Source organism: Nelumbo lutea, chromosome 8, assembly GCF_056320005.1.
Source record: "Nelumbo lutea isolate HS-2025 chromosome 8, American lotus-T2T, whole genome shotgun sequence".
NCBI lineage: Eukaryota > Viridiplantae > Streptophyta > Magnoliopsida > Proteales > Nelumbonaceae > Nelumbo > Nelumbo lutea.
The window spans coordinates 54,465,967-54,518,230 of NC_142691.1; the positions used below are offsets into that span (position 1 = coordinate 54,465,967).

At 37.8% G+C, this 52,264-nt stretch overlaps 2 protein-coding genes across 5 annotated transcripts in view; one reads left to right on the plus strand and one right to left on the minus strand.

Annotated features, from left to right (window-relative positions):
* LOC148844233 (disease resistance protein RPV1-like) overlaps positions 1-2,791 on the plus strand; it is a 10,961-nt gene extending 8,170 nt beyond the window's left edge. For both annotated transcript variants that reach the window (XM_088957990.1, XM_088957991.1), the window contains 2 exons: positions 1,932-2,207; positions 2,311-2,791. In XM_088957990.1, coding sequence (XP_088814116.1) covers positions 1,932-2,207; positions 2,311-2,568 — 534 coding nt within the window. In that variant the 3' untranslated portion in view covers positions 2,569-2,791. The remainder of the gene's footprint in view (positions 1-1,931; positions 2,208-2,310) is intronic.
* Positions 2,792-6,809: 4,018 nt separating this feature from the next.
* LOC148844234 (disease resistance protein RUN1-like) lies at positions 6,810-41,527 on the minus strand. 3 transcript variants are annotated; one of them, XM_088958662.1, is made up of 5 exons: positions 40,927-41,527; positions 31,148-32,091; positions 9,262-9,540; positions 8,024-9,166; positions 6,810-7,936 (listed from the first exon to the last, which is right to left on the minus strand). In XM_088958662.1, the coding sequence occupies exons 1-5, from the start codon at positions 40,946-40,948 to the stop codon at positions 7,493-7,495; spliced, it is 2,832 nt and encodes a 943-aa protein (XP_088814788.1). In that variant the 5' UTR covers positions 40,949-41,527; the 3' UTR covers positions 6,810-7,492. The 3 variants fall into 3 exon arrangements, with proteins under 3 accessions (XP_088814788.1, XP_088814789.1, XP_088814787.1); XM_088958663.1 differs by having other exon boundaries at positions 8,024-8,512; positions 31,148-32,249; positions 40,927-41,521; XM_088958661.1 differs by having other exon boundaries at positions 31,148-32,249; positions 40,927-41,521.
* Positions 41,528-52,264: the final 10,737 nt, after the last annotated feature.

Genomic DNA, 52,264 nt, shown 5'->3' on the forward strand with positions numbered 1-52,264 from the left:
AGGCATGCCTGATTTTTTAATAATTGGCCGAACCAAATAATGAAATATATGGGCGTTTGTTGAAACACCTATGTGGATCCAACGTGGCACCATTTTTTTGAAAAACGGCCACGGTTCCAAACATCCCCTTGAGCACTTGCATCACACACACACATATATTCCAAACCTGGCCTGGACTGAACTTAGGGCTGGAAATTTGTGGGCCAGGCTAGAAATTATTGCTGGGATGACTACCAAATTTTGACACTGGCGATCCAGTTATGGGCTAAGATCGGAATTCTTTGCCACTTATCCTATTCTCAGTTCGAATGAGAAATGGAGAATGGAGCGAATCCAAATTCTTTTCACCGTAATGTTACGTCAGAAGGAATAAGAAAGAACAAAGAGATCCAGTTAGAGATTTGATTTCATTCCTACATTTGTCATTAGGGATGGTCATGGAATGGGCTGGGGCCCAGCCACCCAGGCCAAGTTCTGGGCCTGACATTTTAAATATAAAATATTAAATATATAGTATTTTATGTTGTATGACTTTATATGTATATAATTTATGCTATACATTACAGAATTTAAAATATTATATAATATGTATTATAGTTATCACACTATAATATTTATATATAATGTAAAATATAACATAAATAACACTGCATATATATATATATATATATAGTCGATCATAGCCCAACCCGAAGTTCTAAACCCTCAACCCTAATCTTATCCCAATCTCTTAAAATCTCATACAATCTCTCAAGTTCAGATCTAGACTCAACTTTCAGTATTTGTTTGCTTATAAGATGTGATTCAGTCCACTAAAAATCTGAAGAAGATAAAGGAGAAGAGAGTTCGATGATCTTCTCTCTTATCTCTCTAATTCTTTCATTAATCTATCTTAGCTAAATCTAATTACAAATCTGCCCTTAAGTGGGCGGCTAGTTCATCAATATACTTGAAAAAACAAAAAGAGATTAACAGGCCCCTAACAAACATGTAAAAAGGCACTAATAACAAGAAAATAAGCACTAGGGCCCATTTGTCCTGGAAAATCAATAATAATGAAACATAAAATTATGAAAAGAGAATCATTAATGACAACTAATAAAATCAAACAATTAAATTGAATATTCAATGAATCTTATATTATCCACATGATGATAAAAGAAATCTTATATTAGCCAAACTAACATGTATCATATATATATCAATCCTATCATATATTTATATAAGATGTATACACAATAGTGTTGGGTTGGGTTGTCTGAGGGGTCAACCCTAACCCAACCTGAAGTTGGGTTTATAGATTGTGCCTTAACCCTAATCCAATCCAACCTGACTTTTTTGGGTTGGGTCTGGGCTAACTCAGCCTAAGTTGCAGCCTTGTGTATCTATATATTGCATAGAAATGTGTGTGGATTGGGTCAAGCCAGGCCATGCTTTTGAGCCAGGTTATAAATGATCCCCCGTATATGTCATGGAACTCAGAGAAGAAATCAAAACTTTCTGTCTGTGCTTAAGGTTTCCGTCGAAAAAAAAGGTGTGGTATCAAATAGGAATGAAAATGGGGCAGGTTGGGCAGGTTGGGTTAGGGTTGATCACTCCCATCCCCGTCCCCACGGGGCAGGGAGTGATCTCTCCGTCCCTGCCCCGTCTCCGCTAATGGGGATGGGAATTGGGGATGAGGATTTTCCCATCCCCGTTCCCATGGGGGAATATCATCCCCGTCCCCGCCCCATTCAGAGCGGATCCCCATAGGGATCAGGGAATGGGGGAAAATTGCCATCCTAGCTAGTGGGCTTAGCTAGAATGCACCCTGCTTCTGTTCCCATCCCCAAGTTCTGTAATTTGTACTGTGTATATCGATTAAATAAAGTAACTAATTCTGCTCGTGTCCTTTGCATGCAAACTCATCCAATAAGGCTCTTTATTGTCAGGGAACAGAAGCAATTGAAGGTCTCATCCTAGACTTGCCAAGGTCAAGAACACTACATTTGAGTGTTGAAGCATTTTCAAGAATGAATAAATTAAGATTGCTCCAGCTCAAGAATGTACACGTTACAGGGAGCTACGAAAAATTTCCACAGGACTTGAGATGGCTTTGTTGGCATGGATTTCCTTCCAAATTTATACCAACCAATTTTAATTTGGACAAACTAGTTTCTCTCGATTTGCAACACAGCAGAATCAGACAAGTTTGGAAGGAATACATGGTTTGTTGTAGTATATTTCTTATTTTTTCCTCAATTATTTATCTTTACGTAAAAGGATCTCTTACTATTTTTTCTTCTTCTTCCTCTTTTTCTTGCTGTACAGTCGCTACAAAATTTGAAAATACTTAATCTTAGCCATTGCCGTCACCTAGTCAAAACTCCAAATTTCTGGGGGCTCCTTAATCTTGAGAAATTGATCCTTGAAGGTTGCACAAGTTTGGTTGAAGTTCAGAGTAGCATTGAAGATCTTGATAATCTGGTTTATTTGAATCTGAAGGACTGCAGAAAGCTCAGGGAACTCCCAAGCAGCATTTATAAGTTGAAAGCTCTTCAGGATCTTGTTCTTCCTGGCTCCTCATAACCTGACGCGTTACAAACTGAACCATGGCTCTCATTCTTTTGGTCCTGTGTACCACGAAGAAAAGGGGTTTCATGATCCCAATCATTTCACGATCCCAATCATTTCACTCTAATGTGAGTTTTCTGGGTCTCAGTTTAACTCAAATGGTTTGAACGATTGTTTGGTATACAAGACATTTAGGATACAAATACTTCTAAATCAATATTTTTTTTACTATGGTTCAGTTTGAAAGGGGTATACAAATAAGTGGTTCGGTTCTGGTTTTGAGTTTTGTGTTCTGATTATAATTGGGTTGCCTAGCTTCACCCAATCTCAGAACAGACCTGACCCATTGACAGCCTTCATTTGGGTTGGGTCACAGAGGCCTACATCGGTTGAATTTCTTCAGTCCTAATGCATTAATTAATGCCATTTGTAAACATGACCCTGTTGCCATGTATCGATTGAAGCATGCACTGAACCAATACAACCCAGCTAACTGAAATTTTAAATTCCTATATATAAATTTTAAACTTTGGGTTCTATATTTAGTCTGCGTTTGATATCTTACTATCTTTTGTAATGGAGATTTAACCTTTTTCAGCCATTTAAAAATCAGAATTCAGAAAGGTACAATTTTTACCATTTGGTGAAGGTGAGGATATGCGCCTTTTATTTTTTGACTACATTTATCTATTTTTTATATAATTTCCATTTTAATTATGGATCACGAACAGACTTATTTGACCCATATGGTTGAACTGTTGACCCATAATCCATCTATCTTTCTGCTTAGTATGATGAATACATAATATTTGTTGTCTTTTACCTAAATGGTTGAACCTATGACTTGCAACCTGTTTGGTTCTTAAATTTTCTATATATTTTCCTTTTTTGTATTTTCTATACATTCTATTAAATTTTGTAATTTTACCTTATTTATGACATTCTATGATCTTTATCTAACAAAAAAAATATTCTAGGTTGACCTATATTGTTGAACTGTTCACTTGGAACCCAATTGTCTATTCTTAATATGATGAATATGTAATATTTGAGAGGTGAACATTTTTTTTTACATATTGTTTATTATTTTTGTATATTTTATATATTTCTCTATAGCTTTTATTTTATTTATGTCATCATAGGTTAACCTATTTGATCTGCTGTCAATGGGTCAGGTACAGGTAGAACTAGAACCGACCTGACAAGTAATATCAAGGACCCAGAACCGAACTGATTGGTTCTTGGGATAATCGGGTCTGGCCCGATGGTCCCAATTATAATAAACCTACTGAAAATATTATATAATATTATATTAAGTTAAATCGGATTTGAATCAGTTTGGGACTGGGTGGAACTGATTCCCAATCAATAAGAATTGGGACAATATATCAGGAACTGGAACTAATCTCAGTTCCAGTTCTTGGAATTGAAACTAAACCAATTCAGGTTCATCGGGTCCAACCCGACCCATTGACAGCCCTACAAATGATTATGAAGGGTTAATTACTTAAAAGCACCCCTAAAGTATCTCTAATAATTACTTAAAGTGCCCCTAAGTTTAAAAGCTTACTTAAAACCCTTAAAGCATAACATAATATGACTCTGTCACATCCTGTTTGTCACATGGCTCTTTCAATATTCCAAAACTTAACTTAAATTGGAAAAACTTTGGCTGTTGGGGGTCAACTGCCATTCCTGTTGAGAGAATTTCTGGGTTGGACACGTTAGCATGAGAGTGGGCAAATTAGTAATTATTCATTAATTTATTTTGAATAAAATCAAAAGCATACCCATGAATTGGTGAACTGCCGTGAACGCATCCAACCCAGTCAACAGCAAAGGCTGTTGGCCCCCAACAGCCAAAGTTAACCCACTTAAATTGGGCTATGTTAGGTCCATTATTGTAGCACGTGGGCCATGCTGTGGCACAACCTGAGGGTGTCAGACTTAGCTTTTCGTAATTTTATTCCAATTGTATTATAATTTTTAATTTATTTCATTGTTTTATACATCAATTTTTATCTATTATGATAATTTATTTTAAAATTTTCAATTTTTTTATTTCTTTTATTTAAAAGCATGCCTCCCACTGCCTGACCCAACCCATGGCCCACCTTGACCCGCAGCCCAGCCTGGGCTCGTGCCATGGGCCTTTCTGGGCCTGACATCTGAAGTATCCCAGAAGAGGCAAGTACAGTATGACACACGTCCCAGCACGTCCTGATTTACACTTAATCTTCCCACATCTTTCCTCTATCACTACTAGTAAAACCATCGATTATTTTCTTCCTCATTTGAGGAGTTTTAAAGTCCAAAGAGAAACCCACTAATTTGAAATTTGAGAGGTGCCTGCCTTCTTGATGTTTGACGTCATCACCCTCTACCTATGATACATTAATAGAACATAGCAGAATTGAATATTCTAGAATTCTTGGGGCACTTAGCCACTTGGCACACTTTGTCGTAGTTAGTTAAGTTTATTATTCACGTAAGTATAAATACATGCCTTGAGGGTAATAAATTACGTGAATGTATTCTTTTCCATTCTCGATACCAACTCACACAATATTAGAGCAGTGATTGTTCTTGGCTTTTAAGACTGCTGTTGCGATAGCTTTGAAAGGCATTCATGTTCATGGCCATATTAGACATTCCAGGCTTGATGGCACCTGGAGTCACTACAAGAAAAATGCTCTAAGCTGGTGGTTCGGGTTTGGCTTTTAGACAGCCACCTTAGTTTTTAGGGGGCATTCTTTTTCGGGATTTTGAGAGGGGGGAAGGCTGGTCAATGGGATTTTGGTTCTCATTGACCAAGAATTTCATGTTTTTTCAGATTTATGTGGGGACCAGGGAAAGTTTATTTTCTTGGGGTATCACTTACCTGGGGGTAAATAACTTTCCCACCTAGGGGGAAAATTGCCAACACTTGAACTGGACAAAAATGCCCTTTTTAATAATGGATTTTTATGACTAAAATGACCATTGCATTATTTACATGACAAATAAAAGAACATGGGTAATGCACTTATCTGGGTAAATGTTTCCCAGGAAAAACTTATCCAAATAACTGCATTTACCCCGATAAATAACTTACCGAAAAGCGAACTGAGCCTTAGGCGTGGCAATCGTACACCCACAGATATAATTGTAAAAAGAAATGATTTCATGTGAAAAAAGAGTAAAATAAACGGACGATAAAATGAGTGAAGATTTTAGTTCTGCTTTCAAATTCAACATATATAATTCAAATTAGGTACATCATTTGAAGGTGAAAATTTCAGAGAAGAATTAAACATGGCCATTTTTGTAATTTTATCCTCTTTGTAATGTCACTTTTAACATAGTTGGACTTGAGTGTAAATTTCTAAAAGTTCAAAGAACTAAAATGCCCCACTTCAAAGTTCAGGTCCTAAGTGTCACTACACCCAAAGTACAGGATATTTATCAGTAATTTACCCAATAATTTTTATTAAAGTTCATTTAAACAGCACCTAAAAATTGCTAAATCTGTTACTCCTCCATAATGGCTGGTAATACTTGGTTGCAACAGCCAAGGCTGAGCTTAATAGGAGCAGGATACTTGGTTGCAGAAACCAGAATCAAAATATCATTTAATCATGGAAATTCCATTTCAGGTGTCTTGACAATTATATGTACGCGACATTAGCACAAGCATAAAATTTCCAAGGGATCAAACATGACCCTAGTTTTGTACCTTCATTGGAGATATTAAGTAACCCAATGAGTTGAATGTCATAGGATGCATGATTGAGGAGCTATCAAAGCAGAATCCATGTTCTCTTTGTTGCTACTATGCGCAATGCCTCAAGCTCTCTCATGGCACACATTCTGTTTACTTTCACATAATATGTGAAAAAAGAAAATCAAAGGTATTCTCTAATCCTTCTTGAATTTCTATTAATTTGACTTAAGATGTGGCCCCAATCTTTGAAATTGTCTTTGTTATAATCTGAATAACAGTCAAATGACATAAACATGTCCCAACTTTATAGTACGTATTACCTATCAAAATTTAGATTCCATGTTAATTAGCATGGTTTTTCTTTAATTTCCAAACAAAATTCCTTCAAGATGATGCCCATGCAGTGGTGCCAGTATAATAGAAAATATTTAACAAACTGGGATGAAAGGCCAGGGAAAAATCAACGATTAAAGTTTCAGAACCAATCATCAAATACTAAAAATTGATACCTTCAGATGTCGTTGGTTTCAGGTAACATCAAGGAAAAGGAAAATATACCAAGTGTTACAAGCTATTTAATTCATCACTAAAATGAATGTTTGACAAATATACGAGCTTTGCAAAGTGTATGTTGAGAGGAACAATGATCCCCAATTGGAAAATGACATCAAGAAATTCAGAAGCAATGCAATTTTCCTTGACTCATGTCCAGAAAGCCCATCTTCCACAGCCATTTTACATGCAACCATACAACAAGCCACAAAAAACACCATACAATAGCATTTATTTTAGAAACTACACTGTACCCACACTTTAAATATCCATTGTTATGCAGATATCACCTTCATCTGCATGGACTATACACTCAGATTGGATCCATGGGGTGGATTGCACAGCGTGCACATAACCAATCACATCCCATGGTCAATAAAGATGAACCCCTTCAATTGAATTGATTTGGCAAAGCGGTCAGTTACTTTGGCCAAATTATCTTCTTCAAGTTTCAAACTCATATTGCAAGGAGCAAAGGATTCAATCATTAAAGCTTTAAACGAGGAGTTCAAGTAAATTAACAACTTCCTCACTTCTTTCTTGCGAGACTCTGTTGCTTGCTCTACTATTTGAGTCCTGGTCTTCATGTCCTTCAACCTCATTAGGCCAGTCACAATTTCTTTCCAGTTATCTTTATGGCCTCCCATTTCCATAAGGAACAATATCAAAATGACGAAGATGCCATCAGATAAATGGTTGGTTCTTTGATTGTGGACCCTTCTCATTTGACTCGTATACTAGTTGGACCCCACACTTCTTTACACGGAGCGGATGACTCATTTCTACTTCAATCTCCATTTGATCCCCACAGTCCAACTGATCACCAAATTCACTGTGTGGTATAAGGCCCAGCCACATGTGATCCTGATGGGTTACTGGAACTGTAGCTCCTGGACGGTAGTCCCACTGGAAACCAGTGGTTTTATTAGTAATGATGGTACAAGGACTTGTAATGAGGTTCGTATCAGCTTCATCAGACGCATAAACAGCACATACAGACAATCCTTGAATTTTATGGTCCAAAATTGAAGGCACCTCAAAAGATACTGAAGACCCCACATTTTGATGACCGAACCACTCTGGCACCTCACTTCCAGGAAGAAAAACATCAAAGTTGCGAGATGGACCCTGTTCCATGGAAATAAAGAGGTTCAACAATAAATGTGTATGTGTGTGTGTGTGTGTGTGTGAGAGAGAGAGAGAGAGAGAGAGAACCTGAAGGAGATATTTTCTGAATGTATTTTCCAGACTATTGCACCCTTCCATATGTACCCCTGTTTGTAAAGATTCTAGCTTCTCTGTGTTCTGAATCTCAATCAAATTGTTGCTATTAGTAACTGCAAGCGATGTGCAACCATCTACATAAAGGTTGGTTAAAGTAGGAGGAAGCTCCGGAAGTGATTGGATCCTTTCATTATTACTTATCCAAAGAGCCTCGAGCTGAGAAAGGCAACTAATGCTGGGTGATAGGCTACAAATCTTGCTTCCTTCTAGATCCAATTCTTCCAAGGAGGATAAATTTCGAAGATCTGGCAATTTTTCCATCGATGAGCAATCTTTTGCAAACAAGTACTTTAAACTTGATGGGAGCTCTGGGAGTGTTTGAAGCCTGGTGCATTTGTCCAAATCAAGGAATTTGAGCTGAGTAAGGCAACTGACGCTGGATGGCAAACTGGAAAAATTGTTGCATCTTATATCCAACTTCTGCAATGAGGATAGGTTATCAAGATTTGGTAAGCTTTCCATTGATGTGCAACCCTTTGCACCTAAGATTTTTAAATTTTGTGGAAGTGGTGGAAGAAAATGAAGCCTTGTGCAATCATTCAATGCAAGCAACTTGAGCTGAGAAAGGTAACTAATGTTATCAGGTATGGTACAGAAATTGTTATTGCTTAGAACTAACTCCTGCAAAGAAGATAAGCTCCCAAGGTTACTTGGAATTGCACCGTCTGACAGATTGCAATTACTAAGATCTAGTCTTCTTATGGAGCATAAACCTAGGAAGGAAGGTGGCAGCAAAGTGATAGAATTGGGATTTTTTTTTTGAAATCCCCAAGACCCAAGCAATGAAAGCTGTGATTTAGACAATGGTCTCTCAAGTCCTGAGCAGCCAGAAAGATTAAGATCTTCAAGAAATTTCAACTTACAAATGCTGCTTGGGAGACTCCTAAGGTTTCTGCAGTCTTTCAGATTCAAAAAAACCAGTCCCTGCAGATTTCCAATAGAATGGTGAACCTCAACTAAACTTGTACAACCTTCAAGGAACAGTTTCTCAAGATTGGGCAGTCCAATGAAGTCTGGGGTATTAGTTAAGCAAATGGAATGACTAAGATTAAGGACTTTCAAGTTTTTAAGAACCTGTATTGAGATAGAGAGAGGAAAAGTAAGAAATCTAGCACCATGAAACATATAATTAATATCTAAGAAATAAAAGCATAAGAAATTTGCTGAACCTTGAGTTCCTTCCAGACTTTTTCCAGTTTGCTACGTTGCATGTCAAGAACAACAAGGTTCTCCGAATAAAATTTTCTTGGTATGAATTTAAGAGGGAACCCATGCCAGCAGAGCCACCTTAGCTCTCTAGAACAATGTGTAAAGTCCCCTGTGATGTCTACAAAATGGAGTTGAAGAAGTCTTAGCTTGTGCATCTTTCTTAATGCTTCAGCACTACAGCATACCCTACTTGATCTAGGCAAGTTTTGTAGGCTGAGACCCTGAACTTCTTCTGTTCCCTGGTAAAAGGGGAGAAACAACAAATAGTATTAAATGGGTAGTGTGTGCACTAAAGCATGTGTGTGTGGAAACAGAGATCAATGAGGAAAAAAAGTCAATTAGAAATAATAGTTACACTGATCTCTAATGATATCGATGCCCTTGCAAACATTTTTCTAGCCATGGTGGTGGCAAATTCTAGCCAAAATTCATTGAACACCTTGATGAGGTTGTTCCATCCTATGATACAAAGATACCTGTACAAGGGTGTGGCATCATGCTGAGTTCAAATTTAGTCTAAATTTTAAATTTGGCACCATGTCATTGCTATATATGGGTAACACAGATTCCAGGTATTTTGTCTCTTATTCCTTCAAGAAGCCATTACAGCCATCAACATCCATAAAATTCTGATCAAAGAAAACCATTCAATATTCTCTAAGGACTAGAACTGAGCTGGTCCTACATCAGCATGCCAACAATTTCTGGACTTGTGGTCACAAGGTAGTCCAACATTTAGGACATGGATGAGTTTGGGCATGTCATCCAACTTGTATCTTTTTTCAACGGTTAGGTGCCACTAAAATGTTTGTTGTGAGGATTATTTAATTGTTATTTTATAGTTGCTGTTAGTGGGTTCTCTTAAGATGCTGTCAGTTAGTTATTTTCTTTCTTTCTTATTAGTTTGTTTCTCTCAATCATATCTTCCTCTTCTTCTCTTTCTCTCTCTCGTCTCTCTCTCTCTCCATGAATGATTACATGGTACCGGAGCAAGGTTCTGGGCTATAAAAGAATTTCGGTCTCTCCTATTTGAACCTGCTCCGTCCTCTTTTCCTTCTTTGATTTCTTGGACGTGAAAGACAGAGAAACCCTAGCAGACTACTTACAACTCTTCCTTTGGGTTCTTCCTTGGTCGTAATATCAAGGAAACCCTAGTCGAAGAAGGGCGATGCAGATAGATACTCCCTTTCTTCTCTGTTTGATGCTGTGAAGTCAGTTTCTGGTTGGCACCTTCGTACGGGTGCTGGACAGGGTATGTGTTTTTGTTTTTTTTGTTTTTGGCCAATGGTGTGAAGGCCTTATTCATTGGTTCCATACATTCGTTTGGATGCTGGATTGTTAGACTGTATGGGTTGTAGTCGGACTGATAGTATACTATTCTAATGTCTGCTTTGGTTGGTATTGGACTGATTACTGGGCTGGTTTAATGACCGAACCATCACAGAGTTGATTTCAGCAGTTTTTTTGTTTTCTTTCCCACATCCCAGAAGTAAATTTCTTGAAGGTTGGTATTCTGTTTGGGGCTGTTGTGTATTTGTGTGGGATTTGGACTGATTTCAACAATACTCTATGGCAAACTATGATTCAACTTCATCGGGGGTTACACCGACCCACAGCACAGCTGGTATGGGAGGTGAAAATATGATGTTTCCCATGCCCATTACCCCTTTAAATGGTCTAAACTACCTGGAGTGGGCTAAAAGTGTAAAACTTCATGTAACAGCAAGGGGAAAAGCTGGTTACATAAATGGAAGGGTGAAAGAACCCAAGAGTGAGACAACTGAACATGATAAGTGGGACCAAGAAAACAGTATGGTGATGTCTTGGCTCCTTGCAGCCATGGAACCTGATGTGAAGAAGAACTTTATGTAGGTAGACACTGCTAGTGAGATCTAGGAACAAGCCAAAACTACCTATTCTGAGCAAAGGCATTATGCCAAGGTTTACCAGTTGCAGGCTGAATCCTCAACCTGTAAACAGGGAAATCATAGTTTGTCTTCCTATTATTCAGCCCTTACTTCCATATGGAAAGAATTGGACCATTATCAGGCTATAGAGTGGAAACATGATGACGATGCTAAGGCCTACAGGAAGTTGGTTTCTCAGCAGCGTGTGTTTGTCTTCTCGTTGGGATTGAACCCTGCCTATGAACCCTTGAGAGTTCAGATCCTAGGAAGCAAAGAGTTGTCGTCGGTTCACGAGGTATACTCCCTTGTTCAATCGGAAGAAAGTAGGTGGAGTGTGATGGTTACAGTTGAGGGGGAGCAACAAGTTGCTTTGGATGCAATGAGTAATAACAACATGGGGAAGAAAAGTGACACCAAGAAGGCTGATGATAAAGACAAGTTGTTTTGTACCCACTGTCGGCGCTCACGGCATACACGTGACACATGTTGGGACATTCATGGGAAACCCAAGTGGGTAGTGAAGAACCAAGAATAGGGTAAAGGACAAGGTCAGAAGAAGATGAACACAACACATAATGCACATGTGGCAACCCAAGATACTCAGATTGCCGGTACTACTCGGGACCACCTTAATAATTCTGACCCCAAGGAACATATAATGAATTCCTTCAGAGACCACTTGGAGTCTTATGGTAGGGCTTTGTGACAGATGGATAGCTCAGTCACTGGTACTTCTACTTCATTTGCATCTACATCAGGTAATACGGCTTCTACATTCCATGTCACTCCCACTGGTTCCCCTTGGATCATTGACTCAGGAGCCTCTAACCACATGACCGGTAAGCCAAACTTGTTTCAGACATATAGCCTTTTATCAGGAAGGGATAAAGTGAGGCTTGCAGATGGCTCATTCTCCTCCATTGTAGGCCAATGATCAATATCTCTTCCTCATGGCCTTAACCTGAATTGTGTATTGCATGTCCCTCAACTCCCTATAAATTTGCTTTCAATTAGTAATATCACAAGCTCTTTAAACTGTAGTGTAACCTTTTTTCCTGGCTCATGTGTTTTTCAGGACTTAACTTCTGGGAGGACGATTGGTAGAGGGAGCCTAGTGGATGGTCTCTACATTCTCGACAACAAAGCTGGTCTCTCGGTGTCATCCTCAGAGTCACATAGTCAGTCAAATAAGAGTCAAATTTTTTTGTGGCATAGTCGGTTAGGTCATGTTTCTTTTGAAATAGTAAAGTCTTTGTTTCCGGTTTTATTTAAGTCATGTTCAGTGTCAGAGTTTCAGTGTCAAACGTGTCAGTTGAACAAACAATGTAGAACAACTTTTCACTCAAATAATAAAAGATCAAGTGTTCATTTTCATGTTGTGTATTTTGATGTATGGGGGCTTACTACTATAATCTCTGAGGGCGGATATAAGTACTTTATCACATTGATCAATGACTACTCTCGCTATACATGGGTATTCCCTATGCATAGTAGAGACGAAGTTCCAAAGATTGTGAAAGACTTCCAGAGGATGGTATTTACGCAATTCCATGTTGAAATACAAACCTTCCAATCCGACAATGCAAAAGAATACTTCCATGGTGAGCTCAATGAGTTCTTTGCCTCCCACGGATCTATTCATAGGAGCTCATGCGCTAGAACACTACAACAAAATGGTGTTGCAGAAAGAAAAAACAGACACCTCCTTGAGGTAGCTCGCGGGATGATGTTACACATGAGTGTTCCAAAAAGGTTTTGGATGGATGCTATACTTGCAGTTGCTTATGTCATCAATCGCATGCCCTCCAAAGTGTTGAACTACATGGCCCCTCATCAGTTGTTGTTCCCTCAGTCCCCTTTATTTTCCATTGGTTGTCGTGCCTTTGTCCATGATTTGTCTCCGTTTCGAGGTAAGTTAGACCCTCGGTCCATTCCTTGTATCTTTCTAGGGTATCCCTCATCTCAAAAAGGGTATCGGTGCTTTGATCCCGTTAGTCATAAGTTTTTTTGTGTTTATGGATGTGTCCTTCTTTGAGTTTGAGCCATTCTTCCCTGCTTCTCTTCAGTGGGAGAGTAGTATTGTGGAAGAGGAGAAGCAGGTTCAGGTCTGCCAAGTCTCTCTTCCTTCTATTCCGGACCTTGCTCCCTTTCGTATCTTCCAACGTAAATATCATCATTACAGGAAGTTGGAGTTCAGAAATACAAAAATTGAAACAATTTCTTGCATCTAAATTTGAAGTGAAAGATTTAGGTCCCCTGAAGTATTTCCTTGGAATTGAAGTCGCCCGCTCAGAAAAGGGTATCTTCATTTCTCAAAGGAAATACACCCTTGATCTATTACAGGACACAGGCAAATTAGGTGCAAGGCCAGCAGATACTCCCATGGATGTTGACCACAAGTTGGGTGATTGTGATGGTGAACCTCTGAAAGATGCGAAACAGTTCCAAAGGTTAATGAGAAAGCTGATTTATTTGTTCATGACCCGTCCAGACATTGCTTATTCAGTTGGGGTTCTAAGACAATTCATGCACTCTCCTAAGAAACCACACATGGAGGCAGCAGAGAGAGTTCTCAGATACTTGAGAAAATATCCCGGAACAGGTCTACTATTCAGTAAACATAATCACCTAAAGGTGGAAAAGTCTTTACAAATGCTGATTGGGCAAGTGTTGTGGATGACAGAAAGTCCACGAGTGTGTATTGCACATTTGTGGGAGGAAACCTAGTGACCTGGAAAAGCAAGAAACAAAGTGTGGTAGCAAGGTCAAGTGCTGAAGCTGAATATAGAGCTATGGCACATGCGGTGGCTGAAGTCCTTTGGCTAAAAAATCTTCTAGGGGAGCTTGGAGTTGTTGTTCATAATCTTATGTCTCTTTACTATGACAACAAGGCAGCCATAAACATCGCCGGCAACCCTGTCCTACATGAGAGGACCAAGCACATTGAGGTGGACAAACACTTCATAAGGGAAAAATTGGAAAAAAAGGAAATCTGCATCCCTTATGTCAACTCCAAGGAACAACTCGCTGATGTCCTCACAAAAGGGCTTCCATACTCGTGGCACAATGAGTTATGTGACAAGCTGGGCATGATAGACATATTCAACCCAACTTGAGGGGGAGTGTTGTGAGGATTATTTAATTGTAATTTTATAGTTGTTGTTAATGGGTTGTCCTCTTAAGATGTTGTCAGTTAGTTATTTTCTTTCTTTCTTATTAGTTTGTTTCTAGGGAGTGCCACCAGGGGCATACTTGTAATTTCTATTCTTTTTATATTAAGTTAATATAAATAATGAACTAGCGGTAGCCAGAAGAAGGTTTTCTTTTTCTCTCAATCATATCTTCCTCTTCTTCTCTTTCTCTTTCTCGCCTCTCTCTCCATGAATGATTACAATGCTCAACCAGTAAAATCAGCAAACTAGGGCTGCAAATGGCATATGATCGTTCGAATTCAAATTTGACATTGATCCTATGAAGGCTGATCCAAATTTGATCTGTTTATAATTGGATCAAATATGGATCAACCCCTATCCAATATTCAATCTGGTAATAATCAGATTCACTTCAATTAAAACATATGTGCTTATATATACTTAAAAATTTGTATTATAATTATTAGTAAAGTTGGTTTGGATTTTGTATTTTCACTAAATTGTCATAGGTTCAAGTTTCATACAAGTAATATTTAATTCATTTTGTTCATAAAATATAATATTAAAGTCATCTTTAATTCATTTTATTAATAAAATATAACATTTTGATTATTTTTAGTCTTAATTCATTCATACAACTTAATATCTGATTGTAATCTAAATCCGCTAGACATCTGAATACGATCTGATTTGAATTCAAAATAAATGAATCAAATTTGGATCTACCCAAATTTGATTCGTTTGCAGCCCTACAGAAAATCATAGTTTTGTGTGTGTGTGTTTGGCTGGAGGTGTTTTCTTCTAGTTTGGTTTTGGTCTTTTTTTTTTGATAAATTGATTTTAATTTTGGTCTATTTTCAATGTGATTCTCTTAACATGTTGCCTCTTCAATGAATCAGTTTATTCATCCAAGGAAAAGAACATTTTTTCTTATCAATAACATGTAACTTTCATTAAAAAACAATGAATAGTACTCTGCAATTGTTTGATGATGGCTTAGCCAAGCAAGGGGTTTAAAGACAGATTATGTATTGGGCACAGTTGTAATATCTTTGGGCGTTTTTTGTGTTTTCTTTGGTTCTATGGTTTCTCACAAGTTCTTGTTGTATCTTCTTTTTTTTATTTCTAAATTCTAATGAATTAATATTTCCTGCATTGCTGATAACAAAATGAATATTAAGTACAGAAAAGGGGGAGATAAGCTCTCTTAACTCACCCACCAAAAGTCAAAAAACAAAAAAAAAACAAGATTACAAATTAGCACAAAACAAAGAACCTATGGGCACCCTTTGTTTAGCTAACCCATTAGCAAAGGAGTTGAGACTTCTTTCTACCCAATCCAGTTTTAGTGTTTTACTTTGATTTCCTTTGTCAGCCACTTAAATTTCTTCTTCTCATTACTGTAATTCCAAAAACCAGTTAAATCTTCCTTCAGCCATCCCACATTTTTTCTCGGTTTTAATAACAAGAAAAATAGTGAGGACAATACTTTGACACTAAGAGAACAAACCATAGCATCATACTCCAACCAATTAGGATCAGGAAGCTACATGGAGTGATTTGAAGGCTGCTCATTCTAGTGTTTTTGTCAGATTTAAGATGGATATTTGGAGATTGGTTAATCAGATATTGATTGTTCAAGGAAAATTATTGAAGTGCCAGAAATTCAAGAAATATTTATCTTTGGAAATAGTTTCTAGGAGCTTTCGGAGTGGTGATTAGCCTTTCTGAGTTTTCTACAGAATATTTGTAGGGTGCAGTTGTGTGTGTGTATTTATCTTTTTATTTTTTGCAATCGTCCAGGATTCCTAGAGTGAATGCCCCCAGTTTCTCCTTTTTCTCCTAATGTGCTTATGGAGGCATTTCCCTGGAGATACAATTAAGGTTGAATCTTCCCTGGCTCATAGACAACCATTTGTCACCTATAATATTCTTAGTAGTTTATTTGCTGCTTGGTGTGGAGTATGGACTCTATAAGAGGAGAGATTAAGGCTGGTGCAGATCCCTGGAGACTTCCCAATAAGGTTCATGAGAACACTTGTCTATAGATTACTACTATGGGGCTAGATGAAATGAATTATTTGAAGGATGTGGTAATCTTGAGTCTTTGACTAGTGTAGCAAAGGAATTAAAAGCTACAGATCCAAGTTTTGTAAGCTGTGCTCAAGAGAACCGTATATCTACGTCATGGTTATGTGGATCTATAGTTCCACATATTAGTAGGAATTATTTATGAATGAGAACTGCCAAAGAAATTTGGGATTAGATGTCGTTAAGGCATATCAACTCATATGTGAGATTAACTTAAAGGGCATAAGTCTAGCAGTGTATTTCTCCATGTTGAAATCATTATGGCAAGAGATTTTTGAAGCAGTACAGCGATCAAGTTCTAAAGATGTATGACATCACCCAACAGTAATAAAAAGGAACAAAGTTTTAAATTTCTGCCTGGTCTAAACTCAATATGACATCACAACAGTAGATCCTAGTCATGATAGTGCTACACTATCACAAATTTATTCCATAGTTCATAGTGAAGAAACTAGAGGCGTGTGATGCTACAAGTACTGGGATCTGACCTACATTGGCAACATCAGCACCCAAACCTACAAGTTACAAGGTGGCTGATGGAGATGGTAGGAGGGAACAGGGAATGCAAAAAAAGGTAGTGGCATGTGATTATTATAAGAAACATAAGCATACTAAGTATAGAACACTGTTGATATCATGCTCTTTTGCTGCCAAATTGGTGCTTTATGTGTAAAGTGAAGCGTGAGGACTGTAACCATTTGCTGATATTGTGCTCTTTTGCTGCCAATATTTGGAACTAGGCCGTTTCACTATTTGGGTGCAGGTGGAACTTGCCCTCCGAAGTAAAGCTGCTATTCATTCCGGCTGCCTTTAGGAGATTGACAAAAAGAGGGAAGCTAACGTGGAAATGTATCAGAGCCGCTACCTTGTGGACGTTATGGGAGGAGAGAAATGCTAGAATATTTCAAAAAAAGGAAAGAAGTCTTGCTGAAATCAAGGAATGCATAATGACAAGGATAGTCTCGTGGCTGAAATCTTCACACTTGTTGGCAGATTACTCCTTTGACGACTTAAGGAGAAACTGGGCAGCAGTGGCTTCTACAATCTCCACAAAGAACAAATCACAAGCTGAATGGAAACCCCCACCGGATGGAGTGGTAAAATTGAATTTTGATGGTAGTTGCCAAGGTAACCAAGGGCCATCCAGAATAGGAGGGATTCTGAGAGACAAAGACAGCAGCATGTCTTTATTTTCAGGACCAGTGGGTGTTGGTGATTCTGTAAGGGCAGAGATAAGGTTGTCAATGGACCAGTTTTGGATTGGACGGGGTCCAATCCAAAATCAATTTGAATGGATTGGACGGACCAACAAGACATATTGGATTGGACCAATCCAGTCTAAAATATTTATTAGATTGGACTGGACCTGGTCCGTCCGTAACAAATTTATATTGGATTGGGTTGGATTAAGCCAATATCTGACCCATTGATATAAGATAAGAATATATGTGTCAATGGACCGGGTTTGGGTTGAAAACAATCTAAATCAAAATGAATTTGAACAGATTGGATGGTCCAGACATTGAATTGGACCGGTCCAAATTGGTCCAAAACATTCATTGGATTGGATTGGACCTGGTCCATTTATAATTGACTCACATTGGGCTGGATCGGATTGGACCAAATCCAGTTCAATCGACACCCCTAGGCAGAGATACTAGCAGCGGTACAAGGTATACAGATGGCCAGTCATCTTGGAGTTAATAATTTGATGGTAGAAGGGGATTCCAAGGTAGTAGTGAGCTGGTTGACAAGTCCAGAAACAGCTTGTTGGGACTACAAGGATCTGCTAAAGAAAGTTAAATGGCTGACAAGAAATATGCCAGTCAGGTTTCAGTGGGTCAGCAGATCAGCAAATGCAATGGCTGATTCTCTGGCCAAGCAAGGGGTGTCAAGGGGAGATTTGTTTTGGGCCACTTTGTAACTGTACTTCAGGCTTGTGTTTATGGTTCAGTCCTAGGGGGAGGTAACAACTCGTGCCTCCTCCTAGGCTGATTGTATTGTTGTTATTTGAATTATAAAACTACTCTCATTTATCAAAAAAAAAAAAAAAGTATAGAACACTGTTGCTAGTAGTTCAGTGATACCTAGTTCTACAAGACAAGGTTCAAAGTATCAATACATATCGTATCATATAATATGATAAATCAGTTTTCAGGGTCACAAATATGCTAAATACTATGACTTAGAGAGTTTCTATAGGTTTAAACATTAGAACCACTCCTACTAGTTTTATTTTGAAACACTGTTTGATAACTTTCCATATGGGATTTTTTCATATCAGGAGTATCGATACCTTGAATCTTGCTACACATTCTACTGCAAATGCTAACTTAGGCATGTGTGCCACAACAAACTTAGCTTATGCTACAACTAATTCTAGGACCCTTGGATCATTGATTCTGGAGCATTTGATTATAAGGTGTGTCTCCACCTTATTTTATTCATATCATTTATCTTTAGGTAGGGATAAGGTGTATATGGTTGATGGGTTACATGTGCCTATTTCTAGGAAGGCTCATTTTAAGGCTATAGATGGGTTGACTTTATCTTCAATTCTTGATGGAGATCACATTGAGATTGATGCGCCTTGCATATTTTGCACTTACATTAGGAGCAGATGGCATTAGTTTAGAACTTATTTTTCTTAATGTAAGATTTGGGGTCATTTGTAAAGTGGGTTAATTTGTAGTATTTCTTTTTAATAAAGGGATTATATGTTATTTTATATAGTAGGGGTTTACTTGTAATTTTCAGTTTTAAGTTTCTCATAAAGCCTAACATTATGAATTAGGGTTATATGTCTTTGTTCTCTTACAAGAAAAGAGGAAGAAGAGAAAGGAGAAAAGAGAGAAGAGAAGAGGAAGAAAAAAAATATGTGAAAGTCAAACGATGAGTGCTGGCGGCACCCAACTTCTATTTTATATTAATGTGATGTAACAAATAAGAAATAAAGAAACTACAAGTAGGTCCCTGGCAGCACACCCTAAAAATAAAGAAAAGAACATGCTGACAGCAGCCTAGGCTGACAGCATTCAAACAGCAGAAGTAAAAAACTTAAATCTAACAACACTCTCCCTCAAGTTGGGTTGAATATATCTGTCATGTCCAACTTGCCACACAACTCATTGTTCTGCAAGTGTAGAAGTCCTTTTGTGAGAATATCAGCAAGTTGCTCCTTGGATTTGACATAAGGAGTACAAATTTCTCCCTTTTCCAATTTTGCCCTTATGAAGTGCTTGTCCACCTCAATGTGCTTGGTCCTATCATGTGGGACTGGATTACTAGCAATGTTAATGTTTGCCTTATTGTCACAGTAGAGGGACATAGGATTGTGGACAGTAACCCCAAGTTCCCCTAAAAGGTCCTTCAGCCACCCCATGTGCCTTAGCTCTATACTCTGCTTCAGCACTTGACCTTGCCACTACACTTTGTTTCTTACTTCTCCATGTCACTATATTTCCTCCTACAAATGTATAGTACCCACTTGTGAACTTTCTATCATCCACAACACCTGCCCAACCAGCATCTGTGTAGAATTCCACTTTCAGATGATTATGTTTGCCGAATAGCAATCTTGTTCTTGGATACTTCTTCAAATACCTAAGGATCCTCTCTGCTGCATCCATGTGTAGTCTCTTAGGGGAATGCATGAATTGGCTTAGGACCCCAACTGAGTAAAAAATGTCAGGACGTGTCATGGACAAATAAAGCAACCTTCCAACTAATATTTGAAATTGTTTCACATCTTTTAGTGATTCACCATCACAATTTCCTAGTTCATGGTCAACATCCATAGGGGTATCTACTGGTTTTGCACCTAACTTGCTTGTATCTTGTAACAGATCTAGGATATACTTCCTCTAAGAAATGAAGATGCCCCTTTTTGAGCAGGCAACCTCAATTCCAAGAAAGTACTTTAGGGGACTCAGATCTTTCACTTCAAATTGAGAGACTAGGAATTACTTCAACTTTTGTATTTTTGTGCTCCGGTTTCCTGTAATGATGAAATTATCCACGTACACTATCAGAACAACCACTTGTTCTTGACATCTCTTTATAAAGAGAGTGTGATCAGATTGACATTACTTGAACCCTACTTGTTGAACTGCCATATGAAATTTACTGAACCATGCTCTAGGAGATTGTTTTAGACCATAGAGGGACTTTCTTAGCTTGCAAACCTTACTTTCACTTCCTTTGGCACAGAAACCTGGGGGTTGAACCATGTGCACCTACTCTTCCAGATGTTCCAAACCTATCTACACAGCTATCTACACAACTATTATCAGATGTTCCAAACCTATCTACACAGCTAGCTATACTCCTTGGATAGCAGCTGCAAGTTCCACCCTAGTGGAATTTCCAGCTCCTATGGGCCCCGAGTAGATAAGAACCACATTCCCAACCTCATTCCTTAGTACCCCTCCCACCCCTGACGGACCTGGATTACCAAGACTACTTCCACCGAAGTTCAGCTTCAAAAAATTTTCAGGAGGGGGCTCCCAAGTCAAACTCACTTTAGTCTTTCTAGATGAACAATTAGCCACTGCTAACCAATTCCTTCGAATATCACTATGTAGAGAAGATGGGCCAAATGGCCCATAGGTTGTTTATTCTTTCTTGTTATTTATGTTTCTTTTCTGTAATGGGCCTTATTCTGGGCCCATCCTGTCAATATTAAGTTTGTAAATTCTTGCCCAACTAAGGGCCTCCTTGTAAGTATTCAAAGATATCTAATAAAACAGTGTTAGGGGGCTGAGAGAGAGTGAGCTTGAAATCCTCTTCTCAGACCCTTCATTGCTGAACCCTCAACTCTCTTCTCTTCAGTTTTCTTCATGGTATCAGAGCATACTTGAACTTCAATATCCTAGGGCTGGAAGCTTGACTCGTGTTGCCTGATTCTTGGAGGTCATTGGAAGTGCCCAAGACTCGAATCTCTTGGAGAAGTGGTTCGGTGGCCAGGAAGAATCAGAGAAAAGAAAAGGGGAAGAGGAACAGTTCGGTTCTGTTGAAGCTCAAAACTGTAAGTTGTACTCAGATTTCTGGGTTCAGTTTTCTTCTGGTTCGAAATTGTAAGTTGTACTCAGATTTCTGGGTTCAGTTTTCTCTGGTTGTTCTGTATTGCTTTCGGTTGTGTTTGGACTGTTGAACTGTCCGAAAACTTTGGTTGTTCTGTACTACCTTCAGCTGCCATTGAATCTGGTTTAACCCAGAAATTTCTGGGCTGTTTTTTCACTCCTTATTGGACTGTCAAAACTGCCAAAACATCACTGTAACAAGGTTGTGGACTGTTGCTTATACCTGGCTGTTTTTTGGGGGCTGTACGAACTGTTCTTGAGGACTTTTCTCCTTTTGACAGTGGGGTTGTCTCTATTGCCCACACTGTGTTTGTAAAAAGGGTACTTCGGCTGAGTGCCAAGTGGTATTTACTTTGAAATTCAGATTTGAAAAAGGGTACTTCGGCTGAGTACCTAGAAGTTTCTGTTTTACTTCTTGAAGGTTGAACTCAGTGTATTGCCTTCTTGTGGTCGGCTGAACTCTGTTATTGCTTGTCCTTATTCAGTATACTTGTAGAATCATTTGAAATCATATTTGGAGTGTTTACATGATGTACTCCTCAGAGTTTGACAACAAAAGTGGTGCTGAATATGGACTGATTTAGGGGACTCCAAGTGATTCCTTATTGACTGTGACCATAGTTAAACTAGATGGAACTAATTATCTGGCATTGTCACAATCAGTAAAGATTCATGTATGTAGTAGAGGAAAGTGGGGGTTCATTTCCGGGAGTAAGAAGGCTCCCCAGAAGATGATCCATCCTATGAGAAGTGGATGCAAGAAAATTACACCGTCATTGGGTGGCTTGTGAATTCAATGCAGCCACAAATCAGTCAACACTACCTATGGATGAATTCAGCAAAAGAAATTTGGGACAGTGTTGCAAAAACCTATTCCCAAAAACTCAATGTGGCCTGGGCATATAAATTGATGTGATGTAAAGAATTTAAGGCAAGGAGAGAAACCTCTTGCTATATATTTCTCAACCCTGAAGTCCCTATGGCAAGAGATTGACCTAATAGAAGCTGTAACTTGGGACACCACCAATGATGCAGAGACCTACAGAAAATTGGTTGAAAGGAACAAGGTTTTTGAATTCTTAACTGGACTAAACCCAGAATATGATATCACAAAACAGAATATTCTTTCCAAGGAGTGTCTCTTTGTCACAAGTTTATGCATTGGTGAGTAGTGAAGAGAGCAGAAGGGTTGTCCAGGTTCAAGGGGCTGATATTAATGATCACTTTGCCAATATGGGGATTAAACCTAAAGGGAATGTTGGAACTTCTAGTGGCACAGGAAAGAAAGAAGTTATATGTGAGTACTGCAAGAAGCCGAAGCACACCAAAGACAAGTGCTGGAAGTTCCATCCTAATCTTGTTCCCATTCGGTTTCAGAAAAAACATGATAGTAAAAGATCAGGAAGTGCAAATGTAGCTGTCGGGCCAGATAGTGAAGAGATGTCTGCTTCTGCACAGTTGGCAGCCATGAGAGCGGAATATGAAAAGTTTGGGAAGATGATCAATCAGCTGAGTGATGTGACCTCTCCTTTCAACCCTTCAGGAAATTCTACTGCTTCAACATTTGCTCATTCAGGTATAAGGGCTTCTGCTAATCATGCTACCTCTTCAGGTAATCTCAAGATCCCTTGGATTATTGACTCAGGTGCTTCTGACCATATGACCAATTTGTCTACCTTGTTTGTTTCATATGACTTACTTCCTGGACGTGATAAAATCACTTTAGCTGATGGTTCACTTGCCCCTATCTCTGGTAAGGGAACCATCAAGGCTACGGATTCCTTGTACCTACCTTCTGCCCTTCATGTACCTAAACTAAATACAAATCTGTTGTCTGTGAGTAGTTTAACTAAGTCACTAAACTGTTGTGTAACCTTTTTCCCTTCCTACTGTGTTTTTCAGGATCTGGAGTCTCAGAAGGTGATTGGGAGTGGCCATGAGGCGAACGGAATATACCTGCTTGATACTCCGGGACAATGCACTGATCATCTTGGGAATGTTGCTCTTGGATCTGTCTCTTCAGAGTCTGTTAGTCGGATTATGTTGTGTCATTGTCGTTTTGGTCATCTGTCTTTTTCTGCCTTGAGTCATCTATTCCCTGAACTGTTTAAGGGAATTAGTCTGTTCAATCCTCATTGTGAGTCTTGTGAATTGTCAAAGCATTGTAGAAGCAATTATCCTTTGAGCAATAAAATATCTTTTGTTCCTTTTAATATTGTGCATTCTGATGTGTGGGGGCCTTACCACTTACCCTCCATGGGTGGCTACAAATATTTTATCCTGTTTATTGATGACTTTTCACGATTCACTTGGATATTCCTGATGAAATCCTGTGATGAAGTTCCAAGACTTGTAAAATAATTCTATGAATTTGTTCTAACCCAATTTGATACCAGGATTAAAATCTTCAGATCGGACAATGCAAAAGAATACTTTGGGAAAAACCTATCCTGCTATCTTTCTGACATGGGGGTTATTCATCAAAGCTCATGTGCTAGGACCCCAGAACAGAATGGGGTTGCTGAGAGGAAAAACAGGCATATTGTTGAGGTTGCAAGAAGTATCTTATTTGCCTCACATGTTCCTACCAGGTTTTGGGGTGATGTTGTACTTACTGCTACCTACCTTATAAACCGCATGCCATCCAAGGTTTTGGGGTTTAAGTCTTCCTTCACTCTTCTTCATCCGGACAAGGACCTTTTTCCTGTTCCTATTCGTGTCTTTGGCTGCACCTGTTATGTACATGTTCCAAGTGTCCAAAGGCATAAATTTGAACCCAAAGCTCAAAAGTTTATCTTCCTTAGTTATTCCCCCACACAAAAGGGTTATTGTTGTTTTGATCCAAAGTCTGGCAATCGGTATGTCTCAATGGATGTCACCTTTGATGAGCTTTCCCCCTTTTATGGTTCCTCTCCAGAAGGACATCCACAGAGGGAGGATTTGACACAGGTGTTTGCTCTTCCTCTTCCTGTCCCTGTTGAGTATCTTGATGTGTCTGCCTCTCCTTCAAATGAATCAAGGGTGGATCAGTCGTTCCATTCTCTTTGTCCCAGTACTCTACCTCCTTGTCCTATCCTCAATCCCAAGGTGTATCAAAGGCAAAGATCCAGAAATGTACAGTTTGTTTCTCCTACAACACATGAGCCTCATACACTTCTAGCCACAGAAGAGACAACAGGTACTGTTTCAGCACCTTTGGATTCATCCTTCCCTGACCTTGATATTCCCATTGCTGTTAGAAAAGGAAAACGGAGGTGCACTGCACACTGCATTTCCAAGCACCTTTCTTACAGTTTGCTTTCACCTTCATACTTTGCCTATCTCTCTTCTGTTGCTTCTCATCCTATTCCCAGGTCTGTGTCAGAAGCTCTTAAGATTCCAGACTGGAGGGGATGCTATGAGATCTGAAATCGATGCCCTACACAAGAATGACACATGGGAAGTGGTGGATTTTCTTGAAGGGAAGGATCCTGTTGGTTGCAAGTGGGTCTTTACTATCAAATAAGAGCTGATGGCACAATTGAAAGGTACAAGACCAGGCTGGTTGCAAAAGGCTATACACAGACATATGGGATTGATTATTTAGAGACTTTTGCACCTGTTGCCAAGATGACATCTGTGAGGGTTCTTCTATCTTCAGCTGCTCACTTTGACTGGCCCCTTTATCAATTGGATGTGAAGAATGCATTTCTGAATGGTGAATTACATGAGGAAATTTACATGTCTCTTTCTCCAGGGCTGTATGGAACTGATATGAAAGGGAAGGTATGCATGCTGAAGAAATCTCTTTATGGACTAAAACAGTCCCCTATAGCATGGTTTGAGAGATTTAGAACAACAATGTGCAGACACAGTCCGATCATACTCTCTTTGTGAAGAGGAGTGGACTTCTGGTAGTATACCTCATTGTGTATGTAGATGATATTGTAGTGACTGGTAATGATGCCTCAGGAATTCATGATCTAAAATCTTTTCTCCATACAGAGTTTGAGATTAAAGATTTGGGGGAATTGAGATACTTTCTTGGCATAGAAGTGGCTCGATCCAAGGATGGGATTCTTATCTCCCAAAGGAAGTATGTTCTTGACTTGCTCTCTGAAACTGGAAAGATGGGTGCTAGACCAGTTGCTACTCCTATTGATATGAGTCATAAACTCTCAGCCTCAGAAGGGACATTGTTAGAAGACAAAGGAATCTTTCAGAGACTTCTTGGGAAACTTTTGTACCTATGCATGACTCGGCCAGATATCAGTTGCATTAGCCAATTCATGCATGCTCCCCGAGACACTCATATGGCAGCTGTAGAGAGAATCCTATGTTATTTGAAGGGCTCCCCAGGAAAGGGTATTCTGTTTGCCAAACATGGTCATATGGAACTTGAAGCCTACACCGATGCTGACTGGGCCGGGAACATTGATGACAGAAGATCTACCTCTGGGTATTGCAGCTTGGTAGCTGGTAATGTTGTTTCTTGGAGAAGCAAGAAACAATCGGTTGTTGCTCGGTCTTCTGCTGAAGCAGAATACAGGGCCATGGCACATGGGGTTTCTGAATTATTATGGCTAAAATCTTTGATGGAAGAACTTGGAGTTGAATATGACAAGCCAATGATGTTGTACTATGATAATCAGGCTGCCATCAACATTGCTCACAACCCAGTGCAACATGATAGAACCAAGCATATTGAAGTTGATCGACACTTCATTAGGGAAAGGGTCTCTTCGGGTGAAGTGTGTCTTCCTTTCATCACATCTGAAGGACAGTTGGCAGATTTTCTCACCGAAGGCATTCCCAAGGCAAAACTTCAACATGATACCAGCAAGCTTGGCATGATTGACATCTATGCTCAGCTTGAGGGGGAGTGTAGAGAAGATGGGCCAAATGGCCCATAGGTTGTTTATTCTTTCTTGTTATTTATGTTTCTTTTCTATAATGGGCCTTATTCTGGGCCCATCCTGTCAATATTAAGTTTGTAAATTCTTGCCCAACTAAGGGCCTCCTTGTAATTATTCAAAGATATCTAATAAAACAGTGTTAGGGGGCTGAGAGAGAGTGAGTTCGAAATCCTCTTCTCAGACCCTTCATTGCTGAACCCTCAACTCTCTTCTCTTCAGTTTTCTTCACACTATATGAGACTGATGGAATAATTCCAGTGATTTTAGCCATGAGATCATCCCATTTAGAATGCAATCATTCATCTCTTCTAAGTTTCTCTCCTTCTCTTGAAAGGTTCTGGTATTCCTTTCTTCCCACACGGACCAGAGCATCACTTCTCTTGCACATCTCCACATAATTCTTCCTCTTCCGTGCTGCCAAGGGAGGAAAGCGGGGTCAAAAATCAAACTTGCATCTGCTGGCCTAACCAACTTGCACCCAAACAATGAGAAGAGCCACTCCCATAACTCTGTAGTAAACGAATAGGAAATTAGTAGATGGTTACAGTTCTCACCATGTGACTTGCAAAGGATACACCAAGAAGGTGAAAGACAAAGATAAGGTCTTCTCTTTTGCAGAATGTCTAAGGTGTTTATTTTCCCATAATGCACTTCCCAACAAAAAGCCATAACCTTAGGGGGAACAAGCCTACACCAGATTTCCTTAAAAGGAAAAGGCCAAGTGGGGTTAGATTGAGTAATGGATTTAAAGAAAGAAGTGCAAGAGAAAGATCCATTTGGCTTGGGTGTCCAGATCCATTTGTCGGGTTCAGAAGGGTCCAAATACACTGCATCAAGTAGGTTTAGCAGATTTGTTAGGGACACAATTTCCTCTTCCTTTAAACCTCTACGAAACCCAAAATCCCAATCCGGTGTTAATGGATTCTTCATAAGGGAGCAAAACTTTGAGATAGACTCCTTTTTTTACCTTGAAAAAGAGAAAAAAAAGGGAAGAGGTCCTTCAATGGAGCCTCTCCAACCTAGGTATTATCCTCCCAAAAAAGAACAGAGTTACCATTACAAACATCATACCTGACAAAACTGAGAAACTGAGGAAGGATGCCATGAATAGCTTTCCAAGGAGTTGCCAAGGTTGTCTACCGTGATACTCTAGCATCCCACCCATTATCAGAGCGACCATGGATACTACCCACCACCTCATGCTAGAGCCTCTCTCTCTCCACTAGCCACCTCCACAACCACTTTCCAAGCAGTGCTTTATTTTATTTTTAAATCAAATTCCCTAACCCCAATCCCCCCTCTTTATTTCAGCATACAATCTCCCATTTTATCAAGTGATCCTTTTTACCTTCTCCCGGCTCCCAAGAAAATCTCTCATCACCTTCTCTAGCTTCCTAGCTTCCCTAGGTGGTATCCTAAACATGGATAGGAAATAGGTCGTTAGCTAATGTGGCTCTTATCAACACGATTCTTCCCCCCAAAGAAATATAGTTTCTCCTCCAAGAAGTCAATTTCTTTTGAAACCTCTCCACCACTGGACACCAAAAACTACTTTCCCTAGGGTTTGCCCCTAATGGAAGCCCCAAGTAGGTCATAGGCCATGATGAAATGGAACACCCTAAGCTTCTTGCTATAGCCTCCACTTGATTGTCATCCAAGTTAACCCCGGCTACACAACTCTTCCCAAAGTTGATACTCAGTTTTGACACTTCCTCAAAATTCCTAACCAAATCCTTGAGATTTCTCACTTTCTCAATATTGTCCCCTTCACAGAAAATCAAAATATCATCTGCAAATTGGAGATGGGTGACCGGAATACCATCCCTACCTATCCTCTACCCTTTAATCACTTCTTCTCTGTCAGCCTTTGAGATCATTCTACCAAGCACCTTTGCTATTAGAGTGAAGAGGAAGGGTGGTAAAGGGTCCCCTTGCCTAATACCTCTACAAGCTGGGAAAAAGTCCTTCACCACTCCATTAACTAGGACAGAGTAATGGCATGAACTCACACATCCAAAGATCCAACTGCACCACTTATTCCCGAAGCCACAATTTCTCATTACTTGTACCAAGAAGTGCCAGTCCACCAAATCATAGGCCTTCTCCAGATCCAACTTACAAACAAAGCCTCTTCTTTTCGATCTCCTCATATCCTCCACACATTCACTAGCAACTAGGATCTAATCTATTATTTGTCTTCCTTGAACAAAAGCCCCTTGGGCTTGGCTTATTGGGATGGGAGAACTACTTTCAACCTCAAAGACAACACCTTAGCCAATATTTTGTAAGTGCTAGTTACCAAACTAATTGGCCTATAATCCTTAGGGTGGGTAGCATCTAGTTTCTTGGGGACTAAGGCCAAAAAGGTGGCATTGACTCTCGGGCTTACTATATGATTCTCAGTGAATTCCTCAACAGCGTCACATAAATCCTCTTTCAAAATGTCCCAACAATCTTGGTAGAAAGCCATAGTAAAACCATCCAAACCTGGCGCCTTAGATCTATCCATCATGAACGCTACCCTCCTGATCTCCTCTACTTCAATGTTCCTTTCTAACCACCTTGCTTTTTCTCCATCTAACCTCGGCCATTCCAATCCTTCTATAGGCACCCTCTCATTCAATGTCCATCTAAAGATAGCTTTAAAATGGTCTACAAAGGTTCTAGCTATCTCCTCCTTATTAGTAATTACCTGCCCTTCTACCTCTAATCTATCCACTAAATTCTTCCTCCTACCATTTGCCAACTCATGAAAGAATCTAGTATTCCCATCCCCCTCCTTAATCCACTTATGCCTTGACTTCTGCCTCCAACAGATCTCTTCTTTGAGTAGAACCTCTTCTAGATCCTTTTTTAATTGCCTTCTTAATTCTCTATCCTGCCCACTCAACAATCCTTGGGCTTCCCTCTCATCCATCTCTTCAATTTGTGTGAATAAGTTTAGCTTTTGTTCCTCTACCCTACCAAAGTGATCTTTATTCCACTCCTTCAACTTGACTCTTAGTCTCTTCAGCTTCTAATGGATTTTGATTCCTTTCCACTTTATTCCCCTTAACTCCTCATTCTAGCAATCCTTCACTATGTTTCCAAATTCTGGATGAGTTAACCACATATTCTCAAATCTAAATGGTTTTGGTCCACTAATTAGGGATTCCACACCAATCTTGATGGGGCAGTCGTCTGATGTAACCCTAGGCAAGGCTCTAGAAACCAGATTTCCCCAATAGTTTTCCCATTCTAGATTGAATAAATACCTATCCAACTTTGAACAAAGAGGATTATCTTGAAAATTGTACCAGGTGAATCTAGCTTGCATTAACGGAATTTCATTTAGTTCACAATCTTCTATAAATCCGTTAAATTTCCTCATGCTTGTTGTGATTGACTCTACAAGATTACTAGATTCCTCTGAATATCTTGTGACATTAAAATCCCCTCCTAAACACAAAGGCCCATCCTCTAAATCATTCATTTCTCTGTAGGTATTAGGGCCATACACATTAGTAAGCACCCAACAGAATCCATCCTCCACATTCTTGAATTTCATGGAGACAGAGTATCTACCTACTAGCTCCTCCACCACTTCCACTACCTCATTCTTCTAGATGGTAACAATTCCTCCAAAGGCTCTCCAAGATGGAGCCGAGGACCAACCAACACCCTTAGTCCTCCAAAAGCTTCTTATCCACCTTCCATCTAGCTCAGAGAGCTTCATCTCTTGCACCATAACAATATCAGGCTTCTCTCTTGTTAATAAATCCTTTATTACCCTCCTTTTCCTCGCACTTTCCAATCCTCTCAAAGATACAAAGTGAAAGCATTTCCAAAGCTTAAATGATGCAGTCCCATTCCATTACCTATTGTGATACTGCATCAGAGATACAAAGAAAAGGCTGATGGTGACACGCAAACACACACATGATTAGAAAATAGTTGCATGTTAAGACATTCTGTTCATATAGGTCTCATGAACTACTCTCTTGAAACCTATCTACTAAGTCAAAGCTATCCACTAAAAGAAGGAAAAGCAAAAGATTGATATTTGATGCAACAAAATCTGAATAGATGGAAAATAGAGAAACATTATAAATAACAGAATTTAGTGTGCTTTTATTTTCAGGGGGAAATTTTAGTACAGAACTTAAGGGAAGAATCTCTGATGGTGTAAACACAATTTAGGCTCTATTTGTTTCAAAATAAAAGGGGTGGGAAATTATTCAGTCAAAATAGACAAAGCCATATTATCAATCTCTGATGGTGTAAACAGAATTTCCACCCCCTTTGCATGAAGACAGGCCTTAGAACCAAAGCAAAAACATGATATAAAACTTAGGAGTATCAGTTATAATACCAAAGAGAAAAGAAAAATAAGGATGCAACTAAACACTAAATCCCATTTTTTGTAAGGGCTACCCCCAAGGTTCAAATTTTCGATAGGATATCAGGTATATCGTAATGTATTGTTAGCTTTCTGAAACACCCGATACACCTGTTCGTGCGTGCATATGGTATTTTAAACAATGGCTACTCCTATTCTGTGTAGCCCATTTCTTTCCTCAATTACCAAAAAAAACCCATTTTTTGTTTATGGTGTTTAAAATATATGCTTAATTATATTCATTCATTTTCAGAGTTTTATAAATGCATGTATATGTACAGATTTGTACATTTTCATGTTATAGTTGCATGAAGAAGAAAAAGTACATGCAATGTTTCTTACTGTGCTTTTTGTTAAAACATCACGAACATCCTTATGGAACCACAGTCTACTGCGCTTTCCAGGCTCCTTGGGAGATTCTTCATGAACAATCCTTCTTCCCATGTCCCGTATCAGATCATGCATCCTCAACTCGTTCTTTTCATTGATTGTAAGAAGAAATCTACGAATGAGAATATTGATTCCAAATTCTGAGAAGAAACCACAACCATCAAGTATTTTAACTGCATAATCCTTGTCCATTCCGATGAAGAAGCATGCTATATCAAGGAATATACTCTTTTCTTTATCATCTAGAGCATCAAAACATAGTCTAAGCTTTTTCTGAATTTGATTATAAGGAATTCTTTTGAGTTTATCCAAAGCACTTTTCCATTCAAGTATGCTTCTGTTATCAGACAGAAAACGACCCAAAACTTCAAGAGCTAGAGGAAGCCCTCCAACATAAATGACTATACATTTTGTAAGCTCTATATATTCTGCCATGGGCTGGTCTTTTCTGAAGGCATGCCAGCTAAAGAGCCGAATGGATTCATGCTCGTCCAATTCTTTGACCTTGTATATACAATCAACTTCAAGCTCATGTAACACATGCTCATCTCTGGTTGTTATAATGATTCTGCTTCCCATGCCAAAGCAGTTGCGCTTTATAGCTAACAAATTTAATTGATTTGAATAAGCTACATCATCAAGAATGAGAAGAACTCTTTTACAAGAGAGTCTTTCTTTAAGCAAATGGGTTCCTCTATCGACATTGCTCATCTTTACATCCTCTTTCAATAGAAGATCAGATAGGAGTTTTCTCTGTAAATCAAGTAGACCATCAGGCTGCTCTAAAGTTTCTCTAACATTTGCAAGAAAGCAACTACCTTCAAATTTGCGGAAGAGTGCATTATAGACAGCTTTAGCAATTGTCGTCTTACCTATTCCGCCCATGCCACAAATTCCTACAATGTGAACATCATTTGACCAGAGATTTAATAATGACTTCAAGTCCTCTAGACGAGAATTTATTCCAACTGGGTAGGTGGCGACATTCAAATGTGTTTGATTCAATGTAGCTAAAACCACTTCCACAATTCTACGAATAAACTTCGACTGGTTTCTGCCCATCATGATTCAAATATAGTGGAAGAAAACAACAATAAAATGTATTACTTGAGACAGTACAGGGAGACAGCATGAAAATAAATGCCATTTGGTTGCTCCTACTGAAATATTAGCATGTAGGTTCATAAATAATGCAACTAAAACAAAACTGAAAGTAACAAATATTGGACTGATGAAAACATCTATACCAACCATCTAAATAACTAAACGATATGGTTTAAACATTTTCTAATTCCACTGAATGGGCTATCCTATATGTTACATACATGGAGAAGGAAAAGAAACCATGGAAAAAAAAAAAAAAAACAAATTCTGGGTTAATTTCAGTTTTGGGGAATCCACTGCATTTGTCATAGAAATTGATTTAACAGTCAAAATAATTAAAAGTATTATCAATGGATTTCATGGTTGTCAAGGTGTTCCCTAGGAAGGCACTTTTAGAGGTGCACCTAACCACCACGCCTTACACTTATTATTATTATACATATAATAATAGTCCATGTGTCTTCTGATATAAGATTCATAATAATGTGCATCACAATCAGTATAGCATGGATATAGACACAGGAGTAAGAACCCAACATGTGTCCAAGAGTCTGACTCAGCAAGATGAGAAAACATGGATTCGCCAACATGTTTATAGGAAAGCATACAATTAAAATAAATCATATTTTTTTTAATCCTAACATTATGTACTATCAAAATAAGTTGCCTTTGTTACTAAGTGACATTTGATACAAAAAATGGATTCATCTTGTAGATTAACTGTCCATTTATGTCAAATAACCTAGGAGATAAAAAGGAAATGTTATGTAGAAATGCCCTCGGAAGTGTGTCCAACACAACGGGCTATTAAGGAGAGCCTATGCAATATTGATCACAAATTTACAATAATGTGGTGTTGCAATAAATCACATAATTTAGAATAAATTACAGGCAGACACCCTGTACTTGGGGTGTAATGACACTTAGCCCCCCAAACTTTGTTTTGCGACAAAGGCCTCTTATACTTCTAGATTCTAGCACAATTACCATTAGCTAACTTCTCAAAAGGGCAATTTAGTAATTTTAACTTCACTGTCAACCCCGTTAGCAAAGAAAGGGGCAAAGTGATGGAACCTAGAAGTTCAGGGGGGGGGTCTTTGAGTGTCACTTCATTCAAGACTTGTTTCTTGCTGGCTCCATCTCTCTTCCTCATGTTGCCTTAACATGCAGATTGCTGACATTTTCACCAAGGTTATAACAAGATCACATCTTTTCATTGTTGACAAACTGATGCTTCTGTTGGTGCAATAGTTTGAAGGGAAGGGTAGAGATTAGGAGCACTGCATTATATTATCATAGCCCATGTTGTATATTATCTTGTTCTTTTCTTAATTTTGTCCTATAAAGCCATTCTTGTAAGTGTATATAATCTATAACCATAATAAAAAGAGATAGTTTCATGTTTACGATCTTCGTCCATGATCAGATTGTTATTCCAATAATGCCCTCATTGACTACTTGTAATGCCATAAGTTAATTTCTTTCTATCTCATTCCAAGTGTCTTTGTTTCTCTCTCATCATGTTACAAGCTATCTTCCTCTCTTTTTATCTTGTTTCCAATGGTTCTTCTCATCGTGTTACAAGCTATCTTCATCTCTTCTTCCTCTCCGTTCGAACTCAAGAAGGCCTATTGACATCAAACTGCTGTCAGATGACATCAGCAGTCCATGCAGGTAACGGTGGCAATCCTTGAAACTGGTATACTTTGGTGCACTTGCTTTTAGGGATTTTTATGGTATGGTCATCTTCATTTGATGCTCCTAGGATGTTTCCTGGTTTGGTGTTTGGACTTTTTCCTCATCTAAGGTTGGTACTTGCTTGAAACTTGTTGTGTTTGATTCATTTAACTTTTATAGAGGTATGGGAAATGATTCATCTAAGGTTGGTATTGCCGCCAGTTCACTTTTTGGCCTCCTATTGGACTCCAACCAAGTGTTTCCCTGTTTTGGTGGGTCTAGTGTGCATTGGTTGGTTGTTGGAGTGTTGTAAAACTATCAAGAAACCTATCCAAATCAAATGGACTTGCCTAAGGAAGTACAGATTGTTTCCAGAGTGCTCCCAGGCAATGTTGACATCTCTAGTGGTATGATAACCAATGTGAATCTTGATGGAATCAACTTCCTAAAGTGGTCTCAATCAGCCAAGCTTACTATTGAAGGTAGGGGTAAGCTAGGATTCATTATTGGTAAGGAGGGGAAGCTGAAACCTAATGACCCCGAATTTTCCAAATGGGAATAGGACAATTCCTTGGTAATTTCATGGTCGGTGTGTTCAATGCAACCACATTTGCCCATAACTACATGTTCCTCTCCACTAGGGACGCAAACGGATCAGATCGGAAATCAAGGTATATCCAAATCCGATCCAACACTGTTAATTGGTCAAATTTTCCAAATGGGAATAGGACAATTCCTTGGTAATTCCATGGCTGGTGTGTTCAATGCAATCACATATTGCCCGTAACTACATGTTCCTCTCCACTAGGGATGCAAACGGATCAGATCGGATTTGAATTAGGGTATATCCAAATCCAATCCAACACTATTAATTGCAGATCTGATTGGATCTAATAGGCATGGATCTGAACTCGAATCTGATTGGGAAGTCGGATATTTGGATCTGATCCGATCTGATTTGTTTTCTTTAAAAATTAATAAATTATTAAAAGAAAAATAAAATACACCAATTTAAATAAAGAAAAACAAAAAATACAAGTACTTTTTAAATATTTTTGTCATATATATACATGTTTTTATAAAAAAATAAATAATATAACAAATTTATGAAAATATAATATAAATAATATATTTATAAATAAATAAATAACATATATGTGTATTATATATATTTATATAAATAAACATATAGCATATATATCAGATCGGATAAGGGGTGATCCAAATCCGATCCAATTTCTGATCGGATCCTATTATCCAATCCGAATCCGAACTGGGGTGATCTGAATTTGACCAAATAGGATTGGATCTCAGATCAAATAGGATCATGAACCAAACCAATCCATTAGCACATACTATCCACTGCCAAGGATACTTGGGATCATGTAACAGCCACATACTATCAGGCAAAATATACAGCCAAAGCCTACCAACTTTGAAGAGAAGCCTGTAATATGCATCAAAGTGAGAGGTTTGTAGCCATGTACTTCTCTTCCTTGTAATCTTTATGGGAAGAAATGGACCATCTAGAGGCCTTGGAATGGAAAAATCATGAGGATGGTGAACAATACCGGAATATGTTGAGAAGAACCGAGTGCTTGACTTCTTGGTAGGGTTGAATGTTGAGTATGATTTTACTCGACAACATATCTTGAGTGCAAATATTGTTTTTCTTGCTACTACATACTCCCTGATACAGGGAGAGGAAAGTAGAAGGGTTGCTATGATGCAGACTTCAGTGGTGGACCATTTTACTTGCATGTCTTCAAAATCCAAGCAGAGTATAAATAGATAGGGTATTAATGAAAATCTTGATGAAGTGGCACATGAATACTGCAGGAAGGCAAAACATACCAAGGACGTGTTGGAAACTGAATCCACATTTGAAGCCTGAAAAGTATAAAACAACAAAGAAGGGAAATTCTCATCTTGCTACTATTGGTGTTAATTGTCCTCTTTCTAATGTTCAAGCTCCTACACATGACCCCTCTGATGTGATGGAGAAGCTTAGGATCCTATTGACTCAGCTTGAGAAGTGTAGGTCCCCTACCTCAAGTGGTTCTAATCAATGTTTTAAAACGCGGAGGCATGATGCGAGGCGTTTCGCTACCTAGAGGCGTGAGGCGTAGTTCAGAATGTAAGAGGCATAAGCCTCCCGAACACAATGAGGTGTGAGCCTCCTTAAGAGGAGGGGAGGATGAGGGGGAAGAAGAATATCATTTTTCTCTATTTTTAATAAAAATCTTTTATAATAAGAAGAATGAAGATGCATAGCACTAGTTGAAAAGGGGGGGGGGGGGTTTGTTGAAGCGACAGCGAGTTCCAAACTTGTGTCATATGTCTGGTTTGGGTATGCAATGTGAAGTTTGTCATCTCTCAAAACAATGTAAAACCACATATCTTGTAAATAATAGGAGTTGTGCTGCTTTCAACTTGATACACACTGATGTTTGGGGCCCACACTCTATTCCATGTATGGGTGGCTATAAATATGTTATATTGTTCATTGATGATTACTCTAGATATACATGGCTATACTTGATGAAGTGTTGAGATGAAGTTCCCTCCATTGTTCATAACTTATATTCTTATACTTTGTAGCAAAATGGTGTAACAAAGAAAAAAATAGACACATTGAAGTTGCCAGAGGCCTACTCTTCCAAATGCATGTGTCGATTCGCTTCTAAGGGGATGCAGTTGAAGCAACAATGTATCTCATTAACAAAATTCCTTCACAGACTCTTGGCCTTCAGTCTCCTCATCAACTTCATTTCCCTAAAGATCTCATTTTTTGTTTGCCTTTCAGAGTCTTTGGTTGTAGTTGCTTTGTTCATGATATGAGTTCTTGTCTTAAACTTAACCCTAAATCTATCAAATGCATTTTTCTAGACTATTCTCCAATCCAAAAGGGGTACAAGTGCTTCGATCACCACTTTGCCCAACAGTATGCATCCAAGGATGTTACATTCCTTGAGTCTACTTTGTATTTCCAACCTACTCATCCTTTTCTTCAGGGGGAGAGTGTTAGTGAAGATCGGACTCGCTTCAGTTTTCCTGTTCCATCCTTTATGGACATTCTTGGCCCATCTTCTCCTTCTTGTAATAATAGTATTCCTGCTCGTCCTTTTCCTCATGTTCCTTAGCAGCGGTCTTGGAAGCAATGGTTCATAAGGATCAAAAAGAAGGTTACTCTTGAGCATGAATGTCCACAACAATCTAATCATCCACCTCTAGGTAATTTTGAAAGCAACCCTTAACTTCCTATTCCTACTATTATAGAGCCTGTTTATCTCACAATCTAACTTTGACCTTCCCATTGCAATTCAAAAAGGAAAAAGAAAATGCATTGCCTACCCCATCACTAATTATGTCTCTTATGACGCTCTTCCACCTTCCTATTATGCCTATATTTCTGCTATCTCCTCTGTTTCTATTTCTTGTAATGTTTCAAATGCAATGCAGTCCCCTTAGTAGAAGGATGCTATGAACCAAGAGATGGAAGCCCTCATAAAGAACCACACCTAGGAGCTTGTTCCTCTTCCTGAGGGTAAACTCCTAGTGGGCTGCAAATGGGTGTATACCATTAAACATCGGGCCGATGGAGCAATTGAAAGATACAAAGCTAGGTTGATGGCAAAAGGGTACACTCAAACATATGGGATTGACTATCACAAAGTCTTTGCTCTTGTAGCCAAAATGAACTCTATTCGAGTCATCATGTCACTTGTAACTTGTTGCTCATTATTCATGACCTCTATTCCAAATAGATGTGAAGAATGCCTTCCACAACGGAGATCTTCAAGAAGAGGTTTATATGGATCCACCCCCGGGGGCAAGCTTCCCTAACAGTGAGGGGAAGGTTTGTCGTCTGAAAAAATCCCTAATTCTCTTTATGGGCTTAAGCAGTCTCCTAGAGCTTGGTTTGACAGATTCAGAAAAGTTGTTCTTAGAATTTGGTTCACACAATCACAGGCAGACCATACTCTATCCATAAGAAGGGTTAATGGCTTAGTGACCCAGTTGATAGTGTACGTTGATGATATTATTGTCAGTAGAGATCATCATTCTAGGATAAACCAACTAAAGTCATTTCTTGCTTTTGAATTTCAGATCAAAGATCTCGGGTATCTCAGGTACTTTCTCGAAATTGAAGTGGCAAGGTCAAAGGGAGGGATATTCATTTCGTAGGGAAAGTATGTCCTTGATCTCCTTCATGAGGTTGGGAAACTGGGGTGTAAGCCAATTGAAACTCCAATGGACCCCAACCATAAACTTAGTATTGATGATGGAGATATTCTTCCAAACAAGGGTGTCTATCAAAGACTTGTTGGTGTTGGCTTCTTTTGACTCGACATGATATATCCTATGTTGTAAGTGTGGTGAGTCAGTATATGCATAGTCTTAGAACTTCACATATGTAGGTTGTCAACAAGATTCTTGCCTATCTAAAGGGGTGTCCATGAAAAGAAATTTGTAGAAACTCTATAATCAATAGATCGAAGAGGGTTGTTTCAGGTGGTGTGGTGAACAAATTAGTGCAGGATTGATTTGTGAAGTTCAAATAAGTGGGTTATATGGGTGATATAGTGTGATTGCACCCAAACTCGAGTGTAGTGTTAAGTGGGCAAGGGTTTGCTAGGGTGGTCCCTATAAGTGACCCACCACGGCAATGCCTAGTTGTGGTGTCAAATAGGCAAGGGTTCCAACATCCTTGTGGATGGAGGCAGGTAAAGAAGCTAGTCCAAGAAACACAACTTCATTTAGACACTTGGAATGTAGGAACACTAATAGGAAAAACTATGGAATTAGTAGATACTATGAAGAGATGGGTTAATATTGCAAGCATACGAGAAAGTAAATGGGAAGGTAAAAAAACTAAAGAAATTGATGGCTACAGATTATGGTATACAGGAGAGGTAAACAATAGAAATGGTGTAGTGATAATAGTAGACAAAGATTTAAAAATGAAATTTTACAAGTTAAAAGATTTAACGATAGAACAATTTTAATTAGACTTGTTTTAGGAGAGGGGGAAAGTTTTCTTTCTAAAAGCTTGATATGAAGTGTTAGGGGCATTTTTAGAATTAATAACCATGAGTCCATGTCCTTAAACATTTTACTCAGTTTAGGTCATCAAATGACCATTTCCAAATGGTAGTACAAACAATTCTCAATGGAAGGCCAATCAACAATCAAGTAAATCAGTTGCAAACTATAGGTGTGTTTTAGTAAAACACAAACTTATAAGGTAGGTTTTAGTAAGTCCATAAAACTATAGGGGTGTTTTAGTAAATGAACATATAATTAAATACAATTTTGATGGTTGCTCTTTCAGTGATCCAAGCCCCTCCAGAGTTGTAGCAGTTTTCAAGATCAAACTAGTTCCGTTGAGTTTTTCTGCTCCCACCAGTGAAGGTGTTTCTTTCACAGTAATGCTCTTTCAATAACCCCTTCAACATTTTTGTGCTCCCATCATTCAAGTAGGCCCTCAGATCAGCTAAGGCCTCAGCAAATACACTGGCCAGTTTAGAAGACCAAATCTAGCACAGGGAATCAGGCCCTGGGGTTGATCAGTAAGCGCAATTGTATTTCTATGTTCATTTCTGTTTTATTTAACTCTATGTCATATTGTACTTCATCTTGTTTTATTTCCTCCTTGTAGGTTGTCCTCCTAGGAGTGTTTCATCTCCTTCCTTAATAAAAGCCTTTCAATTGTTCTTGATTAAAAAAGGAAAAAAATCTAGAACAATGAAAGATCATAAACCCTAAGCTTCTTTTCTTGAAATTTCACCAGAATTTCGAAATATTATCTATGTTTCAAATTGGAACTAGGTTGATACTTGGAACTTGGTATGAAACCTTGACCATACACAGTGCCAACAGCAGCCAATCTGCTGGGACTTCCTAAAATTGTTGCAAGTCTATCACATTTACAGAGACCATTTCTGTCTCGATGTTCGAATAAGATTAGTTACCAGTGTATATGGATATAAGATAATTTTTGCCGGCACCAACATCTCCCAAGGACTAGTTATCAATCAGTCTCCCTGCCACTGATCAATTTTTACCATCTTGTTTAAGAAAAGATTAGAGCTGATCTAGATTCTACTAGGACAAGATTGAACATAAAACCAAAGAATGTCAGACAAAGATTGCTGAGCTTTCTTCAATATCTGGAAGAGCGTGGAACCACGCTTTATGTTAGGAATTGGGAAAAACCTGATGAGAAATGATTTTGATATGTGCTTGAGAACTCACCCCTAAAAGCTAGCAGTTAGAGGGAGGGAACCCACCCATACTACCGATGTGGGATATCTCACATTAGCATCCCATACCTCCAACATGGGCCAAATGGATCGTAACATTCCACCATGCTCCGCAGTCCCGGAGCTCACGCAGGCCGGCTTTGCACTAGTCCACCTAGTCCTGGCCGAACACTACAAATACCGACGTCACCACCTGTGCCGCATGGTTGCAACTGGGAGGCATAGTGTAGGCTCTGATACCATTTGATATGTGCTTTAGGAGAATTCACCCCTAAAAGCTAGCTGTTAGAGGGAGGGAACCCAAACACCCCCACAACAGCATCCCATACTGTAACAGATTTTCATCTTGAGAATAAACAACCATGTATTTCTCGACGCCTACCCAAACGATAACTACAGAAAATAAATATTCCTTCAGAGATCAACCATCGCTGTGACATTTATTTTAGGAAAAAGGGAAGAAACCAAAATCCAACTTTATACGATTGCAAAGACAAAAGATAAAAATAATAAAACAGCAGAAGAGATATAGTTTGGATTAGCGGTTGGAGAAAAGGGATTTTGAACTTTCTAAAAATTAATTGAAAAACTTATAGTCATCTAAGTCCCAAAGTTACCAGAGTATACGGTTATCATATAATTTTTGCCAGAACAAATAGCAGACGGGAACTGATTCAGAATTACCTTTTGTTAGCATTTCGTACATCCCACCCGGACAAATTGGCAGCTTCGGTGAGAGCTGTCCTCCACCTCTGCACCTTCTCCTTCATCTTCACCACCCCGTAATACTCTTCTTCGTGTCTGGCAAATGCTTCCTCGTAACTCCCGCTCTGTTTCCGAACATCCGACGGATCGGCATCGAAGAAAACGGGAAGCACTAACCGGCCTCCTGTTTTCCTGCATTCCAGGATTTTCACAAGTTTGTCCAGGCACCATGTCGAAGAAGCGTAATTCACCGTGAAAACAATTATCGATGCCCTTGACTCTTCTATTGCATTTAGCAGTTCTGTAGATATGTTTTCTCCTGTCTGTAGTTGGTCGTCGTCTCTGAATGTGCGGATTCCCCTTTCATCCAAAGCAGTGTACAGGTGATCGATAAAGTAACTGTTGGAGTCTTCGCCTCTGAAACTCAGGAAGACGTCGTAGTTCCGCCCGGTCCTCGTCGCAGCCATGGAACGAAAGTTCTGGAGAAACAGGTGAGATTCTAAACGCGTGAATAAGCTGGGAGTGTGAATTTATCTGTGTATAAAACAAAGAACAAAAACAGCCTGAGCGAATACACACTACCTCATTCCGTTTCTCGCTTGTCTTATTACTTGCAAACTCCTGTACTGTATTTGGCGGCTGTATCCGCTGCTGGGAATCAGGGTTAGCTCTCACAAAACGCGCCTCACACCAACCTAATATCCTATCGCAGCCGTGCATTGAGAGCATCTCTCATACATAATGTTATCATTCATAGAAGGATATGCATGTGAGTCGTTAGTGGGAGGCATAATGAGATCTGTTCCTGACAGTTGGACGCCTCACATGCACATCCACCGTGCATTGGGAACATCTCCTATGAAGGTAACTTGTAAGTATAGGAAATATTACCAATGCATGGTAGGATATGCGTGTGAGGCGCGAATGAGGTGCCAAGTGTGAGGAGCACATCTGATCTCGTTTTGACTGCTTGACCTGCATCCCTCGCCGTTATCCTGTCTGATTCCGAAACATCTCAAAATGGATTACAAAAAAAATGGACAAGTACGAATAGACCTAATACAGATTTTTAATTTTCAGTGCAGAGCTATAAATAGTTAAAATATCAACAACCCCATTCTATACACAATGTCTGCCCGTGAATTGGCATCAATTCTAAATTGACACTCACCCCAACTGTATTTTGGGCCTAACAGTTCTGACTCTGGGCTGAACCGTCATTCTCAAAAAAAAAAAGGATTTGCTTTGCGCTCAGTTTTAGAAGGGATAAAATCGTAAAAGTACAAATACGTAGGGCCTGCCTGTCTCTTCTGAGATTGAAAGCATCTAAAAGGTGGACTGAAGTATAAAAACTTCCGATCTTTTTCAAAGATGCATTGATCGGGAGTTGCTGAACTTTTTCTTAGTTATGAAGTAATGTTGTTATGTAATGAGTTTTAAAAGATGTCAATTGACCGTTTTAACCTTCAAGAGGAGAAAGTTTGTTTAATTCAACAAATAGATTAATAATTAATAAAATAAATATAAAATAGTTTATAAATAATGAAATTGATGATAAATTATAAATGATTGGATATTTTAAAGAATTGAGCAATTATTAATTAATACATATCTAAAATAAACAATTACATAATTATTAATTAATTAATGATTTTAAAATAACTAATAATAATAGAGTAATATTTAGATATTATTATTATTTTACTAATTATCTACATATTATTTGGTTACCTATTTAATTATTTTATTATCAAGTAATATTTATTTTATTATTCACTAATATTTTAATAATTTATTGTTTTAATTAGTTAATTAATTAACTATGACACATATAATTGTTAATTTATGTAATTAATTATCTTAAATATATACAAGCCCAACTCCTTAATAATAATAATAATAATAATAGTTTTTAGTTGTTTTTGAGAGCATGTTAGTAAGAGTCTTTTCTTCTTTAAAAGAGACTTTTGAATTTCAAAAGTTTAAAAAGTGAAAAAATGGGAGAAGTACCTATCAGCCCATATCACAATTTATTAGGCCCAAAGTATAGGGGGAATGCATCCTGACCGTGAATTGATGCCAAATTTATGGGCAAGATGTGGTTTAATAGGGGGAGAGGGCTAGTTGTAGGGGGGGCTGGAATTCAGAATTCTGCATCGTGTGTTTTTGTACTTTTCCCGTGAAAAAAGCTAAGAAGCCATTGAGCTCGTACAGTGTCACCCGCCTATTAAGTGTCCATTTAAGAGGGCTTTCAGTTGGTAGCTTCTTGCATTGGGAGGTGGACCCCATATAAAAAGCCCCTAACACTATGTTGAAAATTTGAAAAGCTAAAATTGGCTTTCACCGAGTCAATTAAAGCCATATTTGGTTCGCTGCTCAGGGCCTCAGTTTTTTTTTTTTAATTCTTGCTTATTCTTATTGAGCAACAATGTATAAATGGCTCTCCCATTAAGCTACTTTGAGTAGCTTATCAACAACACACATGGATAATTTAACCTACAAGACAAAAGTGTCCTTTAACTTTTTTTAAAATTATATTTAAAGCCAATTGAAGCTTAAAAAAATCAAACAACATAATACAATAGACGTGTTTCTTCCTCTCTTACTACATTTTTTCTCCTTTTCAACACAAAAGGAGAAAAACCTTTATTGGTTATTTTCAAACAAGTTTTTCTTAAAAAACATCGTCATGAAAGATATGACATTGCACAGGTTTTTCTTTGTCATCGTCATCATCGTTATCTTTTTTCCAAAATCTATGCATGATCTGTTTTCTTTTTGTTTATGCTAAGTTTTTTCTCAAAGAAAGTGGAGATATTTGATCACCAGAAACAAGTAACTTGGAAAGACTACCATCTCTATTTTTCTTCCCTTTTCTTTAAATCTTACTATTTCACTCAAACATCAAGCATTCACACAAATATTTATCCACTACCAAAAGGAAGTTAAAGTTGATAGACACATTTACACAGCCTCTTTTAATTGACCAAAAGATGTTGCTATTAATATGAATAGTGTAAAAAAGAAGTTGGTTACTATTATTTTGATCAATTTTCATTGTTCGATCAAGCTTAACATTATTAAGAAAAACAATTAAGCACTTGCTATATAAAAAGATTATCTCTTCTCTTTTTCCTAAGCTAACAAGAGCAATGTAGGTCGCGTTTGGCAAGTCTTTCTGTGCGAGCTTTGGTTTGTTTAGAAGCCCAGAAGCCTAAATTCTGGGCTTTTCTCGTTTGATAATAGAAGGATCTATTTAAAAAAAGCTCTAGCCCATAAAAAACACTAGAAGCCCAAATTTGGGCTTTTTTAGGAAGCTTCAAATGAAGCTTTTATAGTCTTTTAGTGCCCTGTCTTCTTCAAACGTGTGGTACGATGCACACGCTTGGGAGAAAATGGGTTATCTTTCCACAAAAACTATTTGAATGTGTAAGTGGAATCTACCAATAGTATGTGGGGCCCCCTTTGGAAAATGAGTGTATGTCCCACATTAGGTATTATGTGGGACCCACTTTGTAAAATGTATGTGGGCCCCATATACACGTCCACACATGGACCCACATGCATATCCGCCAATGGAATGTGGGGCCCACCTTGTAAAATGTATTTTGACCCCACATACATGTCCACACATGGACTCTATATACATATCCACCAATGGTATGTGGGGCCTACGTCGAAAAATGTATGTGGCCCCTACATACATGTCCACACATGCCCCACATACATGTCCACCAATAGTATGTGGGTCCCACGTGTTAAATGAAAGGTTTGTTGGCCTACACACAAGACATTCATATATATATATATATATATATATATATATATACATATTTTCATCACATTACCAGACGGTCTTCTAGATTTTATGATATTTTGTGAGATCTATGTAAAATATTTCAACCAAACAATCTTTGGACTTCCAAGATCTATTTGCAAAAACTCACCCTGTCTTTTAACCATCAGATCTTGTAACAGATCTTCTAGAAAAGACTTGCCAAACAAGCACGTAATCTTCAAGGAATCACATCTCTTCTAACAAGTGTGTCAATGAAATAATGTTTGATCCTTCTTTTCCTATTATAATACTTCAATAGGCAAATGTTAAATAAAGTGGGCTAGATATTTACAAAAGATAGAAATCTCCTCATCTCGAGGAGATAAATTTGAGCATTAGGAATTTTTTGTCAATTAACTCATCTATTCAGCTATTGAACATAGTTTTACCAAACATGACTAAGTGCTAAGAACTTTTAGCTAGCTACTCAACCAAAGTATCTTCCTCGTAGTAGTTCAGCCAAAGCAACTCAACGAAAGTTGAATCTCTCCCAAAAGGGGCCTAAGAGTCTCTTTAGAGTTAAGCATCTTTAGATTTTACACTCTTGCAAATAGTTTATGTCTATTTTGTTTTATCTGCCTATTTTAGAGGTTTTTGTATCCTACTACTATGTTATACTTGTAATTCCTTTTGTGTGCAGGTCAGTGCACCATTGAAGGTTTGACTGGGACTTTGAAGGTTAATTAAGGTTTGGTAAAGACCTACTAAGTTAGGTATGACAAACACTCATGATGTTCTGTTGAGTTGGGTAGTACTATGAAACCTATCTAAGGTTGTGAGAGCCTTGAAAAACTTATAATTGTAAGGCTTTGCTAGTGCCCTAGAAATCCAATTGGTTTGTTAGTGGAAGTCCTTAGAAGGTGTTTGAGCTAGAAGACATAGGAAAGGGTTTCTATCAAATCTCTATAAAACTCATGTGTGTTTCATTTCTTTGTGCTGTTTTGTTTTATCTTTCTTTTCTTTGTTTCAAGTTTCTATAGTTATCTTGATACTAGCATCATTAACTTCTTCAACTAATTTCATTAGCTTGAACATCTAGTAATCTTGTAATCATTGCACTTTCTTTGTTTTTTTAATCTGCAAAATATAAAATTTCTTGGTGCAGTTAGCTACTAATTATATTAATAACCCTACTAATTGCACTAATATTTGCATTAATGACTTTACCTTTACATTTACATTTTTGTAGTTGTTTATATTTATTGCTTTATTTGTTATTCAGTTGCAATATTGACACTTCAGTAGTTAATTTGATAATTGAGATTCTAGTAGTAGTTATTTTATTTTCTTTATAACTACTTGAATTTCAAGTTTTTACTTTCTATATCTGGTCCTTTTCTCAACTACTTATTTATGGTTGATCCCTAATCTCTAGCTGCAATATTTGCGTATACACACATGGATCTTGTGCAACTGCTATTTTACATTTTAGTTGTAGGTAGGGTGATGGTTAGGTTAAGGAGACGGTCTCTTTGAAGGATAGAAAAAGGCCGTGGGTAAGAGGATCAAGCCGAAGGCTAGGGTACAAAGAATATGTGATGGTCTAAGGGGTTAGTGGCGAGGATACTCGATAACTATATGCGTTTCATTACAAAGAGGATCTCTATTTATGAGAGAGATCCCGAGATCCTGAAAGGAAGGAGTTAAAGATATTTGTTTTCTACTAGGAAAGGAAATATTGAATTTGTTGCTAATCATTAAGAGTGTTGTTGGGGTTTCGCCACGTGTCCCCACAGGATTCTCTCTGAGGATTTTTGTTCCTTTCACTTGGAGATCCCTATGGATCACATGTGCTATTTTCCTTTGGGTGCCTTACCTTATTGACGTTGTACTAGTGACGTCACTATCTAGCGGATGATGCCTTATTAGACCTACGTGGCACCTTGTCATGTTCGTCCCTTCGAAGTTACACGTATAGGTTTATCGCAGAGCTAGGTGCGCATGCCCTTCATCACAGGTTCGACCTAGGTTTGTTTTGGGCTTGCGCTAAGAATGGGTTTATCACGAGCATGCGATGGACCGTGGGTTCATCGCAGACCTTTGATGCATTGTAGGTTCTTCGCAAACCTGTGTTGCGCTGTAGAATCATCACAGAGGAAAGATTGGTTGTAGGTTGATTGGAAGCATCTATGTGGTATCAATATAGTGTTCACTATGCTCTAAGGGACTAAGTGAGTGCTATGCACCTACATTAGTTATTTACATTTCAGTTCCATTTACTTTTCTATAGTTATACTGAATTTATTGTTCATTCTTTTATTTAAATGTAAAATTTACTAACAATCCACAATAGCTACTTTACTTCATTGTTTCATTTATTCTAGTTGTTATTTATTTTTAGCAATTATATTTCAATAAGGTTATATCTTTGTTTAATTGTTAACCCATGCAACTCTTGAGATTACATATCTATTTGTTTGAAGTTGTATTTTATTCTTGAGAAGTGAGGGGGATCACATTGATCATTCACTTATTTCACTGTTAAATAATTTGACTAGGCCTCTATTCTGCTGCAATTTGTATTAAAGGCTTAGCTTTAGATTTGGGGATGGTATCTAACTTCTATTAACCAAGTTTTTAACCTATACCCAATTCACCCCTGGGGTAAAGCCATCGACCCCAAAAATGCTTCCTTTCCCTATTTATATTTGTTATTTTAGTTTTCACACTAATTTGAGAGTTTCTCTCTCCTCATTTAACATTGAATAATCATTGTTGTTGATGCCTTGATGATGCAGTTGGACCCATAAGATAGAGCATTTCCAAAGAATCCATAGGGCTGAGTTTCCTAGAAAAAGAAATTATCGTTTTTATGTTTCAAGCTCATCTCTTACATATGTAGAAAATTACAAATTCTCATTTGGATGATGATACTTCTCAAGGCATTTAAATTATGAATTGGTTAATTTCAAATTTCAAAAAAATGGGTGTGACAAGCATTTTTGTTGGCAATGGGGTAAACCTTAGAGCATTGAAACAGGAGCTCACTACATTTGCTCAAAATTCAGCTCCATTTTGAGAGGTTGTAGGGTTGTACACATTGTTTGAAATTGTGTTGTTGTAGTTCTCAATCAAATGGGAAAGTCAATTCAATATACAACTCAGATAGAAACTATTTTCTACTAGTGAGTTCATAGTTATTTGAGATGCTTGTGGCGTGCAAAAAGAAATAAAATTATCACTATGTAAACAGATTTTGGTGCATTAGGTTCTTAAATTCCATTAACCCCTTAATCAACTAGATCCAGTTGGCCGATTTTCACAAAAAGGGCCATGAAATATAGAAGGTGAACATGTTAGAGCTTCGCACCCTAAAATGATATCTTTTAATGGCGTTTGTGATCATCCAACAATTTAACACCTTTTTCTTCTTTCAATTTACATATGAAAATGAAATTTGAAAATGACATTCATGATCATCCAAACAAGCCTTTAATACATTGAAATTTGATGTCATGATCAATACAAAGAAATGGGTCAAATACAAGCCCATGGCTATTCATGAATCAATTTTATTATAATACAAATACAAATACAGCTATTCCATATGCTTTATTGATAATGCAGATCGGGTGATGGAAGTTGGGGATAAAAAAAATACAAATTCAAGCATTTCAAAAGAAAGACATAAAATTAAGTTCTAAAACAATGTTTATTTGGAAAAAAATTAAGATAGTTCTTCCCTTGAAGCAGAAATTTCTAAATTTGTGTTTCATCTCAATGGTTTTCATTTTATTGCTGATCTATCCAAAGATAAAAGAAAATAAAAGAAGCATAAGATATTGTCTACATGTGGGTAGTTGTTGGGCAATTAGGTATGGAGATCAAATTCAACAAGACCAAATTCAGCATATTCCTATCACAAATTTATACCAACCAATAAAACAACCACTACCTCTCTTTCAAATCAAATTGGATTTATAGGATCATGGTCTCGTGGATAAAATCAATTAAAACCAACCAAGTTTTGGCCTCTTAAAGATTTAGCCCAAAAGAGAAGTAACATGAATAAAATTTAAACTTTTCAGAATTTTAAAAATTCTGTAGTAAGATTTCAACTGCTAAGTAGTAACATCAATGGTTGGCCTTGGTAGAACCAGCCTTGGAACCAAACTTTCCTTAAAATAAATCCCAAAATGCTTTGAGGATGTGAAGATTCAAAGCACTCATAGTTGCAAAGGCCATGGTCTTACTTGACCATCGAGTCATTTAAGTGATTTGATCTTTTTTAATTTTAATATTTGAATGTGTATAATAAGTAATGTAAAAAGATTATATTTACACAATTTAAATAATTTTGAACCATATATTAATATATTATGACAATCTACATATTAAATTATTCAATTTAATCAATAAAGAGAATATAAGTATTGAACTATATATTATAATTATTCAACAAGTTTTGAAGAACATGTTCCATTACCTTGGAGGAGGTAGGGAGTAAAGAAAGGATAGGTTTCATAGGTAGACCTTGGAACTGACCTTGGAATCATCAAGGCCAGAACCAACCCTAGAACTGACTTTCACAAGGTAGGTTTCAGTTCTAAGAATCTGTCTTGGAACCAAACTGAATCGATCCATGCTCAACATTACCTAATACATCCACTTGTGAACCCCAAAAAAACACACCCACCTAATGTCTACAAGAAGTAATTAATTATCCACTTGGGTTATAAAAAATTCCATTTAAAACAGCACATGTGATTAAAGTAATTCTAAAATATGGGTCATTTAGAGAGCTTGAGATTTCCCTTTCCTCTCTACCTTGGTGTGTCAAACTGACAATGTGGGTGATAATTATTTATCCTCGAGCTCCAATCCTGTCTTTCATACATGCATAGTCAAAACACATTTATATATGGACATGCATTTTGGTTTGTGATCAAGTTGCAAAATAGAAGATACATGTTCACTACATGTCTCTTCTCATGATTAAGTTGCCAATATTCTGACCAAGCCTCTTGGTATTCCATTGTTCTCTTCACACCAACACAAGCTTTGTGTGGTCTACCCTAGGGGTGAGCATGGGTCCGTTTAGTTCAGTTCCATGGCAAAACCTGGAATCTACGCTTTAGGGGTTGGTTCTAGGTTTTTGGAACCAAAACCTACCTTGTGGTAGGTTCTGAGGTCTACCCATAGAACATGTTCTTTCTTTACTCTTCCTCCCTTCAAAAAAATGAAGCATCAATGGAAACATATGTTCTTTAAAAACTTGATTTTCAATAAATATAATATAGTTTAAAACTTATATTATCTTTATTGATTAAATTGAGTAATTAACTTAATATATAGATTGTCATTATATGGTTCAAAAATTATAATTTAAATTTAAATTTTGTAAGTATTACCTTTTACATTATTTATTGTACCACATTCAAATATTAAAATGAGAGAAAATGATCAAACAACTTAAGTAACTTAATGGTCAAGTGAGGCCATGGCCTTTGTAACCATAAGTGTTTGGGTTCAAATCTTCACATTCCCAAAAGTATTTTGAGGTTTATTTCAAGGCAAGTCTGGTTCCAAGGCAGGTTCTGCCAAGGACAACCGAGGTTGGTTTGTTGGGTCAATTCAGGTAGGGTAAAACCCCTAGGTCCTAGAACTAGCTTGGGTGGGGGTACCAGACCCTACCATATAACAAATTGGGTAGGGTCAGTTCAAGGTCACTTAGAGGTCGGTTCCATTTAGTTCCAGATAGAACCTACCCATTTGCTCACTCCAAGCCTGCCTTATAGATCAGCTTGGTGGGGGGGGGGTCACTAGATATGGAAGTCTATCATTAGTTATGGATGGACTTAAAGAGCCTCATACTTAATTTTTTATTTTTAAATTCAAAAAGCCACAAAATTCTAAAGGAATGGGGAAATAATATGAGAAGTCTGATGTGAACAATTGCTTTTAGGATACTGTATAGATATAGATTCCTATAATGTAGTAAGGAAAGTTATAGAAAGAACAGTCCTATACAACATGTAGTCTAAGGTGGCATTTGGCAACACTTTTCAGATCTCTAAAATTTGAAAATGTTTCTTTTTAGATGCCACTTATGTTTGGGTTGAGTCTAAAAATCTGGATATGAAATGCATTTTTAGATTTGAATTTGTAAGAGGCAAGCCAATAACTTAATGCACTCAGACGTTTTTCAAACCATGTTAAAAGACAAAAATGCCCATCCTTGATTTCCCTCATCCTCTCCCTCTTTCTCCCCTTGTCTTCCAGCCACCGCTGCTGCAACTCTTAATAGTGGCATTTCCATTTCCCTCTCCTTCCCCCCTCTCTCTCTCCCTTGTATTCTCACCACTATCACTGCAAAGAGTTGCAATGACATTCGATTTCCCACAACCTCTCTCTCTCTCTCTCTCTCCTTGTCTTGTTGCCACTAGCACTGCAACTCTTAACAGCGGTGTTTCCCTCTCCCTCCTCTCTCTCTCTCTCTCTCGCTCTCTCTCTCTCCCCTTGTCTTCCCACCACCACTGCTACAACTCTTAGTAGCGATGTTTCCCTCTCCCTCCCTCTCTCTCTCTCTCTCTCTCTCTCTCTCTCCCCCCTTGTCTTCTTGCCACCATTGCTACAAAGAGTTGCAGTGACATTCGATTTCCCTCTCAGTAGCAATGTTCAAATTTTATTCTTAATAATTCATTATTATTTTAGGTCTTAATAATTTATTTTTAATTTATAATTTCATACGTATTTCCAATTTTATTCTTATTTTAATAAATTATTTTTTTAATATTTTTTATTTATATTAATTATTTGAAAATTTTAATTATTAAATAGTTTAATAGGTTTAACTTAATAATTTTATAGTTATTAAATATTTTTTCATTGCTTCATGGACTTTATTACTATTTTTGTTATTATTTTAACTTTTAATAATTTATTTTTAAATTATAAATTAATATTTATTTTCAAATCGATTCTTATTTTAATAATTTTTTAATTCTTTCATAATTTATCATAATTTGTTCATATTTCTCAATATTATTTTGAATTTAATAAATTATATTTTATGAAATAGTACAAATTGAACTCAAAATTACTAAATAGTATGTTTTAGGGGTAAAGTAGTAAAATTAAGGAATTTCAGATGCTGAAGGTTTGATCCAACACACACAGCCTTCTCTTTCAGAGCCACTAAAAAGCCAAAAAACATCTATGTCTCTTTTTAGATTTCAGATGTCGTTAATATCTTTATATCTTTTCAGATTTCAGATGTCGTTAATATCTTTATATCTTTTCAGATTTCAGATTGATCAAACGCCACGCTAGTATCAAACCAAAAACCATCTCTTGGCCTTCCTTATATATATCAAACCATCTCCATGAAAGCATGATTGTCAACCCTCTACATATTTACAGTATAAATACATACAAAATAATAAAAAATGTAAAGTTTTGCACTCTACGTATTTGTATTTGTATTAGTGTTTGTACCCCATCAAACTGAGCCCAAAGGATTAAGGATTGTCAAACCAT

Excerpts from the sequence above, each read along its gene's own strand:
- LOC148844234 (XM_088958661.1), bottom strand. The coding sequence starts at position 41,414 with ATGGCTGCGACGAGGACCGGGCGGAACTACGACGTCTTCCTGAGTTTC. Across the intron at positions 32,250-40,926 it reads GTACGAAATGCTAACAAAAG|AAACCAGTCGAAGTTTATTC; the intron begins GTAATTCTGAAT and ends CATGATGGGCAG. Across the intron at positions 9,541-31,147 it reads ATGTTTTAACAAAAAGCACA|GGAACAGAAGAAGTTCAGGG; the intron begins GTAAGAAACATT and ends CCCTTTTACCAG.